At 35.2% G+C, this 72,089-nt stretch overlaps 3 protein-coding genes across 3 annotated transcripts; 2 read left to right on the top strand and 1 right to left on the bottom strand.

Moving 5' to 3' along the window:
* Positions 1–26,147: 26,147 nt before the first annotated feature.
* LOC114383622 (G-type lectin S-receptor-like serine/threonine-protein kinase SD2-5) lies at positions 26,148–29,575 on the bottom strand. Its single transcript, XM_028343330.1, has one exon. The coding sequence runs from the start codon at positions 28,930–28,932 to the stop codon at positions 26,500–26,502; it is 2,433 nt and encodes an 810-aa protein (XP_028199131.1). The 5' UTR covers positions 28,933–29,575; the 3' UTR covers positions 26,148–26,499.
* Positions 29,576–39,206: 9,631 nt separating this feature from the next.
* Positions 39,207–42,852, top strand: LOC114383624. Its single transcript, XM_028343331.1, has 4 exons — positions 39,207–39,644; positions 40,089–40,277; positions 40,373–40,795; positions 41,198–42,852. Exons 1-4 carry the CDS (start codon positions 39,273–39,275, stop codon positions 42,053–42,055), a joined length of 1,842 nt encoding a protein of 613 aa, XP_028199132.1. The 5' UTR covers positions 39,207–39,272; the 3' UTR covers positions 42,056–42,852.
* Positions 42,853–43,778: 926 nt separating this feature from the next.
* On the top strand, positions 43,779–45,320 carry LOC114383625 (glycosyltransferase BC10-like). Its single transcript, XM_028343332.1, has one exon. It carries the CDS (start codon positions 43,927–43,929, stop codon positions 45,160–45,162), a length of 1,236 nt encoding a protein of 411 aa, XP_028199133.1. The 5' UTR covers positions 43,779–43,926; the 3' UTR covers positions 45,163–45,320.
* Positions 45,321–72,089: the final 26,769 nt, after the last annotated feature.

The raw sequence follows: 72,089 nt of genomic DNA, 5'->3' as shown, positions 1-72,089 counted from the left end.
GTCTTTTCCATATCCTCGGGCGCCATCTTTATCTGATTGTAACCAGAGAAACCGTCCATGAAGGAAAATAAAGCGAAATTGGCCGTGTTATCTACGAGGATATCGATGTGTGGTAAAGGAAAATTGTCCTTGGGACTGGCCCGATTCAGGTCCCGATAATCTACACACATTCGTACTTTCCCATCTTTTTTAGGAACTGGTACGATGTTGGCAACCCATTCTGGATACCGAGCGACGGCCAGAAATCCAGCGTCAAATTGCTTCTTCACTTCTTCTTTTATCTTCAAGGATGTTTCGGGCTTCATCCTCCTCAATTTCTGTTTTACCGGGGAACACCCGGGATTTAGAGGTAATCGGTGCTGCACAATGTCAGAACTCAAACCGGGCATATCTTGGTATGACCAAGCAAAGATGTCTTGGTAGTCTTTTAGCAGGATTATTAATTCTTCACGGATAGGTGCGGTAATGCCTGTACCTATCTTTACTTCCCTCTTTCCACTGCCAATTCCTAAGTCTACTAGCTCTGTTTCTTCTTGATGAGGCCCCATTTCTTGGTCCTCATGGGCGACCATTCTTTCTAGTTCCGAAGGAAGTCCCACATCCTCATCTCCTTCATCTTTCGTTTGATTCATTTCTTGCTCGAAGTTGATAGACGGGTCCCAGGTATTAGTACCTTCGGGGGACTCGTCATCGAATCTGCCGTTTTAGAAAAAGAAGTAAACATGCAAATGAATGAGAATGGGTAGAGACCAGGAACAGATGAAGAAAGATCCTTGTATTATAAATTCAAAAACAAAAGACACAAAGCTTTAACAAAATGAAAACTCTAAAGCCTAGGCCCAACCATAGAGCTTTTAAAACCGTAAAGGTTTACATTATGCTTGTGGCGTAAATGCCGGGGCGTTCCTCCACTCGCCAATTTCCCAGCTGGAAATCAGGAGAGCATGGTCGTACCAAATCCAAAGTACTCGGAATATCATCTTCGCATATCGCGAACGCTTGACCTTTGTCTCCCGAACCCGCACTTATAAAGCTTCTACTTATGTGGCAGGGCGGGCTTCCTTCACCTTCTTGTCTCCAACGCGAACTTTGACCATTGTTCTTCCTTCCCGCAATGCTTCTTTTCATGTCTGCCTGAGTGGGCTTATAGCCTAAACCATACTTCCCACGATTTCCTTGAGTATTTATCAGGCTAGTTATGCCGCCGTTGTTTTTTCCTAAACCCATCCCGGGTTCAAAACCGTTCCCCAACATAACTCGGGCCATCATTACCGCTGCATCGGACAGACAAGGTTGCCCAAAGAGGGAGTCCACGGAGGAAATGCTGACCACCTCAAAAGACTGGAAAGCAGTTTCTAACGATTCTTCTGCGGCTTCCACATAAGGCATGGAGGATGGGCAGCTTACCAAGATATCTTCCTCGCCTGACACGATGACCAAGTGCCCCTCCACTACGAATTTCAGCTTTTGGTGGAGCGTAGACGGCACGACTCCCACTGAGTGGATCCACGGGCGCCCTAACAGGCAGCTGTAGGGGGGGTTAATATCCATTATTTGGAAGGTGACTTGACAGGTGTGAGGGCCTATTTGTACTGGGAGATCGATCTCTCCCCTAACCTCTCGGCGAGTGCCGTCGAAGGCCCGAACCACCATTGAACTTGGTTTTAAGTGGGAAACATTGAATGGTAACTTCTCCAAAGTGCTCTTAGGCATCACGTTTAAACTGGAACCATTATCGATGAGTACCTTGGCTACGATATGGTCCATACACTTAACTGACACGTGTAAAGCCTTATTATGCCCTCTCCCCTCGGCGGGGATTTCTTCTTCGGCGAAGGCAAGATAGTTGTTGGCAGTGATATTGTTGACCAGCCCTCCGAAACCTTCTACCGAGATATCTTGGGCCACGTGAGCCTCGTTCAGCACTTTTACTAGCAGAGCCCGATGAGGCTCGGAGCTCATAAGTAACTCCAGCAGCGAGACCCTAGCTGGGGTTTTGTTGAGCTGTTCGATAACCTTGAATTCGCTCTGCTGAATTATGCGAAGGAACTCGCTGGCTTCCTCTAGCGACACCTCCTTTCTACCATCCTTTTTCTCTGGGGGCCCCTTTGCTGGAATATCTTTATTCGAAGCGTGGGGTGCTTCGCCATCTTGTTCCTCCACCACTTTTCCTTTTCCTTTGACGTCGGCGGGTTGGACTGGTAGGTCCGGAGGTGCGAACACACGACCACTACGGGTCACACCACTCAGCCCCGTGATATTTGTTACTTTAGCTGACAGCGAGCTGACGTCAGTGACTTCTTCTTCCTTCTTCCCCGGAGGTGTATATCTCCACGGGACCGCGTGACTATTTTGATATGGGAAAGGAACAGGTTTGGCCATTAAGGGGTGCCCGGGCTTTTGCGAGGCTGCACTTTTAGTGAAGTATATCACCAAGGGTTTGGGCTTCGCAACACCGCTCCCCTCCGTAGATTGCATGCATATATGCTGCTCTTCTTTTCCTTCAATGCCGACTTCTAGTCGACCTTGGTCTATCATCCGCTGTAACAATTCCTCTACTTCCAAACACGTCTCCATGTCATGCATCTCGCCGGAATGTAGCAGACAGGAATCCTCCTTACACCCACTATGGGGAATTACACCTCCCTTTTGTAGGGCCTCAAAGATAAACCTCCTAGGGGTTGCCATATCTCTTAAAGGTTTAGACCTGTGGGGCCTATCAGATTCAACTGCATTAACTGCTCCCCCTCCATGATTGGCGAGCGGGTTGGTCCTCACATTGGCCGATCCTCTTGGAAAGTCAGCCATCCGGCATCCATTAAATGTTGGACCTTGTATTTAAGGGCCAAGCATTTTTCGACGGAATGCCCCGGGACACCCCCATGGTACTTGCAAGTTGCATTAGGGTCATACCACTTCGGGAAAGGGGGTTCGAGGACTCTTCCGGGAGTTACCACGGCCAAATGATTGGCGATGAGGGATGGTAGAAGATCTTCGTACGTCATTGGGAGCGGGGTGAATTCCGGCAATGGCCTCGGAGGGAAGTTCCTTGTCGTGTTGGAATTACCGGCCGGTCGAGTCGTGTTCGGAGTTGGAACTTGGGGAGCTTCCCTCTGGGTGGGTGCCTTAGGCTGCACGGGTGTTGAACTAGAGGCGTTCCCCGCATGAGCCGAGAAGCTTGGGTGATGTTGCGCGTACTGATGGGTACCATGAGGTGTTTGCTGGGGTTTGACCCACGCGGGTGTTGAAGAGACGGCATGGGCATCTCCTTCTTTCCTTTTTGCCCCTGTTGCCCCGATTCTTTTGGCATTCACGTTTGTGGAGGAAACGTAATCAAACTTTCCTCTCTTCAATCCAACCTCGATTCTTTCCCCGGCAAACACCAGATCCGCAAAGCTGGACGGCATGTAACCCACTAGCTTCTCATAGTAGAACACTGGCAGAGTGTCTACCATCATGGTGATCATCTCTCTCTCAACCATGGGAGGAGCTACTTGTGCCGCCAAATCCCTCCATCGCTGCGCATATTCTTTAAAGGTTTCACCCTCTTTCTTGAACATATTCTGCAGTTGAGTACGGTCAGGAGCCATATCAGAATTGTACTGATACTGCCTTAGGAAGGCGGTAATCAGATCCTTCCAAGTACGGATACGGGAAGCTTCCAAATTAGTGTACCACACTACCGCAGCTCCGGCCAAGCTATCCTGAAAGAAGTGTATCAACAGCTTTTCATCTTTAGAATGGGCGCCCATCTTACGGCAGTACATTTTGAGATGGTTTTTGGGACAAGTCGTCCCTTTATACTTGTCGAAGTCCGGCACTTTGAACTTCGGGGGAATAACAACATCGGGTACTAAGCAAAGATCCGTCATGTCTGCAAACGGATAGTCCCCAAATCCTTCCACAGCCCTCAATCTTTCCTCAAGGAGATCGAGCTTCCTCCTTTCTTCAGTTGCCGGGGGCGGCCCTTCCATAGACAAAACTATTGGCGATGCTGCGATGTTGGGTTGAGGCAACGTGCCTGGTGCCGGCCCTTCGGGGATCGGGGGATAAAACTCGACATCCCTCCGAGCATAATCTTGAGGGTCTTTATGGACTTCGTCGGGCTGCTGAGGAGGCTCTTTTTCATGGACGGGAGAAGCAATGTGGCCCGCATCTTCTTGCAAGATGGGTGGTGAATAGTTGGGCGGCAATCCATAAGGGTAAGCCGCTCGGTTGTATCCCAGGTGAGGGCTGCCATTGTGCCCCAGTGTGTCCCTTCCCCGTCCTACTATGTTTGAGGGAGGATGGTGCGTAGTTGCCAAGAGAGTCGGGTCTGCTTCGGCAGCCGAACTGACAGCGGCGGCAGTGGCCGCGTTCTTCTCCATGAGCTGCTTCATACCTAACATGGCCTCCATCATGGAGGCCATTTGTTCTTTCAGAGCCGACATGTCGGCTTTCATCTGTTCCTGCGTCTCCTCTTGATCACCCATCGTTCTAGATTTGGATCTGGTGCGATAGGGATCCCTTGCGGCGCGTTTAGTTATGGTGTTTTTCCCTAAAAAACCAAACGTGAGGAGTGGGTAAAGAAAGAAAACGCATGCTAGAGATGAGATGTAGGAGTGATTTGATTTGCACAAGCTTTTTGGAGTAGAAACATGGGACCAACTCATTTTATTTCAAAAAGGAAGTCATATCTAGTCAAGGTCTGAGAGACCATACAAGTTTCCTAACGATTTCTAATTATGTGGGCCATTAAGTCTATCATATGCTGACAATAGCCGAGAAGCCCATGAATCTCTTCGGGGGCGGAGTAGGTGTCTGCCATCGCCTTGGCCTTGGCTAACAATCGGGGAAGTTCTTGACTCCCGTTCAAGGTAAGAGCAAACCGATCCATCCACATGGTTGCCTCTTGGTGTAAAGAGTCGATCACCCTTCCTCTAGCCTCTTTTTCCGCGTATACTTGGGCATACTCATCCGCGATTCTATGCTCGTGGGCCGTGGCTAGACCTAACTCTTCTTGGTACTTGGCGATGATAGCTAACATGTTGGTCTCTGTCTCGCATAAACGCTGAGACAAGCTTCTTTTGGACCTTGAACAAGCAATCAACTCCTCTTTCAGAACCATGCTATGTGCTCGCGACTGGTCCCTTTCTTCCCTTCGCAACTTGAGTTCATTATTGCTACCCCATAGAGCTCCGCGAAATTTGTTCCGGCCATACTCTTCCTTGCGAGCCCTCTTGGTCTCTTGTTCAAGGGCTCTTGCGGTAATTGCATTCTCTTCCCGTAACCCGGCACACTCCTTCCGAACGTGTGTAGCAGCCAACTTGAACTTCTCCTTGGCGAGTTTTGCCTTTCCTAACTCGCTTTTGAGAGCTTGGACTTCTTCGTCCTCTTCCGGTGCTTCAAAATTCTCTTCGCTGACGACTTTTAACTTGGCGAGCCAATCTAAACCTCGTATGCGAACTTTCAGCCATTCGTGGTACCCACCAATGATGCCATTACGAATGCCTCTAAGCTCTTGATCTTTCCTTAACGGGGTTTCCCATGCCTTATGGATTCTTTGTATAGTCTTGGAATTTTGTGCGCCGAGATCCCTCACAAGGAAACGAGACATGCTTTCTTCCGTCGGTGCTCCCCTCATGGGGTACCCTAGTTGTCTTATAGCGAGCGTGGGATTGTAATTAATACAACCCCTCGTTCCTACCAGCGGAATGTTTGGGTATCTTCCACATGAGAAAAGGACTCCTTCTTTTCCTTCCTTCCATCGGGGGAACCAACTGATTGTTCTACCTCCTATCCCGGCCAAGAGCTGGTCCCAATCCATTCTCCTCTTTTCAGTACACGAGCGATGGCTCAGGAGCGGACATGGATGTCTTGTGTCTTGTTGGAACAAGTGTGAAACCAACCAAACACAGAGGGCGGGTAAGCAACAGATGATCCGTGCGCTACTCTTCTCGCACCTTCGGTCAAATGTGTCAAATAGATCTGCCAAGACAGCTACCACCGGACTTTCCTTGCTATGGTGGTAGGCAAGGAAAGCGTCGATTGCTGCTAGGTCTACCAAACCATCCACGTTTGGAAAGAGGACGACCCCAAAAATTAGCAAAGCTAACACATCCATAAACGGGACCCAGTCTCCTTGATTGGCCATACCCCTCGCCTTGTCTTCTAGGTACTTCTGTGGTAGGCCCGCTATGCCGTTCCGAGTCTGTTTTATGCGGTCCAAACCTCTTGCTGAATCCTTGACCACAGTTGCAATTCTGCTCAAAGAGGGGAGACATCCGGAGGAAAGATATGGTTTTCTTCCCCCGAGAGGACATCCTAGAATTTCTTCAAATTCTTCAATGGTTGGTACTAATTGGAAGTCTCTGAATGTGAAGCATCTCAAAGGCTGGTCGTAGTATTGGGTGAGTGATGCAATGGCTTCTATGGACACCTCTGCTATGGTCAACTCTAAGATCTTTCCGTAAGTCTTGCGGAAGGCTTGCATTTGGAGGGGTTCCATCAACCGCCCTAATTCCTTGATGCTGGTGGTATCTGGGCTTTTGACCTTGACTTGGTAGAACCTCTTGCCGGTTTGATTTGTTCCCATGCTTACTAAAGTGAGACAAAAGCTGGTGCAAATCAAAACTCCGATATCTCATGGGTGGGATGGATGAATGCATGAAGAAATGCATATGACACAGATGCAATTTACGAATACGGGGGTCCGGGGAATTTGTCACCTTCTTAGATACGACATCTAGGGGTAGCGAAATGCCCCAACGCACGTTTTTAAGAAGGCGACACGGACCCTCCGTTGGTTTGTTTACAGTAGGGATCAAGACAGAACCCATATGCAATGCCTATGCAAAAGACACAATGCGGGAATGTGCACAGTATGACAATATTTACCGAACATAAGCAAAAGGGTATATGATACTCATGCATGGCAGTGTGAAAAATGGCACGCAGCGTGTTTGCTTCGTGCCCCTATTGAAGGGACCTATAAGGGAGAGAACTAACTAGGCTTTTAGCAATAATTCCCAAGGTAGTTATATCTCTCTTGATGGTTTCTAGAGGTATCATCGCCTTTGACGAACATATTGTAGCAGTAGGGACTACTAGCAACAATAGGTTTTCAAAGAGAAAAGCTCTAGATGAGGGTTCACTGTAATCAAGCAAGTCGGAGACCTAGCATGATTACAGATTCACCTCCACTCCTTATGCTCCCATGAACCCGGGTATAGGGCCCTTTTTCACTCACAGTGTGTGCAAATAGTGTTGGTGTTTGTGTGCATCAAATGAATAAATATTTACTTCATGCATACATTTAAAACGCACTAAAAGCAACAAAGAGTTTATATACACAAGAACATAATGAAAGGAAACCAACAAAGGGGTAAGTCACGGTAAAACATTGCACAAAATTAAATGGCCTAACTCTCTAAAAACAGTCCCCAGTGGAGTCGCCAACTGTCGCAACCTACCCTTCGGCGGGAGGGCGACGCGAGACTCGTGGGATGCGTGTTCCACGAAAGGAATACGCGCGGAGTCGCCACCAACGTTTATTTGAGGAAAACGTCGGAAAAACCGGAAAAGACGCGATCTACGAACTTTTAAGTGAAAGGTTCGGGAGTTGTATTTACGCACGGGGAAGGTATTAGCACCCCACACGTCCGCCCCAAGGGACGGCAGCCTTTAATCGAATGTGCAAACATGACTTTGATTTTTACGTTCCTTTTTATGTCCTTATATCCTTTTATACCCTTTTTATATTCTTCCCTTTTTTTGTGGTCGACAAGGGTGTTTCCCTTTGCTCCTACGTATTCCTCAATTTGGGATGAGAAAATCAGACCTACGTAGTTCTTTTTTATCAAGTGATTCTTTTCTACTTTAAGAGGTGATCATTTTAAGGCGTTGGACCTTAAAAATGATCCATTTTACTTAGTGAGGAAATGAAATGACAAACTTCAAAAGCCTATTTTTTATGGACGAGCTTGACTAGGCGAATTGATTTTAGTCTTTTAGTTTCACTTTAGTTATTAATCAATTCGATTAAGAATGAGAAATCCCAAAGAGAAAACGTCCACTTGATTTTCCGCTTTATTTTACTAAAAGATGTCTTTTTGATTATTATATTATTTTTTACCTCTTTTTGATTTCCAACGTGGTTACGGCACGACCGAACGGTCGGAATTTATTTTAACCGAAGTTAATGGATAATACAATTCAAACGTTCGGTGGAAATTTATTTTATTTTTAAGTTAAGCGAGAAATGACTTAAGTAAAATGGCTTAAGCACGTCAACAGGGGGTATAAAAAGTAAACAAAACGAGAATAAAAATGCACGAAACACAATGTGGACCACTACGGGCACATAGAATGAATCGAAAAGCTTGGTTCGAGGTACTTACCCGTTGAAGATCGAAGAACGATGAAGAACGAATGAAGAACGTCGAAGAACGGTTGAAATCTTTGCGAAATTCCTCACGGAAAACGTTACGGAAACGTTTCGGAAGCGCCTCGGCTTAGATTTTCTTCACGGAAACAATTTTTCCAAGCAAATTCGAAAGAGAGAGAAGTGCCTAAGGGGCTGAACCCCTTCCTTCTTGCCTTCCTCCCCTATTTATAGCAAAATAGGGGAGGTGGTTGCCGCCCAGCTCGCCCAGGCGAGCAGGGTTGCTTCCTCCAGAAGCAACCGCCTTCTGGAGGAATATTCCGGAGGGCCCAAGTGGGCCTGGGTGCTATTTGCACCCCCATTTTTACTAAGTACACCCCCCCTCTGCTGTTTTTTGGTGATTCTTTTTTCGTAAAGTTACGGAAACTTACGAATTTCGTAACGATACTTGTTTTCTTTCCGTAATGTTACGGAACCTTGCGGATTACATAATCATCCCCTTTTTGACTTACGGAATGTTACGGAACCTCACTTAATTATGCAACGATGCTTCCATTTGATTTCCGGTGTGTCACGGAAACTTACGGATTGTGCATCAATATTTTTTTGGTTTTTCGGCAGGTCCTGGAATTTCACAAATTGCCTAATGATGGGTGCCAAGCACCTCACGAGGACCAAAGAATGGTCGCACGTCATCGAGCAAAGGTCCCCGGACGAAATTAGGGTATGACAGATTGGCAATGATGAAAACATTATACCCGGGTGATAAAAGCATTATACCCGAAAGAAGTTAGGGTCTGACAAATATTATGTTTATTTCATCTATTATTTTTTGAATAATTTTATATTAGATGATTTATTTTAACTATTACACTAATTAACATAATAAAAGTATAATGTCTATTTAAGTGTATTTTTTACTCCATTTTAAACTTGATTAAACTATTTTCAGAAATAATATAAGAATAATAGTAGAATACTTAATATGAAAAAAATGTAATAAAAATCAAATAAAAATAATTTGTATATAAATAGAAAGATTATGAGTTTAAAATTAATCTTTTACACTAAAAATATAACACCTCAAAATATAATTTTAACTATAAAAAATTGAAATATATATCTTATAAATATGTTCATTTCTACCATTTTACTCTTTTCAGCTAATTCAACAGTTAATTTTACCAAACACTTACAATTTCATAAGTTACTCTTTCAGTTATCAACTTTTAGTTGATTTTTTCAACTTTCAACTAACTGTTCGGCTAATTTTATTGGACATAGTCAATGAGAAACTTATCTGATTTAAAGTTGATTGGGAAGAATTCGTATTTTGAAAATAAATGCGGTATATTTTTTAGGATGAGTTCAGGTTGTGATTCAAGTCATCCCAAACCTGATTTAGCAACAATATTCTCTAAAAAGAGTATACATTTTTTGAACAATTAAATATTAACAGTAAAAAAGTTTTATTTAATAGAACATATTTTGTCTAGTATGACATTATATTATAGTAAAATTGTGTTGTTTTTAAAAATGTATATAGTAAAATGTACCTTAATTTAAATTTATACTTCTTTTATTCTACAAATTAAGTGTATATAATGTTAAGATTGATAGATATTATTTTAAAGACTCATATTGACATGATTTTATCCCATTTATTTTAGATCTTGATCGGATCATGTTTAAGTTTTCAAAAATAGCTGAAACAAAATTTTGTGTTGGATAAGGATAAAGATCAATCCATTTTGACTGAATTCCTTATTCATTCCTACTTTATTTTTTTTTTCTCACCAAGAGAAAATATATTATATATTATATTTTTATATAAAGGTGGGTATAAAAAATACTCGAATATAGAAAGTAGCACACAAAGTTAATGATACAATTTAGGAAAATTAAAAAGTGTCTTAGCACCTTGACATTAAGGATACCCCTTTAAAGAGTGATGATACGCAAATTATATTTTATTTTGAACACCCTGTCAAAATCTCTCATTTTTTTCTATCTTTCTCATCATATCATATCATAAACCTTGTCATACCAATGTTTTTTCTTCTTTTTTTTTTACTATTTCTAGGTGTTGGATAGCACAATAGGTGTCTATCAAACACCCCACCAAATATGTGGCTTCTTTGCCTTAAGAAATTCAACTAGAGCTCAACAGAATGGTGGTTGCTTCCCAAAAAGATTTTACAACTGTTAGCTTGGGATAAATACAACAGATTACCTTGAAGCAGTTGATAAGCTTTGTAGGCATCACAAATACATGTCTAATATTATCAATCAAAAGGTGAATTATTCTAGAGCATGTAAAAAGTCTTGTATGGAGATCAAATGCAAAGACTAGAACTACTTATCCTCCAAGAAGCAATTAAGAGGAAGAAAGTTCACCAAAAAAAGCCAAAAAGAAAAATTTTAGATTTTTCAAGAAAAAGGCAAGGTCAAAGGTGTTTCATTTGCAAAAAAAAAAAATACAAAACAAAGACATTATACAAAGAATTGCCCTAATAAGTCGGACAAAGTCATCAAAATGATCAATGCTTTGGGCCTCAATGAGAAAGATAATGTTGAATCTCTTTACTCAAAACAAATCAATGATGATGACGAGACTATTTTTGCTCTCCTAGATTCATCAAGTGAAACCAGTGAATCAAGATCAAACTCTGATTTTTTCCCATGTTTTCAATACAAGAAATACAAAATATCAACCAAACACGTCCTCAACCTTGTGTGGAAGTCCATATACTACCCTTTAAATATGCTCACACAATCAAAGCCATTGCTTACATAGACACTAGAGCACAGAGGACCATAATGGATCTTGACATTCTTCCAGTAGAAGCCTGGAAAAAAGAAGCTGCTTATTTCATTGCAACTGAAGACAAGGTCTTTAAGACATAATGGGTAACTAAAACACCTATTGGGATAATATTTTTCCTAGGATGTACTGTCTAGACTAGATTCATTGGAAGCAAACTACTGAACAAAGAGATCCTTATTAGAATTGATGTTTATTCAATAGCAAGCAGACTTCAGATTCTTGCAAATAGGATTAAATTCAAAAGGGGATTTAAATGGGATTAAACAAAGAGATTGTTTTCTCACATCCCAATCTTCTATGGAAGAACAAGGGTTCCTTTATTCATCTTCCTTTCAAGATGAATGGAGATATCACTCCTACAAAGGCTACTTGTCCAAGCATGACCCTATTAGATTTACTTCTCACTAGAAAAGAGTGCAACGAGCTCCTTCAACAAGGGTTAATAGAACCAACCACATCTGATTGGGCATGCCAAGCATTTTATGTAGAAAAGAGATTAGAAAGACAGAGGGGAAAAAATAGGCTAGCAATAGATTATAAGCCCCTAAATCACTTTCTAAAAGATGACAAGTTCCCAATCCCAAAGGCATCCTCTCTTCCTGTTCTGATAAAAGACTCCCATATCTTTTACAAGTTTGATCTTAAATTAGGGTTTTGGCAATTGGGCATTGATCATGTTGATAGATACAAAACAACCTTTTGCATTCCAAATGCTCAATATCAACGGAAAGTCATCCCTTTCAGTTTGAAGGTGGTACATTCTTTGTTTCAAAAGACTATGACCAAAAATTTTTAGCCCATCTTGGATAGTATTCTCATCTACATTGATGATATACTATTATTCTCAAAAGATACAAAGTCTCACAAAGAACTCTTAAATAGTTTTTTGTGATCCCCAAGAGCTTGGGATTATGCTACCAGAAAAGAAAATTCATCTAGCTCAAGTTGAAGTTGATTTTCTGGGAATGCATTTCTCATAAGGAGCTTACCAACCTCAACCCCATACGACAGAGGAGCTTCTCACTTTTGCTGATGAAGGTTTAACTACCAAACAAGTTCAATAACTTATTGGAATACTAAATTATATTTGAGATTTCATCGCAAATGCGGGCAAGCATACAAGCCAACTGTCCAAACTGCTAAAAAAGAATCCTCTTACTAGGGGACTAGAGCAAACTGTAGTTGTCAAGAAACTTAAAAATATAGCTGAAAATCGTCTTGCCCTAAAGATTCTAGGTATAGGCAAAAGGATTTTGCAAACAGATCTCAGTGATCAGTTATAGGGAGTCATCTTGATAGAAGAGGTCAGGAAGAAAAGATACAATTGTGGGAATGCAAGTTAGCAATTCAAAGATGTTAAGAAACATTATCATACCACTTTCAAAGAGGCATTAACTGCCAAAAATGGAATCAAGAAATTTGATTTCCACTTTATAGGGCATTATTTTGAAGTCCAAATGGATAATTTGTCCTTCCCAAAGATTCTTGAATTCAAGAACAAAATTCCTCCTGATCCTCAGATCTTAAGATTGAAAGATTGGTTTTCTCACTATGATTTCAATGTCAAATATATCAAAGGAATCCATAATGTTATCCCAAATTTTCTTTCAAGGCCTCCAAAACCTATCCAAATGATAACCGAGCTAAGCAATTTTCCACTCATCTTTATGGTTAAACCATTACCTAATAAAGACAAAATAGTCATAGATTTTCCTCCTAGGTTAAGCCATACATCAACTCCTGCAGAAATTCAAGCATATGCAAAGTCTAGATATTTTTATTACTAACAAAAAACATTATCCAAAAAGTTCATGTCTCACAACTTATTCAATGCCCAAGAATCATTTCTAGGGATATTTGAATTATTTTGGTTGCTAATGATATCCATGACGACACTTTGTCGACTATATGATATATAACTATCTAGTATTTAATCCCACTCGCGCTCAAAGTGCAAGACACCTATGACATCCTCACAGATCCAGACAAACAGGATTATTATTTGTGGACTTTAGAACATCCTATTTTTTGTAAATAAATTAAAAAGATTTTTTTAGTTAAAAAAAGAATTAGAGTTTTAGAAAATGATAAGGTTTTTATAATTAAATAAATAAGGAGAAATAATTGTATTAAAATAATGGTTTGAAGGAAAATAAAAAAATATTTGATTTATTCATTTTATAGGAAATAAAATAGAGTTATTTTTTATAAAATAATAAAAATAAATAAATAGAGTAAATAATAGGTTGTGATACCTTAGCTATAAATAGAGACATGTTAGGTCAATAGACAATTTTTTTCTGTGAATACACTCTCTCTCCTGTTTTTATTTCAATATACACCACTTTACAATTTAATTCTCAATCTATACTACTTTAGACTTTGTGTTTTGATTCACACCACTTTGCAAATGAACGTGGCCGAAGAGATCTGACAACTGCAAACTCGAATGAACATGAATACACTCTCTCTCCTTTTTGTTTTTTTTAAATTTAAAATATTATAAAATATAAATATTATATTATATAATTTTTTTAATTGGTTTTAAAATTACTTATTTTTTAAATTAAATTTTATAATTTTTTTATTTTTTAAAGAAAATGATATTATTAAATATAATTATTTTTGTTTGATTATTTAATTTACTTAACATATTTTTTAGGTGAATATTTTTATATAAAATCTAAATTTTCTAATATAATTATTTTTAATAAAATTATATTACTAAATATAATTAGTTTGTTTATGTCATTAGATTTAATTAAAAATGATAAGACTTTTTGTTTAACAATTTATTTATAGAAGAACATTATATTGCATTATCAATAAAATACTTAAACAATTATACTTGGCTAAAAAAAACTTAAGATGGAGATATGCTAGGACAATTGTTTTTGTTATGACCATGTTGTCGGTAAATTGCACTTTTTTTTTCTACTTTCCCGATCATTTTCTTTTTCGTCCATCTCAGTAGGAATGCGAGTTGAAATGAGACGATCCTTTGCAGTTCTCTTTCTCCTTGGATTTGGAATAAACAAAATTGAAAACTGACGAAGACGTGCTAAAGGTGTTAGCACAATCCAACTATTGGAGATAATTCTGCACAATAAAAATTTTGGCTACTTTCAACAAACCAGTAATTGAGATAGAAGAAAACATGTATCCTGCACAGCATATTTCACATATCATTAGTTTTGTCACATTTGCATTATAATTGTATTTTTTAATATGTTTCATTATTTTCGACTACCATCTCAGTTACTACACTTTGAAATTTTATGTCTATTGTATATGATAGATATATCAATTATTTTTTCACTATATTTTTTAATTTGTTTTAATACTACTAACTAATTTTTTTATTTTTTAATTAACGAACATAACAAAAAAAATATCAACAGCACATAAATTTAACTACAAAATTACATACAACGTAACTAAAAAATTATACTCTAATTTTATCCAATTTTTTTATTTTTCTTTATCTGTATATTTTTCTTTTGAAAAAAATTAAAAAAAAAATTATAAAATTTAATTTAATAAATAAGTAATTTTAAAATCAATTAAAAAAATTATAATATATATATATATATTATAATATTTTAAATTTAAAAAAAAAACAAAAAGGAGAGAGTGTGTATTCACTTTCATTTGAGTTTGCAGCTGTCGGATCTCTTTGGCCACGTTCAAAGTACAAAGTCCAAAGTAGTGTAGATTGAAAATTAAATTGCAAAGTGATGTACATTGGGAAAAAAACAGGAGATAGTGTGTATTCAAGGGAAAAAACCTCAACAGACTCTACGCCTCCTCTTCCTTTCAATTTCGTTTTCTCTTTTCCCCTCCCAAAATCCTTTCTTTTTCTCGCATACACTCAAACCTGGCTTAGTAAAACGAAGATCTCAGACTCGTTAATCGTTGGATCATTTTGATATTTTCGAACCAGGTTTGAAACTCGTTTATGAGAATTCTCACCGTTGGAAATTGCAAAAACATGTTGGAGCTAAGAGAAACATCATTCGCATCGTAGCTTTCTCTTTTCCCATAGAGACTCAAAACCTGTCCAGTAAAACTATAATCCTGGACCTGTTAACCATTGGATCATCGTGTAATTTGGATGCCTGGTTCGAAATTCAATTTTGTATACCTTAACCATTGAGATTTTTGAAATAATATTTATGAAGAGAGAAAAGTGAATCACACAAAGATAGTACAAAATGAAGGCTTTAATCTCTTCTCCTTCTCTCTAATGCTTGGAAATCCTATCAGAGAAAATCAGAGGAAAAACTTGAGAAATCTCAGGAAATTTCTAGAGATGCCGCTATCACTGTCAGAATACACACATGAGCCCGCTTAGAGGTAAGAGATGAATTTATTGCAATTAGAGGTTACAATGATCATGTGTAGGGATCCTTAGAGTATTAAATTGGGGTTTATTTTGGATGTTTATTGAATTACAATTTTCTTTTAGGATTATAAATACGATATTGTTGTGTTTGACGTACAAATTGATATCCTAATGTGAATTGGTTGATAAAATTGAGTGCTCTTGGTGTTTTCGTGTTTTTGACCTATGATTTTGATTCATTGATTTTAATATGATTATGTGAAATTGTTTGAGGAATTTTACTCCCCATGTTGTGAGAAGTATTTTGTATAAATTTTTATATTAAGATTATGAAATGGTGATTCAAATTGTGAGTAAGTGACAAATTGAATCTGTGATGAATGGTGAGATACATGTGTATTGAGATGTTGTGTATATTGACTTGTGAGCTATGAACTGTGCAATTATATAATTGTAAGACCCTTTAAGGGCGACGAGTATTTGCGTGACAAGTATTGTGATGAGATCCATTGTGGGAACCGGACGAGTTGAATCACTTTGAGGCGCAACAAGTTAAAATGATTTTGAAAACAATTAAGTAGTTTTGTGTATTGCATAATTAATAAGTAAAGTGTATATGATTCATGAGGTGTGATAACATGCTACTTTGGAATTATACCATTGTGATTGAGACCGAGTCTATGTGATAAATTGAGTATGTATTGACTTGTAATATATATGTGCATTGAGATATTGTGTGCATTGAGTTGTGAACTACGAATTGTACAATCACACGACTATAAGACCCTTTAAGGGTGACGAGTTAATGCGCGATGAGTATTGTGATAGGAACCACTGTGGGAACCCGACGAGTTTAATCACAAGCGTGACGAGATAAAATTATTTTGAGAATAATTAAGGAGTTGTGTATTTTTTATAGTCCATAGATAGAGTCTGTGTGCTAAAATGTTTTCCGAGTTGGACCTGAATCAGGAGGGAGAGACCCTGACGGACTCTTCGGAGTGTAGGCCTTGGGGGTAAATACACCCGGTTTGAGTGCTCCTTTAAGCCTGTGCCGATCCCATATGGATGGAGCATTCTCGCAAAATAGTGTGACCCTGACTGGTCTCCCTATGATTATACCTAGTGAGAGTGACCTGACTTACTAGTGTGTGGTTTGTCTTGTCATGTACTCCTAGGCGCCCGACGAGGTTTTTCACTGACATGGTACCACATTACATATAGGATTGAGTCTTAGTGTATTTGTTGCATAACGCTTGTGTATTGATCGATATTGATTGATTTAGTAATATTGTGTTTTGATCCTTGAGTACGTGAATGTTGCGAAAATGAATGAGACATGTCGTGTTGTGATGTGATGTACGCAACAAAGTGGTGGAATGACTTGAGCTATGTTTAAGTAAGTTGTATCTCATTTATATGATATACTATGTTGTCCTATTTCTTTCTATTAGCTAGAAATGTGATAACTCACTCTTCGTGTGCTATTTGTGTTTGAATCCTGTGATGATCTTGAACCTTGTGTTCGTGGGAGCAGATGGTTAGGTGGATGACTATGAAGAACCTCATGCTAGAGGATGCAAGAACACAATGCTCTAATAAGATGTGACATTGGGGTATAGGTTTCTATATTAATTGCATGAAGTCTTGGACGACCTTGTTTTGAGCCGAGATGATTTATTATTTATTTTGACAAGTTTTATTATGATGTTAGAAAAGTGAATGTGAGTCTTTTGCCCTTTTGAAAGGATTTTATTTAAATGTGTTTTAAAAACTTTTAATTAATTCTGATTTCTTATTCCTTTTATTATTAGTACATAATGTGAGGGGTAGAGGGCGTCACAGACTTTGCTTGAATAGTTTTCTTCACTATCTTGGTGGAGAAGAGAATTGAAAAAGGTCATTGATTTTACTTATCAAAGAGGATATTTTTTCCATCAAACAAAGAAAAATACCACAATAGCCATTGTTCACAAACCCTACTTCCAAAATGCTAACAAAGTGCTATGGTCTAGAGACGAGGCATATATGTGGCACACATTTGATGATTATCCTTTAGAACAAAGCTTCAAGGCTTAGTTGACTCAGCATATGCTCGAGATTAATGGTTATCACCCCACAACACCTGATCCAGCTCAGGCTAGCTCATCATAAAAACCTAAAGGAAGTTACATTATGGAAGACATACTTGATAGCATGACTCAACATGACACCAACATGCCAACAGTAAATGAAGAACCTACTCCATATGTTGAAGATTCTCAAGATTTGAATTAAAAAAATAATGGATGATCTTCTTGAGAAAAAGCTAGAAGAGCTAGAGTTTGGATGTCCTTATTGGCATCCAGTCTATGGAAGTATAAACTTAGAAGAATAGAAAAATCTCAATCTCTCTCGTAGTCATTCTTCTATACACAAGGGTTAAGACTTATCTTGAATAGGAGGATTGTCAGGAATTTGCTTTAGGATTTTGTTATCTAAAATAAAGTTATTTTATGTAATGGTGTGTAGCAGCATGCTTTGTAATAGTGACTAACTAAAGTCATAGTAGTATGTTGTGATGTATGTTCTCATGTAGTTTATGACGTAACCCATGAATGTAACTTTGTAAATTTGGCTCTATAAATAGTGGGGAGATCCTTCGTTATGGACATCGAGCCTTCAAATAAAATCAATGTTCATAACTTATCATGAGTGTATTCTAAAATTGTTCTCTTCTCTCTAAAAGCCTAGTATAATGTTTCTATCATAATCTCCTTTCCAGATATGCAAGTATGCTTTACACTTGGCCTTTATTGGGTCTTGTGTATCAGAAAGCCTTTGACTAGGATACCATTACAATGACCCTCTATATCTTTGAGACATTATAACTAGTAGCTAAATTGAGCCATGATGCTAGAAGTTTGTGAAATGTTGACTCAATGGGTGAAAGTGTATAATGTTCTTGTAGATATAGGGGCTCTCGATATAGTATAGTATCAGAGCCTCTCAACATTCCAAGAGAGAGAGAATATGATAGTGATATTATATGAGGTAAATAAGAGAGAACTAAAGACAATGATGGAACTTACCATTTATAAACCAAACACTCTCCAACACCTATTGTGCTATCAACTATGCACAATTGTTATTTTATCATACAAATTTCCAAGTAAATATTTGCAAAATAAAAATAGTCTAATATTATTATCCTTGTCTCTATATATAAGATCTTTTTCATTTATTGTTAGTCCCTTTTTGTAAGACTTTCATCCAAAAAGTCTGGTGCATTAATTAGTTTTATCTTATAATACCCTTAATGAATTATAGTATTCTCTCTCAAACATTAATTATTTCTTGGTGCAAAATAATTAAGTGGGAAGAGAAATGAAAGATAATTTTGAAAGAGCAATATAAATAATTGAAAATTTTAATGTGAATAACTAAATTGATCATTTTTCTTAGAGAGTTGACATGTCTTATATATAGTGACAAAGATAATATGAAAAGTCACTTAATTACAAATTAACATATATGATAAATTTATTAGTTTTATAATTTAAAAGTCATATTTATTATGATTTTTATTTAATTAATAATATAAAAATATATATTTACAGAGATTGAACTCATATTTGGGATTTTTTTTATAAAAAAAATAAAAACAAACTTATTCTTTGTTAAAGTTTTCTCAAGAATTTGACAAAAATAAAGGATTGTTATCTAAACCAAATTAAATTATAAAAAAATAAGAGTTATGAATTGTTTTCACACGCTAAAACATTTCTAAATGCCCCTTCATATGTTGATGGGGACGTAGCTGAATCTTATAATGACGATTGTCTTTCTTTGAAGGCTAAAACTTGAGTAAATGCATAGTTTTTGGAATTGGACTATTGTGACTCTTGCAACATTTCATGTAACTTAATTTGCTTGCATGTTTGCATATATCTTTTTTTCTGTATTCAGCTAAGAAAAATAGTGATCAAGCAATAATCTTCCCATTAAAAAAAAAAAACAAAATAAAGAAAGAAAGAAAAAGAAACGAGCCAGGATGGCGAAGCACAGAAAGCAAAATGAAACCAGGGATCTAGCAAATAAAGTCAGCATTGGTGGACCCACTTTCACATTCAATTAAGATAAACATTTTCATTAAGACCTTTTTTGCGTAGGCTCGTATTCGAATCAATTGATCTAAATTTTACTTTTTATACATTTAATTTCATTAATAGATAAATTGAAATACAAAACAATGATAATTGAAACGTCAATATACGATGGTGGGGTTCTGCTTAGACTACACCAAGTAAACATCTCAGCCACATTCATTACATAGGGCCAGTTGGGTCAGAAAAGGTTTTAGTTTAACGAAAAATTATTTTCTTTGCTTAGTGGATTGTAATACCAACATGATAAGACAGATATACTTTTAAGCCAAGTTGGATACCACAAAGATCAGGATCGAAACTGTGCCAACAATGTTTCTATGGCTCAGTTACACACTATCTCCACCGGTGTTCATGGATTGATTGTTGTAGCATTTCTATATAAGTGGTAAAATGGATTAAAACAAATGAGTAGGTATGAATTTGTTCAATAAAATATAGTGCTTCAACTTTACATTAAAAAAATTCTAGTCTTTCAAACTTATCTGATTATAGTTTGATTTGGGTTTACCAAGTAAAAAATGTGTTTTCATCCAACTAGAAACTCTTTGTAAACTGCTTAAAAAAAAACTCTTTGTAAAAGTTTGAATTTGAATTAAATTTGAGTTTTTCTAACTTGATATGATTATGGTTTGATTTGAGTAAAACTGTTAAAATGGATCCTTTGACTTGTTCCAATGGGTCGAGTGTGAAAATTTAGCTGAACACAACCTGAATTTCATATGGGTTGAGTTTTTTGTGGTCGGTTGGACCAAGTTAAATTAGATTGTTGAATTTTATTTTGTCTAAATTTATATAAATTTAAAAGGAAAAAAAAATTAAAATAACACTAAGCTAAAATAGACGAAATGGTGTTCGATCTACAATGCTTAAGCTCAGTCTGACCTAGCTATTTTATTTAGGCCACAATTTTCATATTTCAGATCGGGTCCTGATCAATTTTGATAACTCTAGATTTGGGTTTAACTTCATAAAAATTGTGTTTTCATTCAACTTCAAACTCATATTAAAAGTTTGAATTGATTTTGAGATTTCTTTTATTGGGTGGTTTGTTATAATTAGCATTTCTCATTAGGTTGGATAGCCTGTTTTATCACTTCTATTTTTTGTTTTACACTTTTGATTTAAAGGTTTTCATATTTTCATTATTGCAGTAAAAATAAAATTTCCATTATTATTTTAGTTTAGAGTACAACGATCGAGTAGTTTAGCATGTGCACATGCAGTGCACAAAAAAATATTTTTTATACGATTAAAATTTATAATTTATAATATATATATATATATATATATATATATATATATATATATATATATATATATATATATAAGAAGATTATATTATAATTTAAACTTATAATAAATAAATATTTGTAAACATATAAATTATTATGTTTTAGATTTATGATAAATAATTTATATTATGATAAATTGTTATTATTACATATTGATAATTTTTTAAAAATCAAATTAAAGGTAAAATTAAAGATTTTAAAAATGATAATCGAAAGAAATAAGAAGTTAAATTAGCCCATTCAATTGATATTCAAAACATAATATCATATTCCAAATGTATGTTAATTAGGAGCGTATTTGAATTTTGAAAATAATATATATATGGGTCTTATTATTTATAAAAATTCAACCAACTAAATTATTTATAAGGTCTTATTATTAATATCAATTCAACCAACTAAATTACACTAACTAAATTTTTCATTAATTAATTTAGTTGGTTGAATTATTGTCATGGTTTCCTTTGCATTTAAGAAATGCAACAGTGATCAAAAAGTTATTTCAGGTTGTATAAACACTCCTCACGGCCTCAACCACATATCTTTTTTTGTTGTGTGTATGAAAGCTAGCTTTGCAATCAATGACATAACATACCAACAGTATAAGGTGTATCACTGTATCCCAACAATGAAATTATATGAACACTGAATCTGTGATATGGTTTGCATTCGAACTCTTTTTCTTTCTCTCAGTTTCATGAGATCCTGGGCAATTAACAGATGATACATAAGTAGAGGCCTTCAAGCAGATACCCACAAACCACAAAATTAGGGATATATGTATGGTATTGGTCCTTCAAGAATCACGTGGGAGGTGTTTAATTGCCTTGTTGTCACTATTTTATATTATGTTGCTGTTTTCTTATGTTTGGTGACTTTGATTTTTGCCTAGCTTGTTCATCACACGTGACCTCTCCTCCCTCTATCTCTCTAAAATTATCAAAATATATGCATGGCACTTTCAAACAATAAAAGTGTGTAATAAAAGAATTTAACTGAATTACTTGAATAAAATACATAAATATTACAAATTTTTAAGTATCATCTTTAATTCTTATCAATGAAAAAGTATTAGAAACCTCATCGTTTGAGTATACCCGAAGAACCTGATAAACTTGACAAAACCGATTATGGCTTTGACAAACCTTTGATTAGTTTATGTTGCGTTTTTTTTTTTTCTTGTTCTTGAACCCATACAAATTTTAGTTTGAGTAATGCGTTTATAATTCAAACCCGTGAACATTATATGACTTTTTTTTTTTTTTTTTAACTACAAACGTTATATGACTTGATAATACAGATAACGTTCTATGGATGCGGTGTGGTGAGCGTTATAATAATGCGTTGATAGTACATGCAATTTATTCAATTTATAATTCTAGTATTTACTTTCCCTTTGTATTTTATAGCACAAATTAAAACTGACATTATAAATATGTAGAAGTAAACTTTTCAAGGAGGCCACTCCCTGTGCAGAGGTCAAAGGATACAATAACCGTAACACTGACATTTGTAGAAGTCAATTCTATACATCCTTGTTTTTTTATGACGTTTTTACACCGTGTATCCTCGTAGGGCAATTTGTTAGATTTATATTATTTATATAATATATTTTTTTTCCAATATTTAGTTTCAAAATATACTTATTTTAAAAAATTTATATCCTATAAAAATTACTTTTAATAATACTTTATATGACAATGACAACAATAATGACGGTGACAATAAAATAATTGTGCTAGTGCCAATGTCAACAATGATTATAACAATAGTGACCGTGATAACATTAACAACGGTAATAATAATAATAATAGTAGTGATAGAGGTGACATTGGTAATGAATAGTGATAGTGACAACAATCTAGCCTTGATGGTACCAAATGCAATGGTGATAATGCTTAAGGCAACCGTGGCGGTGGTGGTGATAGTAGTCGATGATGTTTTTGGGGATAATGACACTAGAAATGATTATTGTTAAATGTAGAGAATGTGTATTTTTTTTTAAAACTAAATATCAAATTAACAAATTTTAATTCTTAATTTTTAAAATGAATGTAAAAGTATTTTGAAAATGAGTTTAAAATCATTTTATTTTATTTTTAAAATTACATTTAAATATCAAAAATAAAAAACTCACCACCATCCAGACAAACCTTAAAGAAAATCAAACTCAATATTACTGCTTGAACTTTCAGATACTAAAAGAAATCAGAACAATATAATAAATTGTTCAATCATCCTCTAATCAACCCAAAATGGTTAATAGTTATGCATGACTGTGGCTTATTGCTTGAGTGGATTTCACTCTTATTGGATCAAGGCCTGCTACTTCTGCTATTCTGCATATGTATTCTGCATATGCTACCATTCTGTTTTAATCACTTTCTGTTATTCAGTTAATTCTGTTATAACTATTCTATTTGTAGTTTCCTACTGTTCCTCCTATATATATTTGTGTATAGCTGATGATTGTGGGAGATATAGCCTTTGTAAACTTTCTTGCAAGTTTATCAATATACTGATTCTGAGTTTTTCCTCAACATCTTTTTTGTTTCTTTCTTTCTTTTTGTTTTTTCATTCCAAGTTATTACAAAGCTAATAACTTCAATAACTCTTGAAAGCAGAATTTCCTCAAGCAAAGTAATGGCCTTTTGCTTGGTAACAATATTTTATGGCCTAGAAAAGAATTGAAGATAAGCTATTTACACCTAACTCCCCTTTCGAAAACAACAAATATGAATGAAGACTACTCTTCCATTATTCTCAATATCCTCACAGCAGATATATTGAGAATATCCTTTTGCTGGGTCTTACTTTCTGTTTTTAATTTCCTTGTTTGTCACGTATTCAGAAATCTATAGAAAAGAACCACCAAAATTGTTGACAACCATTTTTGGATGTATTAAGGAGATTGTGGTCCTTTGGCTAGCTCCCACCAATATTATCTATATACATATATCTTCCACCTACACGAAACCATATAATGTAGCTCCTAACTTCGATATAGCTAGTTGATTTTCTTTTAGGTAGTAATAGATTTTTATGAATCCACCCTGTTATATTCATTTACATTATTGCAAAATTAAATTTCTGCGAGTGACTTTCTGTGGGCATGTCAAAACACTTCCCACTTCAAGCATATATAAATTACTTTCTGCATGTAGGGCTATGCGCTATATTGACTTAAACTGCTTTAGTTAAACTTGTACGATCAATATATATTAAAAATTCGTATGATCGAATAATGCCAACTTTAGTCTTGACTTTGATTTTCGTAATAATCTTTTTTATTATTGATTCTGTGATTGCAAGCCTCATTTAACCTTCCATTACTCATGTGATCTATTTTGTTGGAACGACGCTTATATATTAAGAGAGTTAAATTTGACAATACCCAGCATAAAAATGTAACGGTAATAGTATATATATAAACACTAACTAGCAAGAAAAAATAAAATAAAAAAATAAAAAATTTTCCATAACAAGTTGGGACATTTAAGTTCTGAATTTTGTAAGGTTTTCCACCTTACACTAGAATTTAGCAGCTTAACAAAAGCATTCTTGAAATCTTCAAAGAATATATTCCCACTGTCTGTTAATTTTTTTTATTCATTTGTCAAAAAGCGAAGTTCTCTAAGATTTGAACATTGAAGTTCCATACATTATTTTTGGATAAACTTCATATGCACTTGGGAGAAAAATAAAAAAAAATGAATTGAGTTTTTTGTCCAAATTAAAATAAAGTTATGTAAACTTTTATAACTTTTTTCATTTAACTTCTTCGAAAGTTAAAATTTATAAGTTAATTTTAACTTATGAAAAAATTCAATACTACATATAGTTCTTTTTTTCCTGCCATAAGTACTTATTAAAAAAGTTTCTCCAAACATCACCTAATAAGTAATTAATGTTACCATCCTCCCTTCCTCCCCAAAGGCGATTTCAACCAATAAACTGACCTGAAAGAGATATACTCACTAGCTGCTAATAAAGAAATCTGAAATTTGTATGAGGCCCATGAGGATATATTGTATGCATTTAATTTATATATAGTATCATTATAAAGTGTTTTTACAAAAGCATTATATGATATGATAAAGTAATCAAATATTTGTATAAAATTATTATACACTAACGTGAATAGAAACTAAACTCATTCTATTGACACATGCAAGTCAAGCAGTGAATTATTTTTATTCTTATCGTTTATTTTCTGGAAATCAATTTTCTAACAAATAATTAAGTTTGAACTGTTAGATTATAGTGAGGACACGGAGTAACTCCTTTTTTAGAGTTACTCTTGGAGTCACTTGATCTCTTTTCTTAAAAAAAAAACAAAAGAATTTTTTTATAACAGCTAGTAGTTGGATCCAAGGATCAGAAAGGGACCATATAAACCCAACACACACGATCATTGTATAATAAGAGGGCATGATTGTGTTGGCCAGGGACCAGGACCGAGCTGTTTGAAAGATGAGATTTAAGATTTGCACTGGAAAGGAGACAGATCGACCTTGTTACAAGTATTGAACTATTTCTATAATCATAGTTAATCAGTTATAGATTACTTTTTGGAAAACTGTTGTGCTTAGTTATAGTACAAACTTTTTTAGATCTGTTAAATTATAACATATGAACACGGATTCTAATTCAAACATTTGACACTAATGTCCAAAATATAGCTCAGCGAGAAAATATAGCACCTTAAACTAGATGTATATATATATCAATGAATAAAAGTCAACTTGAATGGAATAAAGTTGCACAATTATTGTCAACAATAGCTTTAGCCTAATAGTAAGTTATTGATTTAACCAATATCTAGCAAGTTCAAGGCCGATGTCACCCTTGAGATTTGATGTGCTACCCAATCCATGAGGCCTATGCAATTCCATAAGCTAGATTAACTTTGAAAATGGACCAAAATTAGCAAATTCAGGTCTTCTCTTTCACTATCAAAATTGCACAGTTCCATTATTTGAACATCAAATAATTGATATCATATACAATTATTTTTACCTCTTACTTATTTTTTGTTATCTATTTTATATGTACACATCCTAAAAAGTATCCCCCAAAATAAAAAAAGAGATTACAAAATTTATCCCACTTTTAGTTCCTAATAAACGAACATTTTCCAAAACTGCAAGAAAGTCTGTCTTCACAAACATCCTAGTGCACAAACATGTATTGAATATGTATATTAAAAAAATTTGAGTAACTCAAACAAAATTTACAAGGACATGATGTAGTAATCCTATACAACAAGAGTAGCTAACTAATTTTCTTTTTGGGTTTCCTCGCATGTATTACTTTTCATATATAACCCTGTTCAAGCCAGGTCAAATACTAAATGTAGATACTTTTTTCATCTAGGATTCAAATCATAATTCTCCACATCAAAAGAAACTAACCCCTTCCGCAAGAACAAGAGTAACTAACTAATTGTGTGAAAGGCTCTCCATTTTATACCAATTTCCTCAACAACACCCTAAAAATGAACCAAAAAAATGGTACAGCTTCTGTTATCTTGGCCCTGAAAGCCTAACAGCAGAGAGATTGGCTTCACTGTTACAATCTGATGGTCCTGAAGAAGTGCCAACCTCACTAGTTGAGTAAAACCGAGAACCAAGGACAGAGCAAATTGCTGGCTTATGAACAATGCATAAACCCTCTAGCATTTGGACCACTTTGGTCATGGAAGGCCTAAGAGACATGTCTTCCTGTATGCACCACAATGCAACTTTCACAGCAATGTGAACCCTTTCATCATTTTCATAAGTTTCCACCTTTGAGTCAAGAATCTCTCTCAGATTCCCTTCTTCCATCATCCTAAAAGCAAAAGATGGGAAATGGGATTTCTCTGAAGTTTCACTGGGATCATAGTTTTTCCTCGCCCCAATGATCTCTAGCAACACCATGCCATAGCTATAAACATCACTTTTCTCTGATATGGCACAGTTTGTGATCCACTCAGGTGCAAGGTAGCCTCTAGTGCCTCTTAGTGTTGTGAAAACATGGCTTTGTTCGCGTGTCATGAGCTTAGCCAAACCAAAATCAGAAACCTTGACCATAAAATTATCATCCAGGAGTACATTTTCTGGTTTGATGTCACAATGAATAATCTTCGAGTCACAATCTTCATGGAGGTAAGCAAGTCCTTTTGCTGTTCCAAGTGCTATGTTATACCTTGTATCCCAATCCAACACAAATTCCTCTATGTTCTTGTTGAATATCCATTTATCCAATGAACCATTGGCCATGTACTCATAAGCAAGAAGTCTATGAGACCCTTCAGCACAGAACCCTTTAAGCCTTACCAAATGGTGGTGATGAATGCTCCCTATAATGCTTACTTCGACCCAGAACTCTTTCTTCCCTTGGCCAATTCCTTCCAACTTCTTCACAGCTAGTTGAGTCCCATCTGGTAGAACTCCTTTGTAAACTGAGCCAAACCCCCCTTCTCCTAGCTTCACAGAGAAGTTACTTGTTGCAGTTTCTAGATCATTGTAGCTGTAACGGATTGGCATGCCGGTTAGACTCTCCAAGAAACTGTCATCTTCCAAATCCTCTTGAGGAGACTCCGGCAAATCTTGCTTTTTCCTGAAGCATCTATGTGCCACAAAGAGCATACCAGAGATGACAAACAATGTGAATATGACAATGATCACAACAACTATTATCTGCATTTTGCTACTGTCTCTAATGTCACCTTCACTAGATACCACCTTAATATAGGACACTAAACCAGAATCTTTGTCAGATTTCTCAAAGCTTCCAATCCTGTCCAACAGGAAACAGTTCCCTGAACTGCTGTTGAAGAACATTGCAAGGCATGAGCAATTTGCACTGCAAGAGGTTTTGCAACCAATCAAATCAGTCTTTGAAGATGGTGGAACAAACCCAAGTGCAAAGTAATTGAGTCCATCATCAACTTTGACAAGTTCAGTGGTGCTTTTTGAGTTGCAAGGAGAGACATTTCCAGGTTGGCAATTAGGCCTAGAGCTAAGAACAGAAGGGCAGGTACACTTTTTATCACCACTGCATATGTTATAGGGATCACATGATTCTGGGGTGCTGCAAGAATCTTGTGGTATTCTAGTTGATGAAGCAACAATTGACCCTCCACTTAGAAGATTGGAGAAAGTGATGAAGCCATCACTTCCCAAACCTGCAATCCAAGTGGCATTTGCATCTGATTCTTCAGCAAAATCCAATTCCCACAACATGGATTTAGTCTCATCATAGAACCTCCAGGAGTTTGCATTAAGGGTAGCTGAAGTCACCACATCACCATTTTTGTTGATGATTTTTTTGCGGCTATCCTTCTTCATAGACCAATAAGGCTGTGGAGTTTGTAAACCAGTGGAGAGAATGACATTGCCGGATTCAATCTCAAGAACATAGGTCAAGTTGTTAGGACCAGGTTCACTGACAAGTTTCATTCCCTCATTGAAATCTTGCATTGGCAACAAGGTATCTGTAGGGTGCCTGAAACTCTGCCAAATCACTCTACTATCATTCCCTAGCAAAACCAAGTTTCCAGTGTCCTTCAATTCCATTGAAGAAACACCCTTGCCACTTGTATCTGAAGACCACACCACACTTTCTCCTTTATGCAAAATGACATTGCCCTTCTCATCAAACACAAATTTATCAGAATTGGAAACAGGAAGTGCCCTATTTGCAACCCAAACCACCTTGTTGGAGTACTTGTGGACTATTGCTAGTAGAAACAATGTAGAATCATTTGCAGTGGTGACCAAGCCAAAGCCAAATTCTCCTTTATTTGACACAAGCAAAATGCCATCCCTGTCAATCCAATTCATTTGAGAACCTTCAATTCTCGGATAGACTTTGCCAACATTTAGAAAACTTGTCAGAACAACTTCAGAAGAAAGAAGGAGACACAACAAGAGGGTATCCATAACACTGAAGAGAGACCACTGTTTTCCCATGGTTTTCCTCCAACACCCTATTACTCTTTGGGGTAATTAGATGTCATGAAGGAGAAAGAAAAAAACAAGAAACTATGGAATGCATATATAATGGAAAAGAAGTATGGAACAGAAAAAAGTGGCAAATATGAAAGCAACGGAATAAAGAGAAAGCAATAATTTCCTTTATTCACATGAGATTTGACCAACTCAACTATACTTCAATCAGCTGAATCCTATTCTTTTTCCATGCCTGATGAAATGGAAGAAGAATGGAGAAATTAGGATGGAAGGAAACTCTTTATTTTTGTGGTAACAGAAGCTAGAAGATGGAAAAAAAAACACTTTCTGTTTTGAGGAAAGACCAATAAGAAGTGTGGAAATCAGTGATAACTAGTAGGCAGTATTTATTGGGTTTGATTGTGATAGATTAAAGAAGAGAAAAATTGCAAAGGTAGTATAGGGAAGCAGCATGTGAATTGTAAAGAGAATCATAATTAGAGGCTGCTGCTAAAGTGTGCAACCGTTGAAGCAAATTATGGCAATGAATGAACAAGTATAATATCATGGATATAATGATATTTCACTATTATGACTATGGGAAGTATACAGCTGATAAAGGTTGGCACTTGGAAGTTTGTTTAGTGGATTGGTTCAAACCAATTCAATGGATTTGTATCTTGTTTTTCTTAACCTGTTTGTGTCTTGCTTGATGGGCCAGGAAATCGACACCTCCCTCAGGTAATATATATGTGCAATCAAGCCGAAAGATAAGTGGTTGAAATTGATCAACCTTATATATAAAGACAAGCGTGCACAGGACGTTGCAGAATTAATTATTGATTAATTATTATACATTTGGGTTTCAGATAGGCAATCTTATTGCTTATACATGATAGTGTTCACTAATGGAATTTAGCTCAATTAGTTAAATAGACACGAGTTATTATAAATTTTATAAAATTTATATTATTTCTATGGATAAAAAATATACATGATAATATATTTATATGATTCAAATATGATGTAAAATTAAATCAATAATATATATATAAAGAGAGGAGGATTAAGTTATTCTTATAGTAACTTTAAAAGAGAATACTTGTTTATGTGAGAATTTGAGAAATTAAAATTTCATGTAACCATCTAAAAAATAAAAAAAAATATAAAATACCTCAATTATTATTAGAGTTGTCAAAATGAACTCAGCCCAATAAGTCGATTGATTATGCCAAACTAGACTAGGCCGAAGAAAATGTGACCTAAACTGAATGGGCCAATCTGGCCTAGATCAAAATGGGCGTCATAAATTATAAGCTTGAATTTAACTAAGTGTATTTTGACCTATAATATTTTTTTATTGAATATTTTGGTCTGATATTATTATTTTTTATTTTAAATAGATATAAATTTAGAAGAAGAAAACAAAACAAAATGGGTCATCAATTTGGATTGGATCAATGAGCTATGCCCGGACACAAAAATGTGTAGCATATATATATATAAGTCTAGTTGGATCAACCCACTTGTCATGGTTGACTGGACGGACGATATAACTATCTCTTCTTAAAAAAAAATCTTAATTATTTTACATTTACTCATTCTTCCATATTTTAATCCAAAATTAGATGATAGAACTCAATTTCATTTTCGTTAATCTTTCAAACAAGATAAAGATAACTTTATTTTACTCATTTATTTCGGTTTATTTCATTAGCCAAAAAGAACATCCAAATTAAGCAATTATTCAAATATAAAAGTGTTTCAATAGCTGTTTTTAATGGTTTAAATAGTAGTAACTATTAGATAAAGGAAGTAGCAATTTTTTTTCTATAGAAAGGAAGTAGAAATTCTATCTTTATAGGTTTGTTAATGCTAGAAATTGCTTGTTTATTTCTTCATTTTTGTAAAATCATAATCAAATGTTTAAACTTTCAATCTATGTATCATTGTGTATGTATGTGTGTATATACACAAAAATTAGTAGAAAAAAATATAAAAATTAACTATTTTAGAGATACTCTTGCAGTAATTTTATCTCTCCTCTCCTATAAAATATAAAAATTATGACAAAAAAAGAAAGAAAAAATAAGAGAAAAGAAGCAAATAAAAGAAAAAATGCAAAAGAGAATAGAAAAAAAAAAACCTTTACTGTGTAATTGATTCAATCAATGGTAGCAGATAAATATAGAGAAAAAATAATTAAGTAGGCAATAGAAAAGAATTGGATCTATCATGAGGTAATAACAGATATAGGTTTAACTATTTAGAAAAAAAGAATATAGGTTTAAGAAAAAAAAAAACAAAAGGCAGGTTAAACATTGGTATAAATTATTTTTATTTTTTAAAATTTTTTTGGATTTGTTTATTTAACCTAACTATTGAAGGATAAAATGATTATATAAAAGTGGAGACCAAAAGGTGATTATAAAGCAAAGAGAGGAATCATGTTTATATAATGGTATAGATAAAGATAATAATAACTATTATATTTATACTTAAACTATAAAAATAATTTATTTTTCATATAATAATTTTTTCTTTTTTTGTGATGGTTAAAAAAACATATTTTTTAAGAGAGATATTACTTCACCAATCAAGTTAGGTATTAACATATTGATCCCTAATGATTTTCCAAAAGACGAAATCCTCAAAATTCAATCTATTTAACCAATTGGAATCATTTATCCTCAATTTTTATTCTTTTTTTATTTAGTCTCTTCAATAGAAAAAGATATACATGGTTAAAAATGATATTCTCTCTATAAATAAAATAAAAATTAATATTGATCTCTCTCAGTTATAATTATTTTTTATTTTGAAATATTATTTTTAACTAAAAAGACTAGAAGTATACTACAAATAAAAAAATACCTACTTTTAATGTATATAATTTTTAGACAATTTTATTCTTGTAAACTTTCCCTAGTTCTCTTTAATAAATATCCCATACTTTTATATTATTAGCTTCTTTTATAATAAAATATCTTCATAGTCAAAAAGTCTTAAGATTAATTCTTCGAAAAAATAGAATATTAATTAAAAGTATACTCACAATAATGTTCTCAGATCTCCAACCAACATTAATCTCTTACATGGTTAGTTACTTTTATTTATATGATTTTATTATTTTTTAACTTCTAAGTTTTTCCTTTTTTAAAATTATTATTTAAAATATATAGAGACACGACCTCTCTTCCCAAGTAGTAAGAATAAATCAATTATTTAGGCCCTGTAGCACCGCGCCTGGTGTGGAAGCTTCATATAGATCAAATCAAATTCTAATAATTGATTCAAATAAACACGAAGCGGCTATTAATATTGCAAACAGGATTACTATTAATTGTTTAATATTTAAATAAACAAGAAACATTTTAAGTATTGAAATATTCAAAATCTCATGCATTATTACAAAAATATATTATTTCCCAACCACTTATCATGGATTGGAATGTTAAATGACGTAACTGAATGGGACAGAACAACATGAAAAAATACATAAATAAATAATACTCAGATCTTCCGTTCTTAAATAAATCACCTAAATTCAAATAACACGTGGATACTTATTAAATTTACTTTCGAACATTTATTAACGTTGTGAATAAACTATTCAATGATTTATGGATTATGAAACTATTAATTATTTAATCTATATTTACAATCTCTTGAGACTCAAACTAATAACAAAAATTTAAGTTAAGCCTTTTACTTTTTTTTAATGAAGTTAAACATTTTATATAATAAATCATTATTGTAATATTTTACTGAATCATGCAATCATATTATCTATATATTATTCAAGGAATTAATTGCTTTAAGCAATTCTTATTAGGAATAAAATTAATTAAAAACACAATAATATATAATTAAATGATAACATTGACCTTTAATTAAACATTTGATGAGAGAGTTAATTCCCAAATATGTGTTTACGAAAAACATTTGTTAAAAAAATTAATTTCTTAAATAAATCATAATATCTACAGTAATGAATTAGTCCTTGATTTTCTGTATTACTCTCCTTTAAATAAGACTTTTGGGTATAACTATTTTTTCCAATTGAAAGACTTTTAAATTCTTGCGAACATGTATATATGCTACTTAAAATTTACTTATAAATTTTTTGTAGCCGTATTTTATATAAAATAACTTTGATAAAATTATTAAAAATTACAATTTTGTGTGTAAATATTTTTTGTATATATATATAGACATTAATTTGAAGATTAATGAATTGAAACGTAAAGTGCACGTTAGGTGTTAGAAAAAGAGATAATGATGATTTTGTTTCCCACACTTGCTAATGCTTTTTCAGTTTCAAACACTACAAAAATATTCACCCAAAAAAAAAAATACACTACAACAATATACATTTAGACTTAGGAGCCAGAGTTTCAAAACACATTTGTTAACTTTTTTTTATCCATAAAAATCAAATATATATCAAGTGATTTACGACAACATCACCATTAATTTCACACGTATTTTTTTCCCTTTTTGGTGTGAGTATATCACCTTTGCGTTTATAGAATATGCTAGATTAGGCAACGTTGCCTACTCATGAACAAAAAGATAGTCTTTCATCCACAAACAAAAAACAGAAAAGAGGAAATTAAACCCGAAAGGTGAAAAACTCAATTCATTGGAGCTGTTGTTGATTACAACTAAAGAGTAGGTCACATATGAGTTGGTTGACACGACATTAACAAAGTTTTTTCATGACGAGTCAAACGCTCTACTATTCGGTTTATGAATGTGCTACACAGTTATATGTAATTTTGATTGAGTCGGGTAGGGTTAGTGAAATTTTTTTTTAGGATTTAACATAACTGTATATTCAGGATTCAAATAATTTGAAATTTTGTTAAACTGAATCAATCATATGTTAGTTAATTCATGTGTTTGATGGTAAAAAAAACATGTTTATAATATGCATTTTGAATAGATTGAAATAATAAAAAGAAATTAAACATAATAAATTGTAAATAAAGTAAAACATCATGAAAAAATAGATAAAAATATTATCACATGTGTTTGCACTTATAGGACACGTTGGGCATAGAAATATTATCACACCCCAAATACCATTTTAATGAGGTAACGTGAGAGTCAGCATAAATCAAAATAATTAAGTTCTGAAGATTTTGATGTTACGGATGAGGATGCATGAAATGAAACTTATGGATTTAGTTCGATTGACTAGAGTAGCAACGAAGTGGAGTCTAGAAATTGCTTGAGGCGTCACCATGTGCCAATAAATTTGGTAATGAATGATTTGAGGACTTTCTAGATGAGCACGTCACCACTCTTAAGAGCTAAAAAGCGGGTTGACTCTATCCCTAATATTGATTTTGCTTTATCTCTTTAGGGCTCATTTGAGGTATGCAATGTGTCCAAATAAGGATAATAATTGGAGTGTTAATTTATGCAAAAAATTTACGTGTCTTACATTTTTTTGGCAGTTTGGCATATGAATATAATTATCACTTGTGATCCTAATTAATTGAATCCGTTATTGTAGTGATTAATTCTAAGTAAAATTTGGTAACAATATTTTTATGCATTGTGAAACCGGGTTTAATTATTGATCTAGTTGAGATACTGGATTAGTGATCTAACCGATGAATTCCTAATTGGCTCGGTATGACTTCATATATATTAAAAATTCAAAATTATATATATATATATATATATATATATATATATATATATATAAATAAGTATATAACTAATATTATTTGGGTAAGAAAAATTCATAAATGCTCTAAAATTCAAAATAACAATTGATAAAAATTAAACATGAAAACGGTATCGTAGAGGTGATCCATTTTTTTTTTTGTAAAACCAATCAGGTTCGATCGGTTTAATTAGGATTTGGTAACCTAATCGGTCGGGTTTGACCGGGTCATTCTGGATCAATTGTGTGACCGATCCAATAATGAAACCGATCCAGTTAGATCAGTGAGTCCTAATTGGACTGGTTTGATTGGCCGAACCAAATCGAATTTCACAACTATGTTTATATGTAGTTTGTAAGCAACTATATAAAATTTGAAATATTTATTTGATTATAATGAATTGAGGTAAAACATTTTTTTATATCTGTTATGATATGTTAAAATTTAATTTTACATCCCAATATACATTTCAAATACAATTGTAAATATTTTTAGTAAAATGTTAATAAGTGTCCAAAAAATATTGGTTAAGCTAGGAATAAAAAGTGAGAAGCTTTTTTTATTTTTTATGTACAATGGCTAGTTAGAAAGCCTTTCATTTCAAGCCAATCTCTTGATTCACATTCATGTGAAACCGTTCCAATTGATCTGCATACCAATCATCTGCCGCTTACAATAATGACACTAAGCCAAGGTTTTTATGGATTCTGTCTTGTGGAAAAATACATATATTTGGGCAATTCAATTCAGCTAGTAGTATCACATGGTCAATCCTTGAGACACTAGCGGGTCCGTCCTTAAAAGCCCTAAAAATTGGGTCCATAAAGCCTTGGATACTTTGGCGAAACAGACCCTTTAGGTGTAATTTTTTAAAAATTATTAAATAAGGATAAATTTTAAATAAATATCCAAAAAAGATAAATCATACAGTAATCCATGACTTTTGAATTTAAAGTCTAAATCATTTAATGACTTTTGGTTCTTTTTTTTACTTCTTAATTTTTTTAAATACAACTTCAAAGTTGTATATATTTTTTATTTAAATTAATATTTTTGTATATTTTATATTATTTTATTTAATATATTTTCTATAAATAAAATAATAATAAAATGAAGTTGTAACTATATGTACAACTTTAAAGTCGAACCATTGGAATGTTCTACAATTAAGAATAAAATCTTTAACATTAGGAAAAAAATATAAAAAATATTAAATAAATATTAAATAAAACTAAAACTAAAAATATTAATTTAAATAAAATTTTTTACTATTTTAAAGTTGTAATATATATATATATATATATATATATATATATATATATATATAAATTTAGGACTTCAAAATCATATTTTAAAAAAATTAAGAAGATGTAAACTTTTTTATAACTTCAATAGAAAATAAAAAAAATTATAAAATAATTTACGAATTTGAACTCAAGTCATAAAATATCCCATAACTTATCTCTTTTTTAGTATTTATTTAAAATTTACTCCATTTGATAATTTAGAAAAAAAAATTATCCATAAACGGCGGTTTCGCCCCAAGCCTCCATCTTGACTGTGCTTGAACCTAGACCTTGAAAGGATTATATAATAGTACATTCTACTTATTCTACTGGGATTTTCTATCTAATTTCAACTTAAAAAAAGTTTCTATTTAATATGTAAGGTCAGTACTACTTAGCAAGACCTATATTTTTCTTATTAGCATTGTAATAAGCTAATATAAAGTTTTTTTTGAAGATTATATTTGAGTTGTATTGGAAATTATAGAGGAGTGCATTGTTACACTTCTCGAAAAAAAAATCACTTGTGATTCTTTAATCTAATGTCTTAAGGGAACCCATTAGTATTTTTCATAATATAATTAAATAAGAAATAAATTCACAAATTCAAATACCCAATGTTGAAACAATTAAAACCTAATACCTTTTCCCTAGTACCTGATAATTTTAAAAAATAATTTGTTTATTAAGTGTGCATGAAAAACTCAATATACACACTCAATGCCCTAGAAAATAATAGAATTTATTAAATAACTCATATAAAATAATAATCAAGAAGAAAATTCTTATATTATTAGTTTGGGATAAAATACTATGCCAAAATTTTGTTTATGTATTGTATAAAATATATTTTAAATAGAAATATATGCTTTTAGTTTCTCATGAGAGACTAAAACCATGTTACTTTTGTTAAATGAAGGAATTTTTTCGAGTTACCATATTGTAGGTGTGACATATTTATTAATTTTATCAATAACTAATCAACATGAAAAAATTTATCTTTAATAAAATCTCCTCTTAGTTATATTTTTTTATTCTCGGAACTTGAAACTAAGATATTATTATTTAATTTAGGGGATCTAAATCTAGTACATAATATTGATAAATGCAGAGGTTAAAATATATTAAATTTTATACAGATTAAAATTGAATTTTGAAACATTAAAAATGAAAAAATATATATATTAAAATTAGACATAAAATCTAAAGTAGTATGGACAAAAATCCAAATTTCAATAACTTCATTTGAATTTAAATCAAGCTAATTTAAAATTAGGGCTTGATCAAAGTTAGGATTCACAATTTTAAATTAAGCTTCATAATTCCATTTGAAAAGAAATAGAAAAATCTTGTAGTATACCTAAGTTTTCATGGTAATAGAAACAATATATAACTGTAAATTTAACGTTTTAAGGCATGTTTAATGGCACAATAATAAGGAAATTAGGTATAAGGAATATGCCACCACTAAATAAAGGGTAAGGAATAATGAGAGAGAAACCATCTCAACAATTATTACATGAATTGTTAACCCATCTTTAGACCATCTATAACAAGCTCAATTAAAATTTTGTTAATTAGTCAAGTGTCATAATAAAAAAAAAAATTCATAATATGCGAACAAAGATCCATTTAGTTAGAATCAGAATCATACCATAAAGATGTGGATTCAAATTCTATTGTTAATGTGAATATTTTGTTGGTAATCTATAAGACTTCTGTAACTATCTTTTTAGTCTTGAAACATATCCTGACCTTACTGAATCTTAGAACCAAACTCATCTAGACTTTACTCTTCAAGTAAATTCCATAATCAATGTATTTGTTAATTCAAAAGTGTATGTTTAAATTTGAATAATTAAGTAATACTAAAGCAAAAATAAACAATACGTCGAATATATAAGAGCAATATCATCATCGACAAAAATGATATGATGAGTGACAGCTAATTTTTCAGCAATCCTTTCATGGGAAAAGGATGTTGGTAATATAGATTGGTACTTCCAAAGATATAATTCCGGAACACATTATATTTCCGAAAGTATGCCAGTTGAATTCCAGAATTTAATTTTTGGAACACAATATTTTTTAGATAGATACATAATTTAATTCTAGAACAAAGTGTGTAACAAGAGTACTGTGATTAAAGGGTGTTATGAAGAGCAAATTTAGAAGAAGAAAACAAACAGAAAAAAAGGTAATGGTGTGGTTAACAAAATATGAGGTGTTGATAGTAAGCTTTTCAAAGAATAATTGAACTAAAGTGGTAAACACCTAAACGGTGACACAAAGAGCCAAAAAGTCAAAAGAAAAACTTCATACAAAATAACAATATACTCTTATTTATTAAAATACAGTCCATAATTGGGTTTTTTTTTTCTCTAAGATGTACATAATAGGTTAACCTTTGAATCAATTTCTCCTAAAATAATAACACCTTTCATTTTTATTTCCATTTTTAATTCTTTTAATTTATTAATTGCAAATTTAATCTTTTTAAATCTTACATGTATATTTTTATCATTTTAATTTATTAATTTTTATATGAATTTTTAAAAAATGGGGTAGTTAGATGTAGAGGATCATTGTTTACGATAACCAGGACATAATGCTTGCATAGGATGATTAAAGAAGTCTAATTCAATTGGTGAAACATGAAGTGTAATAATGTGAGTTATTATAAGCTCTTGACATTAACTCTCTGATTCTCACGTCTTAAAAAAAATGTTTTGAATAGGAAACAATTTCCTTAACCTCAACTCAAAAATTTGTTCAGTATACAAATCAAAATTGAGAACAAGCATTCCGTCCCACGGGTCAAACATGGTCCTTTCTTCTTTTTCTTTTTATACAAAAAGATGGCCCTTAATTGTTCTTTTAGAATTAGATTAGAAAACTAAACAACATATGTAACATAAGAACCGAATTTCTAGGGAGCAAGGTGTTGCATGCACTAGCACCGTGTGGTAGAAGAAGTGGTTCTTCCGTGTATCCTTGGTGTGAGGATTTAGCGTGTATACGCGGCTCATATCTTTTTCATTCTTCATTCATAGAATCGTGCATTATTGCCCAATCATCGTAACCCACATCATTATCTTTTTTTTTCATTCAATTTTGGTCCTCTCCCACTTCACTTTCATTTCATCCACGTGGTTTAAGTGGAGAATGTTTACCTTATTTCAACCTTCATAACGACAAAAGGAGAATTAAAAAATATATCTAAACCAAAAGTCCAAAACTAAAAAAGACCATAAACAAGCACGTGACTAATATCATGCAAATATGGTAGATATATCAAATATCATATGTACTATAAATTAAATGCAACAGTTCCTTGGTTAGTACAACATGGTGACCCAATTGAGGCATTATTTTTCATATGTATGATTAGTACATGACCAAGGTGATGGAGTATTGGAGACCGTGGTTTTGGGGGCACGCCGACAAGTACTACGTTGTTAAGTTGAGCCAATTGAGGTTGAAGTTTGGGCCAACGTTGGATGCTGCAAATGACAAGATAATAGCAATTCAGATTAAGGGAACAGCTACAAAGAAAGGGAAAGTTTCTTCTTCTTCTTCAACTTCCAAAAGCTTTCTTATTCCTTTTCATCGTACCCAGAAACTAGGATCCACTCACACCACCACCTTCCCCCATAGGTTCACCAATTCTAAGGCACCAACAATCGTGTGGGACGCACGTGACCTCTGCGACTTTCATCTCGTCCTCAAACACGGCACGTGCTACATGACACTTCATGTCTTACATGTAAGAACATATTATGTTTTTAAACTTTTATTGTTCAATTTTTAATTAACAGCTTAATTTTAAGGTTTAATTTTTGAGAAAAAGGATTATGCAGTAATGATGTCATCCAATCATAATCCATCCTACTTAATTTTTATATTACCACATTGCCCACAGATAAAAAGTTATAGTTTATATAACTTTCAAAGTATACATATAAATTAGATAACAGTATAAAAAGTTTTTATACTATCAGAACACATATATACTACTATATACTCTTAATGGTAAGACATTATCAGTGTAAAATTATGCTAATCACTAGTAATTATTATAAAAATGGTTTACAGTTACCTGACAATTTAGGATAGGATAAAAGTTTTAAAACATTAGTGTATGTGTATTCTATTTGAAATCTCGTCTTTATATGTGTTTGATTAAAATTTGTCCAAAAATGAAATGCAGGCGGAGGGTGATATAGGAGAATATAAATCTGAAATGGTGGTGGTTGGAGAAGTTTCCATGAGCGTTACTATGGCTGAGTTTATGGAAGGGGAGGAGATGAAGAATGAGTCAAATTCTTGTCAGGTTCAAAGAACACTTCCAATCCAATTGAAGGTGCATGGTTTGTTCATGGAAGAAGCTACACTTTCGGTATGCTCTAATATCTATTTAACTCTGAAACGTATAGAGACTCAGAAAAGCAATTCTTATGGATAATTAATTTATTAAGTAATACTTATGACCAGGTTTCATTGAGCTTATTGAAACTGAGAAACTTTCATGACGACTTGCCAAGAGCATTTGTAAACAAAGTGACAAGCCTTGAGGACAAAAATAATGGGAAAGTTGTTGATCAAGTTGAGGAACCAAGCCCTTATGAATGGGACGAGTTATCTGTGTATGACTCAGATGACTCATCTGATAAGTCCACCACTACAACCACAAGCAGCAGCAGCAGCAGCAGCACTAGCACTGCAATTCACTGTGAAGGGTCAAGTGTTACAAATGGGTCAGAGAGGTTTGTGGCCTCAGATTCAGAGACCCTTTTGGACACAATGCAGAGGAGTTGGTCCATGTTGCCATGGAATAGAAGCTTCAAGGGATGGAGTTTTAAAAGAACCTCCTCAAGGAAACAAGAGCCTTTGACCTCACATTCAAGTCATTCCATGGTATGTAACAACGTAATTGACATCATTCAATTTTCTTTGTTGCCTACAGTAGTCCTATCCAACTTGAGTAGAATTGTTTGTCGTAAAACATACCCATGACCTATATATCTATAAAAAAAAAATTATTTGAATTTAGTTTTCATGCATTGTAAGTATAATACTCAACTAATAACAAATCATTATTAGAATGACTTTTAAGTAATTATTATAAAAGTGATTTATAATTGAATCATACTATACTTTCGGCACATTTTGATTAAATTCTTTCTTTTTCTAATCATATTTACCCTGGTATTTAACAGCTTCTGTGGATAATCTCATTTGTCAACATTATTCAATAAGCTTAAAAAAATGGTTACTTTTGTAGACTAATTACCAATTGATATTGTCAACTTCTTGCAGGGACCATACTTTGATCACAATAAATGCAGCGCAAGTGGGTGGGAAACTAGGGAACTTAGGAGTAGAGATGCGCAAGCAATGCTCAAAACTAATGTGTTCTTTGCTTCCTTTGACCAAAGGAGCAAACAAGCATGTGGTGAGAGTGCATGTACAGCACTAGCAGTGTGCATAGCTCACTGGCTTCATTCCAACCATAACATGCCAACAAGGTCCCAATTTGACAGCCTCATCAAAAGGGGTTCCTCTGAATGGAGAAGGCTAAGCCACAGTGATCACTACCTAAAGCTTTTCCCAGATAAGCATTTTGATCTAGAGACAGTCTTGGAAGCCAACATTAGGCCTCTAGTTGTTACCCCTCAAAACTCCTACACAGGATTTTTCTCCCCTGAGAAGTTTCAGTGCTTGGAAGGAGCCATGTCCTTTGATGACATTTGGGATGAGATAACTAGAAATGATGATGTGGTTGATCATGAGCCAAGAATTTACATAGTGAGTTGGAATGACCATTTCTTTGTTCTGAAGGTGGAAGTTGATGCTTGTTATGTGATTGACACCTTGGGGGAGAGGCTTTTTGAGGGATGCAGAAAGGCTTTCATATTGAAGTTTGATGGTTCAAGTTTGATGCATGCAAAGGGAAGTAAGAAAGAAAGAGGTGAGATAGTTTGCAAAGGAAAAGAGTGTTGTAAAGAGTTCATCAAACGCTTTCTTGCTGCCATACCACTTAGGCAACTAGAAGAGGAAGAGCGAAATAAAGGGACTGTTTATAATCCTTATTTTCACAGGAAATTGCAGATTGACCTCCATTATAGTTTGTTATCATCCTTGTCTTCAGCTTCTTCTATTGGTGAACCTTTATAACCTAATTACTACATATAGCAATTGTATAGCTCAATTGCTAACCTTGTGAGTCTTGAGCAATTGTTACAATTAGAAAACCCAAAAACATGGCTTCTTTGTTCGAAGACTAAAAAGTTTTGGTGAGTTGTGAATCCTAGAGGCTTATTAAGGTCAGGGAAGGCCTAAGGTTCAAAGAGCATTTATAAAGATACTTACAAACTATTCATCAACAAATTCATCACATCAGCAATGAAGTTCGAGCTCGCATTGTTGTGAGATAAAAGTTTTATTTTTATCAACTAGACTAACTTTGATAGGCAAAAAAACTCAGCTTCTTTACTAACACAGTTCTGGGAGCTTCTTTTTTGTGACAACTCCTAACCATTTACAATTATTTGACTTTACTAGATTGAGGATCAAGTAACCCAAAAATCCATGAACATCGCTCAGAGAACAGAACCTGAGGCTGATTCTTGTAAACGATGTTGTAATTAGTAGAGTGGATTTGAATGGAAATGAAAAGAAATTGGAATAGTATACTTACACAAGCTATTGTCCTAGACTCCTAGTGCATTCTTTGTTTTAATTTTCCCATCCAATTTTTGTGCACCATCATTTGCCGACAAAGAAGGGGGAAACATGAGTGGAAATCCTCATTCTATCAAATTTTTGTGTACCATCAATTTTTGCTGCAATTTGGAATTGCTATTTAACCCATTCTATCTCCTTAATGAAATATCATTGTACTGAAGTACCCAAGTTCATTTCTTATACACCTATCTTATTGCAAGGGTACTGGTCATTCTGCACATACTCAACATTATGCTTATGATTGATGAAGTTCCTAATTATGCATGCCTCCATTCATTTACCTAGCTTATATTAATATATAATGAAGGAGAACGGTGATATATACACACAAAATGGCTTTGAATTCTTGGCTCCGAGTCTAGAAAGGTAACAAGCATTGGCGTTAATACAATGTCTTTAATCCAACTGAATGCATAAAATAAATCTGAACCTGATCAAGTCACATAGCCAAAGGCATATATGCACTCTTCAACCAATGTTTCCCTTACCAAAGAAAAAGAACCAATTTCTATATCGTTGATTACACGTCCAAAGAATTTAATATAATTATCGGTAAAAGTTATCCTAAGTCAACACGAAACAAACTCATGTCAGGTTCAAATTCCAACATGGCAACCACCACCACCTTGTTTTCCAAAATTTACTCCTTTCATTTTATGTTAATTGATGTTTTAGTATTTAGAAGAATTCATAATATTAATTGATGTCTTTAATTTTTAATAAAATATTGAAATTTCTATTATAATTTTACTCTTTACTAATAAATATTGTTATCCTAAACACTTAAAAATAATCTATGGAGGTTGACCTAGTGTGATGGATTGGACAATCATTTTGCTGGGAGAGCTTATGGCTATTTACCACGGTCTGCAGTTATATATATATAACATTATTTTTAATATCTTAAAAGTCAATTAATTTAAAAATGGAGAGAATATGTTATTGATTCTTTGATTATAAATAGTACTAGTATTTATTTTGCGTCAAACCGTGCTCGTTTCAGAAACAAACCTTAAACTTTTGTATTTTTGCGAGACCAAATTAAGAACGGACAGCTTTTGGGTACGTGTTACAAGCATGCACAATCCAACACCACACCACAATTCACAACGCACATCCACGTTTCCAACGCATCCGAAAATCCAAACATTAAAAATTAGAGAACCCACATCTAATTTAATTCATATCAACAACAAACCCCCTTCACTCTCAAGTCTCAATCTCCATGACTCCACAGTTCCAATTTCGAACATTAAAAAAATACTAGCAAATTTAAATAAACAAACAAGATTCTCGAAAAAATGCTATCTCCCAACCCACTTTCTCTTCTTTGCGCACTCCTTCTCTGCTTACCTCTAGCCATATTTTTCACCACCGATACCACACATACAGCAACCACCACCCCCATCATGTTCCACATACCAATGCCTCTTCCAAGAAACATTAGCATCCAGGAAAACCCTAACAAAAACTTAACATCATTGTCACCATTATTATCATCATTAAATATCCAAGATGACAAACCACACAAAGTAACCACTCGCGTAAAAGGAAGGCCCATTAAGCCTAACCAAAAACAACTCTCAACATTGTTGTTATCATCATTACCATCCCCATTAAGACAAAACCCCGATGATGCCCTATTCAAGGCAGCCATGCGCGTGAAATCAAAGCCCACAAGGCCTAAGAAGGTAGCGTTCATGTTCCTAACGACCAAACCCCTCCCGTTCGCGCCACTTTGGGAATCCTACTTCAACCAAACCCCAACATCAAAGAATCTATTCAACATTTACGTTCACGCAGACCCATCTTTCTCCTACCACGCGCCTTTCTCCGGCGTATTCTCCAACCGCGTTATTAGCTCACAATCCACCAGGAGATTCTCCCCCACTCTCTCCGCAGCAGCGCGTCGTCTACTTGCGCACGCGCTCGTAGACGACATGTCAAATTCTGTGTTCGTGCTAATCTCTCCCTCTTGCATCCCTCTCCACTCGCTCAAGTTCACCTACCACGTGCTTCTCCGTCAGGGCAAAAGCTTTGTAGAGATTCTTGCGAATGAAGAAACGGCTTATGATCGCTGGGCGGCGCGTGGACCACACGCGATGCTCCCGGAGGTGAGGCTTGAGGAGTTCCGCGTGGGGTCACAGTTTTGGGCACTGACGCGTCGGCACGCACGGCTTGTTGTGAGTGACCGCGTGCTGTGGTCAAAGTTCGACGCGCCGTGCGTGCGGTTTGATTCGTGCTATCCCGAGGAGAATTACTTTCCTACCCTTTTGAGCATGTGGGACCCGCAGGGGTGCGTGCCAGCCACGCTCACGCATGTTAATTGGACGGGGCGCGTGGACGGGCATCCCCGCACGTACGAAGCGTGGGAAGTGGGGCCCGAACTGATTCGGAGGATGAGGGAAGATAGACCAAGGTACGGTGACGGTAACAGTGACGGACGGAGTGATCCGTTTTTGTTTGCGAGGAAGTTCGCCCCAGATGCGTTGCAACCGTTGATGAGAATTGCTAACGGCGTCATCTTCAGGGACTAACTATATTTCTATCCAATGAAGAAAGAAAGAAAGGAACCAAGCTTTTTTTACTGGAAGAAAGGAACCAAGCTATGATATGTATAAATTAATTTAAAATAGATATTTCATATTTTTTATTTAAGCGTTTAAAATAGATATTTCTATTTGAAATAAGGAAAGTGATTGGCGTTTACATCTTTCATTCTATGATACTCCTTAGATAGTTGGTAAATTTTGTAACAACTACATTTTATTTAAGAATAATTTTTAATATTAATATTCTTATAAAGCGTTAAAGATATAAAAAAAATAGTTTAATGGTCACGTATAAAATTACACTTCGTTATTAATATAAATTTTAAAATAATTATCATAAAAATCAATAAACTAAGTTATGATTTAATAATGACATAAAAAAATTTATATTGTAAATACAAAATTATTTCACTCATAAAAATATATGTAATTTATTAAATATTAATAATTATTACTTGAATACTATATTTAGTCAAAAAAATTAAGTATAGAAATAAGAGTGAAATAATTATATATATATATATATATATATATATATATATATATATATCAATCAATTTATTAATATTATATATTTATTATATCTATTAAGATATACAGTAAAAATTATCTTACTTTTATAGTTGTTTAAAATAATTATTTTAAAATAGAAATAACTAGTTTAAACAACAATAAAAACAATAGAATTTATAATGTATATTTTAATATATATATATATATATATATATATATATATTATTTTTAATAATGATTACATTTTAAAATTAATAAATATACCACATTTAATACATATTATAATCAGTATATTCTTAGTAAAATTGATTGTTTAATAATATTAAATATCATATTTATTAAATATAATAGTAATCAAATTATATACGAAAAATTAAGAGATAAAATATTGTTAATTTCTATATTATATTATTGCGTATTTTTTTTTATTTTAAAATATGTTTTATCAATAAAAAATTAACAACATTAAAAAAGTAAAAGATTAATGTATTAAAACACATATTATATTTTTCAAATTTAATAAACATATTATTATTTAATAAATATCACATTTAGTATACTGTTGCTAAATCTGGCGGTCAAACAACATTAAATATGTAGTTAAATTATTAAGTATAAAAAGCAAGAGATTAATTACTATATTAAGTTATCAATGCTATATTAAAAGTATTTGAGTTTTTTATTTAAAAATGTGTTATAAAATTTTTTTTACAAGCACACAACTAATAAAAATTTATTTGATATTTTAATACACACGTCTATATATATATATATATATAGGTTTTATTATTGTAATAATTATTTTTTTCTAAAATTGTAGATTATATATAATAAATATTATAATCCAGTTATTATAAGAAAACTTGTCTTGTAACAATATTAAATATTATATTTATTAAATATAATTAGTAAAAACTAAGAGAAGAATTATTATATATTTATATACTATATAAATAAATATTTTTATTTTTATTTTTTAAAATATATTTTATCAACTATCAATAAAAATTGTCACTTGAGAAGAATAAAAGTTGGTGACTTTGTCTATGCATCTTCAATTTATCGTTACAAACATCTCAATTTTTCTGTTCCTGAATTGCGCATCACAAATCTCAATATATTATCTTCATTCTTCTTTGACAATCGACCCATGCACATTCATACTTTTCTTTTATATTGCAGTTTCATGTCATCGTTTTCCAGAAGGCATAAACATGACCAAGGTCTTTTTTCTTTTTTTGGTGGGAGTGGGGGGGGATTTTGGGTAAGCTAAGCAATAGTAATGAAAATTTATCAAACTATGGTATTTTTTTATCGTTGAGAAAATAAAAATAAAACAGAAACACGTACCCTAACAAAGGAGGGTACGTTCTACTTCATATGCCAAAATAAAGGATAGAGGCGTAGGAGGACACAGATTGTAAATCTTGAAACTATCTCTATACAAAGAGCCTTGCCTAGCTAATCAATCAGCACAATGATTTCCTTCCCTAAGCACATGACAAAAGGAGATAACCCAAGGCTTCTCCAAGAAGGATCAAATACAATTACTGATGAGTGAAGCATGTGGATGCAATGAAGAATTTTGATTGTGAATCGAAGATAAAGCAGTCACTGAGTGAAATTCACAAATGACATTTTGTAACATATGCTAACAACATCATTTGAAAAAGTGTCATTAATTCAGCATGAACATTGGTAGTGGAACCACAAACCCAGAGTAACCCAACAATCATTCCCCCAAGGAATCACAAAGAATCCCTCCAAAACCCAAATCACCTATATTACTTAGTGAAGAGCCATCAACTTACGTGGCACTTGGGATTATCATATCACATGCCACGTATACCTAACTTAACGTCGTTAACATCACCTCAAACTCATAGAAATAACTTAATTAATGTAGTTTTAACAATTAAAAAATCTAATTGAAGCATTATAAAATTTGAGGACGAAATTTACACATCCTAAATAATTTAGGAATCAAAAATTGATAATTAAGAATAAAAAAATATTTACAAATTATTTTCTGAAAGTGTTTTAACTTTTAATTAAAGGACAAACAAATTGTCCCAGTGTTAGAAAATATTTTTTGAAACCTAACAAGTTAATATTTTTATCTACCATTTACACTTGGAAAGAAAGCATTAAGATACAAAGAAAAACACCTAAAACAATTTGCACATGTTTATTTAGACTTAATGTATTCACTTAGTCTTTTGAGCCTTTTATAAAGAGTTTTGGGATTATTTGGTTAAGGATTGTTGTAGAATTCTCTCTAATTTGCCTTGATTTGAATGATGGAGCATTAAATAATTTATTTAATGCTCTCACCACTAAAACATATTGCTTATATTTTCTTACTTGTATTATAGGTGAACGAATATACTTTTCAAAGTATGATATGTCACCTACTGATAAGTTGTCTTGTTTAATGCGTCTTTCTTTTCGTAGTCTAGGCTAAAATATGTTCATAATTTTATATATTTTTATATATAGGCTAAAATATGCTTGTAATTTCATATATATATATATGACTTTTATTTTTTATTTCTGATAAAAAATTTTCTTAATATTTAAAAAAAATTATATTAAGTTCCTATCATCAACTAAATAACAATATATTTTTTAATTTTAATATTTGATAATATGATTTATAACAACTTAAAAATAACAAGTATTTATTTTGAAATTAAAATTATAATTTTTGATAGCTTAAAACCCCCCCCCAAAATCAATCAAGCCTTCTTACTCTCGGAGAGTAAAGTCCTCCCTCTCCTCATCTACAACGCACTTACCTCCAAACACCTCGATCCACAACCCACCACACCACTTGTCCTCCATAACCTCCAGTGCAACTGTCGACGATCCAACATCCACCATCAAAACGTCGTGCTTATAACATTAACACTAGTCCTTGCTCTTCGAGACTTCAATGCCACCTTCAAACTTGAAACAAATGCTTCCTTTGTAGCCATTAGAGCAGTGCTATCTCAGAATGGTCACCCACTGGCCTTTTTCAGCTAGCAAATATGCCCTGCCTTCAGTATGCTTCTGCCTATGTCCACAAGTTATATGTTGTCATAGAAGCCATAAAGAAATGGTGTTAGTATCTGGTAAGGAGACATTTTCAAATTTATACTAACCACAAAAGCCTCAGTTCCTTACTCTCATAGACTATACAAAGCCCATAACAAACAGAAATGGGCATCAAAACTACAAGGGTACAATTTTGACATTTTAACAAACTTGGAAGCAATAACACAAATATAGATGCTTTGTCTTGCCAACTCTCTAAAGGTGTTTTATTGATAGTTCTTAGTTTTACAGTCCTACAAATTGTAGTCCAGTTACTCAAGTATTTTTCCTCATAAGATGAAGGCAAATAACTGATTAGAAAATTTGAAATTGATGAAAGCATGCAAACAACTTTCAAAGTCTCAAAAGGCTTATTGTACTTTCAGAATTGACTCTTTGTGCCTCAGATTTCCAATCTTCACCACTCCTCCCCAATGACAGGACACTTTAAACTTCAACCAAATTTGGTTAGGCTTGGCACCTCCTTCTACTGGTCAAGCATGTTGTAGAAGCAAAGCTTCATGATGAATCAAAGGTGATTTAAAGGTGTTTTGATGATAACAAAAGATGATGACAAAGGTGATGACAAAAAGCTCAAAGATCAATCAAAGAACAACTCAAGTGAATCAAAGATCAATCAAAGAACAACTCAAGTGAATCAAGAACAATTCAAGAGTTCAAGATAAGAATCAATAAGAATTCAAGACACAAGAAGAAAGTTTAGAGTCAAGAATCAAGATTCAAGGTTCAAGATCTCAAGAATCAAGATCAAGATTCAAGACTCAAGAGAAGGCTTAATCAAGATAAGTATGAAAAGTTTTTCTCAAAAGTTGAGTAGCACATGATTTTTCTCAAAACATGTTTACCAAAGAGTTTTTACTCTCTGGTAATCAATTACCAGATTGTTGTAATCGATTACCAGTAGCAAAATTGTTATGAAAAAGTTTTCAAATTGAATTTACAACGTTCCAATTAATTTCAAAAAGTTGTAATTGATTACAATGTTTTGATAATCGACTACCAGTGCCTTTGAACGTTGAAATTCAAATTCAAATGTGAAGAGTCACATCCTTTCACATAAAAGCTTTGTGTAATCGATTACACTGATTTGGTAATCGATTACCAGTGATTGTTTCTGAATAAAATCAAAAGATGTAACTCTTCAAAAGGTTTTTGACTTTTTCAAATTGGTTTTTAAGTTTTTCTAAAAGTCATAACTCTTCTAATGGTTGTCTTGACTAGACATGAAGAGTCTATAAAAGCAAGGCTTTGTTTTGCATTTGATAACAATCCAATCAATCTCTTACAATCCTTTACAAGCCTTGAATCTCTTTGAACTTCTTCTTCTTTGTACCAAAAGCTTTTTGAAGTTTTCTGGTTTTCCAAAACTTGAAAACTTGTGCTATTCATCTTTTCATTCTCTTCTCCCTTTGCCAAAACGAATTCGCCAAGGATTAACCGCCTGAATTCTTTTTGTGTCTCTCTTCTCCCTTTTCCAAAAGAACAAAGGACTAACCGTCTGAATTCTTTTGTGTCTCCCTTCTCCCTTGTCAGAGAATTCAAAACGACACAGTCTGAGAATTCTTTTGATTCTTCCTTTTTCCTAATACAAAAGTGTTCAAAGGACTAATCACCTGAGAATTCTTTTGTATCCCCATTCACAAAGTATCAAAGGTTTAACCGCCTGAGATCTTTGTCTTAACACATTGGAGGGTACATCCTTTGTGGTACAAGTAGAGGGTACATCTACTTGGGTTTGACTGAGAACAAGAGAGGGTACATCTCTTGTGGATCAGTTCTAGTGGAGGGTACATCCACTAGGTTCAAAGAGAACAAGGGAGGGTACATCCCTTGTGGATCTTTGCTTGTAAAAGGATTTTTACAAGGTTGAAAGAAATCTCAAGGACCGCAGGTCGCTTGGGGACTGGATGTAGGCACGAGTTGTTGCCGAACCAGTATAAAAACTCTTGTATGTTTGTCTCCTTCTTCCCTACTCTTTTACTTTCCGCTGTGCATTTTAATTTCCGCTTTTACTTTTGGTTAAGTTTCTCTTCTACTCCTTATTCTCTTAACAACATAGTAAAAGCCTTAGAAGAGTAAATTTTTAATTAGTAAAGGCTTAGGAATAATTAATTAAACCCCTCCTTCTTAATTATTCTGAGGCCACTCGATCCAACACATGTACTTTGACACTAAAGATTTTGTTTGCAACTACACTATTTGTCAGCAAAACCAATACCTGCCACACCAGAAGCCGGGTTACTTCACCAAAGCTTTTGTTTTCTAACCCAAAGTACACAAAGCCCTTTGTGTTCTACTAACTCATCGAAATCCCCAAAACCATCCATTGTGCTTAACACCTCTCAAACCCTTCTTCCCACATCTCCACCAATAGATTCCCTTTCCCATTCCTCGACCTCTATGCCCCTTCCACGTATCCAACCTTCATGGGGCCGTCCCTAACCACCCCCTTGGAAATCACCACCAACATTAATTTCAGGATATGGTAGAACATAAATCAATAATTTAATATAACATACAACAAGTACAAAGGAAAATAATTTAAGAGAAATTTTTTAATAAGCCTAGGTTAAAGCGCGCCCCCACGCACTGGTAGAAAATTCTGATCGCTTCTCTCCCAAGATATGACAATCTGTTGGTTCCGATCGTGTTAGACATGACAATGGGGCAGGGCGAGGATGAGTATTGTCTCCCCAATCCCCGAACCTGACTCCCCAACATGTCCCCATACCCGTATCCGATATCTGACAGGTTAAAATTTATTATCACATTCCCGTACCCATTGGGTATCGGGTATTCCCGACCTAGTCCCATACCCGATTCAAATTAGAAAAATAATTTTTTTTGTAAAAAAAATATTAAAATTTGATTTTAGAAAAAATAATTAATTTTTAAACATTTATTGTTAACTACTTATATATCAATAAATTTATTATAGTGCATGTGTCTACAAAATTCGTTAAAAACAGAATATTAAATCATGTAAAAATTCTAAAATAAAATTAACTAGTAATAAATAAAATTAAGACTAACATATTTGTCTAGCGTGATTCCATAATTTTTTAAGGTAAATAAAATACACCAAATATGAAACAACATAACTCAAATGTTCATTAGTTCAAATTACACCAAATTAGAAATAACTAGAAAATGAAAACAATGTCCATCATCAAAATAACCACCAACTTCATCAAAGATGTCATCAACATTTCTTCCTCAAAGTGGTATTTATAAAATCAAACATCATATTTTAGATGTTGTTTCAAATCATAAAATCATACATCACATTAGTAAATAAGTATAATTATTACTTTATTGATCAACAATAATGTCTACTAATCTTGCAAATAGTGAGTAATGTTACTGACCAAAGATCCACCTATATTTTAAAATTTTTGAAAAATTAGATATGAATAATGATATTAAAGTTTTTTTAGAACAACTAAAAGTAAATATACCTTCATTGTCGGATTCAATCTCATCAGTAAAAGTTGATTCTTCAATTGATCTAGAACCTATAAATAATAATTATAAAATAATAAATAACAAGTTATAAGTTTTAAAAATATAAGCAATTCATAAAGTATCACATAAGCATTCAGAATTTTTCCTGCATTCTCTGAATTCCATAACCAACTTTTAGAACACATCAAAGCTTCTAAAGTAGTATAATGAAGTCAGCTACAATGAGGAGTTAATATCTGACCTTCAATACTAAATGTCGATTCATAAGCTACAGTGGAGATCGGAATAGCTAACACATCCCTTGCAATTGCTTGTAGTGTTGGATACTTTAGCTCATTCAATTTCCACTACATTAAGATATCAAAATCAGAACTTCTTGGTAAAAATTCATCCTCTAAGTAATGATCTAACTCTATTTTCATAGTTGAGGTTCTTGCCCTTTTCTTTCTTTCAATGTATCTATCATAATCACACAATTTACTCTTTCCATCACTAACCACATCTGGCAATTCAAAAGAACTAGTAAAATCTTGATGCTTTTGGCTTGATATTCTGAAACCAAATCATAACACAAGTTTCGGATTCTATTAACTTGTGAAAAAAAATCCATGGGGTAAATTGATTCAAAGTAAAACTCAAGCAACTCCATTTTGTATCTTGGATCTAAAACAGTAGCAACTCCCATGATCACATGAATAACACTCCAATAAGAATCAAATTTTTCTAACATCTTTTCTGCCATTTTTTGAATCACTTCATTAGGGGAATTGACCCATTCAGATAAAGCCATATTGATCTCACAAATTTGAGGAAAATAAATGTTGGCAATTGGATATTTTGTACCAGAAATCATTTTTGTAATATCATTAAATATGGCCAACCTCTCACACACTTCCTTTGCAAATTCCCATTGTGAATCACTGGGAAAACAAGAGTATTGAGTTTCACGCTGCTTTAATCAGGAAAACACATCCTTATATGATATTGCAACATCAAGCATCTTATAAGTTGAATTCCATCTAGTTGGACAATCTAAACTCAACTTTTTGGTGCAAGGGATTCTCAATTGTTTTGCAGTTCCTTGAAATTTTTCCAGCCTTTTAGGTGTTGCAATCCAATATGCTACAGTATCTCTAATTTTTTCCACTCTATCCTTCACAACTCCTAAACCATCTTTTACTATCAAATTTAAGATATGTGCACAACAATGCATATGAAGAAACGCTCCTTCCTTAATTAAAGTGCCTAATTGCAACTTATCCTTAATTTTTCAATCATGCAATCATTTGTACTACAATCATCCAAAGTGATAGTGAACAATTTTGTATCAATGTTCCAATCTGGCAAACACTTAACAATGCATTGCAAAGTCTTTCACTTGTGTGAGGTGAAGGAACATAAATGAACCTAGTATATAATATAACAATAAATAGTTTAATCACACTATCACACAAAAAGATCTAACACAATATATCAACACAAAATTATCTAACACAAAAAATTCTAAAAAATATCCAACGCAATATATTGGGAAGCTATAAAATTAAGGATGTTGCTAGCCTCAAAATGCGACTTTGAAAAGTCCATAAGCTATCAATGTAATGAGTTGTGACAGCCATATACCGTTTCTTTTGGTTGCTTGCAATCCACATATCTGATGTAATTGTCACCCTTCATTCATTTGTATTCAACAGCTTCATAACAATTGATTTTGCAAAGTCATAAACATTGAATATCTCTTTCTTTATAACGTTTCGTGAAGGACATTGAAATTGTGGTTGGAGTGTAGCTAAAAATATTCTAAACCCAACATGATTCACTATTGAAAGTGGATATTCATGCATGATAATAGCACATGCAAGATCCTTCCTTGCATTTTCTTCATTATAACTTTCAGCAGTCAATTCTTGTCTACCTTGTGTAACCTTAGGAATAAGAAATGTTTGTACCTTCCCTTTTTCAAGTAACCTTTTCTAAATGCATTTCTCCATATGGGCATGCAAATGCTTTGTCCCATTCTTTGATGCTCCCTCGAGAAACTTTTTGCAGTATTTACATTGGGCCTTGTCTTGCCCATCAATAGTTTTAATCTTATCAAAATGGTTTCACACAATACTTTTGAGCCTCCCTGATGCCTCTCCATTGCAGTTACTTTTTGTGCATTTATGTTTCAATGAAATTTTCAATGGGGAGTTTTTCTCACCGGAAAGCGCACCGGGTTGTCAAGTATTTAAAAATTAAAACGGATGAATCCGAGTATCGAACACAGGGAACTAATGTTAGCCTAAATTAAGTTCAGAATCGAAGCATTGTTGAGAGAACATGTGTAAGAGATACTTTCAAACAAAATTTTAAAAAAACTTGTATGCTAAAAAGAACTATAAAATGCAAGGTAAATAAAACGACAACAATAGGTAGATATGTTGGGTCTTTCTAACAAACAAGCTGATGCATAGAAATATATTTCTCTAATCAATTGTGCTCTTGTGTTCTATGCTGTAGCCTAAATTACTAAACCCTCGATCCCTCGTCAGGCTGAATATCCAAGCTTCTTCCGCAAATCCCTTATGTAAGACTACACCCGATTTAGACAGCCCTCTTAGGTTTAGACTAACTTAAACTGAGTTTCGTCCGTAAATCCCTCATGTAAGACTAGACTCAGCTCAAGTAGCTTACTAAAGTTTACCTTAATTTAGCCTAAGCTTCATCTGCAGATCCCTTATGTAAGACTAGGCTTAAACTAAACAACATTATTGTAATAGCATAATTAAAACCAAAACTTAACTCGCAGATCCCTCATGTAAGGCTAAGTTTCAATCCTATTTCAATCAAGTTCTAAGGCAACAGTGAATTTTTCAATGCTAAAGTCACCTAACTGTGCACACAAATGGGTGATCAAACCAAAAGCATACAAACATTAAGCATTGAAGGAAGCATTGAAAACAAAAAACATAATCAATTAGATATTAGGTATTTACATTAGTTGTTCATTAGAAATCCCCAACTAAGGTGTTTAGCTAGCCATTACAAAGAAACCCTAACAATAAATGAGATTAAAAGCAGAGAATGATAGTTCCTTACACAAGAAGGGGGATTCCTCCTCCTCTTCTCAGCATCTGACACTCACTCTCTACTCAATAATCTCTCTCAAATGACAAAACCTAGGTTTCAATGCACAAGTTGCTCCTCTTTTCTGCTTCTAGGGCTCTTTTCCCCAAATAGGCCTGTGGCTGCTCTGGAATTCTGTGCCCTGGCCGTCTGTAAAAGCTGTCATAAAGGTGGTAAAAGTTGTTGCCCTAATTCTTTATAAGACAGGCTTTAAATAGGCTCTGAAACCGCGACGCTGCACTTAGCGCCACCCTCGCGCTTAGCACGGGTAAGTGAAATTGGGCTTAGCGCCAGTCTCGAGCTTAGTCTGGCTGAAGGCACCTGCTGTGCTTAGTGCACTGATCTCGTGCTTAGCGCACGGCTTTCATGTTGATGCTCTGCCAGATTCTCCTTTGCGCTAAGCGCAGCTGTGCTTAGCGGTTGTCGCAACCTACCCTTCGGCAGGAGGGCGACGCGAGGGCTCACGGGTGCGTCTTCCATGGGAGAAAGATGCACGGAGTCGCCACCAACGTTAATTCGAGAAAAACATCAGAAAAACCGAAAAGGTGTGGTCTACGAACTTTAAGTGTGAAAGGTTCGGGAGTTGTATTTACGCATGGGGAAGGTATTAGCACCCCACACGTCCGTCACAAAGGATGTCAGCCTTTAATCGAGTGTGCAAAGACGTCTTCAAACTGTTTTATTTTCCCTTTTTCACGTTTTTATGTCTTTTTATGCCTTTTTATATTTTTTATCCTTTTGTGGCCGACAAGCGTGTTTCCCCTTGCTCCTACGTATTCCTCAATTGTGATAAGGAAATTAGACCTACGTAGTTCTTTCAAAAGGGGCGAATCAAGTGATTCTTTTTACTTGGAAGGGGGTCATTTAAGGCGTTGGACCTTAAAATGATCCATTTTACTTGGTGAGAAAGCTAAGGCGTTGGACCTCTAACCATCTCACGAGGTTGACAAAAGCGGGGCTTTTGCTCCTACGTATCCTCCATCGAAGAGGAAATCAGACCTACATAGTTCTCGCAAAAGCGGTAAAGTTACATGTTGATTTTATGCTTTTGAACGGTCCATGTTAACCGATAAAAGCAAAGAGGATTGTTTAAGGCGTTGGACCTTAAAACAGTTTTTAGTGATTTTTTGCGGACAAAGCTAGATTTGTGAGTTGATTTTAGCCTTAGTTTCACTTTGGTTATTAGTCAATTGATCCAAGGAAACTTTCAAAGAAAAACGTCCGATTGATTTTTTTTATTATTTTATTCAAAGATAATTTGATTATTTTATTATTATTTTGTTTTTGTTTTTGTTTAACCGAGATTACAATGTGAATGATCGGTTAGATTTTGTTTTAATAGCGATAAAACGAGATTACAACGCAAATGATCGGTTGAAATTCATTTTATCATTTATTAGGTGAGAAAACGACTTAAATAAACGGTTAAAGCATGTTAAAAACGGAAGAAAAGAAAACTGAAAGTAAGCGATATTAAAGTGAAAGTACACAAAACAAGTAGGGACCACTAAGGGTGTATAGAATGAATTGAAAGATTCGATTTCGGGAACTTACCGGTTGAAGACCGAAGAACGACGAAGAATGAACGAAGAACGGTGAAGAACGATGAAAAATTTCCACAGAATCGCTTACGGAAGCGTTACGGAAGCACTTCGACTTGATTTTTCTTCACGAAAACGTGTTTTTTTGCCCAAAATAGCCGAAATGCATAGCTAAGGGGTGATGAGTATTTTTTGAAACAGCCCCCCTCCCCTATTTATAGGGAAAAAGAGAGGTGTTTGCCGCCCAGAGACTTAATGAAGAAGATTTCTAAGCGCACCCGAATTACTAAGTTCAACATATTTTTCGTATTTTACGAAAAAGTTACGGAAGCCTTACGAAAGTGTTTTGGATTTGATTTTCATCTTTTTTTCTCTTCCCTTTCACCAATGTTAAGTGAAATATGCTTACCCAAGGTTTTCGAAAATTTTATAGAAGCCCCGAAAATCATTTTTCAAAAACGTGGAGGAGCTTGCCGCCCAGTTGCTTCCTCCTTAAGCAACCCAACTTCCAAAATGTTCTAGAAGGGCCTAGACTCGAATTGTTATTTACACCCCTAGTATACTAAATACACCTGCTTTGCCCCCTTTTTGCTAATTCTTTTTCCGTAACGTTACGGAACCTTATGGATTACGTAACGATACTTGTTTTCTTTCCGTAATGTCATGAAGCTTTACGGATTACGCAACCATCCCCTCTTTGACTTCCGGAATGTTACGAAACTTTATGGATTGCGCAATAATGTTTCCTTTTCAACTCCCAGCATGTCACGGAACTTCACGGATTGCTTAACGATGGGTGTCAAGTTCCTCGAAGCGGTCATGTGAAGGTCTCATCCCACCAAACAGATGATCCCCGGACAAAATTAGGGTATGATAGTTGCCCCTCTTTACTTACCTTTTATTGGAGATAGGAGGAAAGTAAAGATAAGACACTGATTTCGTCCGGCTTAGCCTCTTCCGTAACTAATCTGTGAGGATTCCCAAAGGCCATCCTTTGCCCATCATGGGGATTTAATTGATCTTCATTACAATAGTTCCAACCAAAACGATTTGAAATAATTGAGTCTCATCTCTCCTTTTTCTCTGAACAACACAAAACAAAAAATAACATAATATACACGTATACACATTTTTTGGTGAAGGAAACGATTGGGAAAATAACAAAAACTGTATTTTCCCCTCACCGGGGGCTCCGTACTTGATAACGGAGGATGCATGAACAGCGCTACGCAATCGATTCATAGGACTCCGGACTCAATGATAGAGGATGCACGAACAGTGCTAGGCAATCAATTCGTGGGGCTCCGGACTTGATGGTGGAGGATGCATGAACAACGCTAGGCAATCAATTCACGGGGCTCCGGACTTAATGATGGAGGATGCACGAACAACGCTAGACAATCAATTCGTGGGGCTCCAGACTCGATGGTGGAGGATGCATGAACAACGCTAGGCAATCAATTCATGGGGCTCCAGACTCAATGATGGAGGATGCATGAACAGCGCTAGGCAATCAATTCATGGGGCTCCGGACTTTATGGTGGAGGATGCATGAACATCACTAGGCAATCAATTCATGGGGCTTCGAACTCGATGGTGGAGGATGCATGAACAGCGCTAGGCAATCAATTCATGGGGCTCCGGACTTGATGATGGAGGATGCACGAACAGCGCTAGGCAATCAATTCATGGGGCTCCGAATAAGATTTGATGGTGGAGGATGCATGAACGACAATCAATTCATGGGGCTCTGAATAAGATTTGATGGTGGAGGATGCACGAACAGCGCTAGACAATCAATTCATGGGGCTCTGCATAAGATTTGATGGTGGAGGATGCACGAACAGCGCTAGGCAATCAATTCGTGGGGCTCCGGACTCGATGGTGGAGGATGCATGAACGACAATCAATTCATGGGGCTCCGAATAAGATTTGATAGTGGAGGATGCACGAACAACGCTAGACAATCAATTCGTGGGGCTCCAAATAAAATTTGATGGTGGAGGATGCACGAACTGCGCTAGACAATCAATTCGTGGGGCTCCAGACTCGATGGTGGAGGATGCATGAACGACAATCAATTCATGGGGCTCCGAATAAGATTTGATTATAGGACCGAATGGTCCACCGAATTCTTTCACCTAAAAGGCGAACATGCTTTAGCAAGGAAAAATAAATCATTCACGAGAGCACCATGTTTTAGAGAAACAATATGCTTATGCCAAAATAGTTTTCCTTGTAACCGAAAATGAAGGGTAGGATGTCAACGTTTAACTTTTAAATGAACATTTAAGGGAAACATCGGGTCAAACTGAAACTGGGAATAAAATCACTCATGGTGTATAAAAACTCACCTAGGTAAGTGTTTTACCCTAATTCCAAACCATAGTTGCACCATGACTTTATTTTGCACATGATTTCCTATTGAACCAAAAGATTACACGCGCGATCACAGATCAATAGGATTTTCTCGAGGGTAGTGTTTTTGGAGAGGAAGCTGGGTGTTTCGGTATTTTCCTCCTTGTTTATGTGGGGTGGGACATCGCCAGTTGGGAGCGACCTTGAATGGCAATCCCAAAGGAAGAACCACTTCAAAAATGGGTTTTCCCTTTGCCGACGGTCATTTACCTCACCGAAAATTTATTTGGTCCGAAGACCTTCTGTTCTCTTTCTTGGTTTCCTTTATCGATCGGGAATTATTTTGTTTTCCTCCGATCTTTTCCTTTTTACTTTCTTCCGATCTTCGATCAGGAATCCTTCTTTTCCTTTTCTTTTCTTTCTTTTCATTTCTTCCTTTTCATTTCTTTCTCTCCCTTTTTTTTCGATCTTTGATTGGGAATTCGGGTTTTAGCATTTGTTATTCGCTCTCCCTTGAGGAGATTCTGTTGTCCTCTTCTTTGGGGGGGAGGATGAGGATTCTCTTCATGGGCCAAGGTTCAAGGTAGCTTATGGTTGTGTCTCAACATGGTCTTTTCACCACGCGTGCACGATTTTGATATTTGGGGCAAAACAAATTCATGTGTCAGAGTGCTGGTTTCAGGTTAAACTCCCATATTATTTCCACGAGGCGCGCATAACAATGATGATTTGGAAACAACGCGCAAAATTAGTCATGCATACAGCTAGGTGGGTACTCAAGCATCCAGTTTATGGCATTATGATACTAAGGCTTGGGATTTACACAAGTAGACCCAACGTTTCCAAATTATGTTCTTTCATTGGTTCAACGAATCCATCCATTCTTATCTCGTTTATTTTGGAAAATAAACTCTTAGTGTCAATTTCTTGTTTACAAAAGATATGTTTGCTCTCTACGAATGATTTGTGCTTCCTTATGACCATAACATGCCGACCTTCGAGGTCTTTCTTTCTCTTTTCTTTTAGTTTCATTTTTTTCTTATGCACGTTTGCAAAAAAAACTATACATCCATCGTTATCTATGAGAAAAGCTTTCTTCTCTGTACACCTGCGTTCCTATACACGAAAAAAACTTTTTTCTCTATAAACACACGCATTGAAAAACTCTTTCTCTCTATACCGACATGGTCTATATAAAATCTCTATTCCTTTTCAAAGATTTCTTTTCCCCTTTTCAATATACACTCGTTGTTTATATAAAAATTTCCTTTATATACACTTATTGCTCATATACAAGAATTTCTTTTCTTTTCTTTATATACAGATATGACATTTTTTTCACAACGTCTCTTTCTTTCTCTATTCTTGGCGTTATTACGAAGTTTGTTTGTTTGTTTTATTTTTAAGATGACGCTCCTAAACAAAAACTCTACACGATTCCGGAATTTCATAAATATTATCGACAATAACGAAATAAGCAATAACGCAACAATCCAAACAAAATGTATGCACAAAACAAATGACAATCGAAAAAAAACAACAAAAACAAACGTTAGTCCCTCAAGTCATAGAAACAAGATAACATACATAAAAATGAAAAGAATACGAATCTGGGGATCCCACGGTCATGTGGCTCCGCATGCCACTGGACTCTTGGGTCATGGTAACAAAAGGTGGGGTGGTCGACAAAAGCAGGGCTTTTGCTCCTACGTATCCTCAATTTGTGATGAGGAACTCAGACCTACGTAGTTCTTGATAACTGTGAGACTAAAATAGTCTCGGTGTTTTCTTCGCTAAAATGCGAACATGCTCTAGTAAAGAGACAAAACTTCCAACTGATCAGAGCAACATATGTTTTTTGGATGAAAAACAATGTGTCTATCGGGGAAGGAGAGTATGCTGATGAAATTTTCTCATAACCATAAATGAGATTTTGGATGTTAGCATTTCGTTTCTAAACGACCATTTAGAGGAAACACTGGGTCCAACAAAAATAGAAGAAAATCACTCAAAGTGTATCAACCTCACACAGGTAAGTGTTTCATCCTAATTCCGAACCATAGATATGTCATGACTTGATTTTGCAAATCACTTCCTATCAAATCAAAGATTACATGCATGATCATGGATCAATAGGACTTTTTCTTGAGATTTTTCTTTGTGGGAATTTTGGCTTTGAGTGTTCTTGGCCTTTTCCTTTTCTGTTTTTGTTTAGTGTGAGGTGAACAAGTCACCGACGCACAGGATTTTGGTTGGCAATCAAAGGGAGAGGGCCACTTTAGGTCATGGGTTCCATTCTTTTTTTTCGTTTACTTGGTGACAACTCTGTATTGTTCAAATATTGTCTGGTCCAAAGACCTTTCTGCATGTTTCTTCTGTTTTCTTCCGATCTTTGATCGGGAACTTTCTTTCTTTTTTTTTTGCTTTCTCCCACTCTTTGATTGGGAATTTTTTTTTTTGCTTTCTCCCACTCTTTGACTGAGAATTTTCTTTCTTTTTTTGCTTTCTCCCACTCTTTGATTGGGAATTTTCCTTTTTTTTTTTGTTTTCTTCTGAGTGCAAGGATTGACATTCTCACCCTGGGTCAAGGTTTATGATAAGTTGGGATTTTGGCTCAAGGCTTGTAGAACGGCTGGTCATGATATATGTCAGGGTTTGGCCAGCGGTTCGGGGATAAAGGGGATGTCCCACATTATTTCCGTGATACACATGCAACAATGATGATTAGGAAATTTTATGCAAAACTGGTCATGCATGCACCCATGTGGACACTCAAGCATCAAGTTTTTATGGTCATGTGACACTAGGGCTCAAGATTCATTTTCCCTATTTTAAGTCAACCCAATGTTTCCAAAATATGCTCCTTTATCAATTTATGCATTCATCCGAGTTCATTTTGGGCGTTCGGGAAAATTTTCACAGCATTCACCCTTCAGGTGTATACACATTTTTTCCAAAAAACTGGTTATGATCAGTGAATCTTTTTTCAAAGAAAAGCTGGAAGTTATTTCTCTTCAAAAGCATGTTGGCTTTTTAGCCGAAAGATATATTTTTTGTTCTCTTTTTGTTTTTTTTTTTTTGCATGAGGTATTTTGCTACCTAAACATGTGTATATTTTTGTGAGGTATTTTTGCTATATACATGCATATCCAAGGTATCTTGCTACCTAAACATACATATATATATTGTGAGGTATTTTTTGCCACATACATGCATATCCAAGGTATCTTGCTACCTAAACATACATACATATATATATATATATATATATATATATATATATATATATATATATATATATATATATATTGTGAGGTATTTTTCTATATACATGCATATCAAAGGTATCTTGCTACCTAAACATACATATATATATTTTGTGAGGTATGACTACCTTCCGAGCTTGTGCTTGTTTTATTTAAATTCCTAGGATCATGAACAACTAGGTGTGTCCTACTATGACTGGAGAAACAATGGTGATCAAATAACAAGCAGAGATTTAAAAGGTACTAGGTTGCCTCCTAGTAGCGCTTCTTTAACGTCTTGAGCTGCTGGACGCGTGATGACTTGTCGGTCACGGACCTAGTACTTTGGCTTTGGACTTGGTCGCCTATTGGTCGGCCATGTGTCGTAGACAACGCTCTAACCTTTTTTGTGGATGAGCTGAGGTGAACTCTAGAGGTGGTGGCGGTGTGCCTATTGCCCGCTGTCAGCCATCCCCAGGCTGCTATGGTGTCTCGCCCTGCGCCTGCCTGGGGGCGCAGTACTTCTTGATGAAAGTCTGGTTAATGGGGGGCCTAATGACCTTGTTGGGGGCGACGGATGCTTTGTAGAATTGAGAAAGGCCTGTAATCAGAGCTAGAAACCCCAAGACCCTGTTGAACTTCTCCGGGTCCACTGGGTGTCTTGCGGGCGCAATCCTTGCAAACAATGGATGACATTAGAAATTAGTTGAGAGAAGTGCATACTTACCTATGTCACGATGGTATGACCTTGCTGGGGGGGACGAGCACCCTGTAGGACTGACAGAGGCCTGTAACCCGAGCTGGAAACCCCAGGGCCCTGTTGGACTTCTTCGGGTCCACTGGGTGTCTTGTGGGCGCGACCCCTGCAAATAGTGGATGACATCAGAAATCAGTTGAGCAATGTGCATACTTACCTATGTCACGATGACACAGACCAACTGATACTTCTGTAGGGGGAGATCGACATTGTGGTCGCTGAGCATAATGTTGCTAAGTGGCAACGTCATCTATATCTGTGTAAGAGTGATCATGTTGGTGCACATGATGTGCACTCATTTCTTTGTAACGGCACGGGTGAAATCTTGCCCCAGTATACATAGTGGTTGTACGATAGCCTCCTCCTCTAGTTGTGCTCGAACAGTTGGCCCTCCTCCAGGATCAGGGGGTGGCCCAGGAACTGAACTGATAAAAGGAAACTACTGGCCCCCGTAACCTGGAGCGCAAGTCTCAGTTAAGCATTAAGGGCAGAGGACCTTAAATTCTCTTAAGGTGCAAATGTGGAGCCCACTGAAAGTGAGGACACGTAGCCCTCTAAAGTCGGGGACGTGTCACCCTTTGAAGGCGAGGGCGTCCAGCCCTCTAAAAGCGAGGGCGTGCAACCCACTAAAGGAGAGGGTGTGCAGCCCTCTGAAGGCAAGGACGTGCAACCCTCTAAAGGTGAGGACGTGTAGTCCTCTGAAGGTGAGGGCGTGTAGCCCTATGAAGGCGAGGACGTGTAGTCCTCTAAAGGTGAGGACGTGTAGTCCTCTGAAGGTAAGGGCATGTAGCCCTCTGAAGGCGAGGACGTGTAGTCGTCTGATGGCGAGGACGTGTAGTCCTCTGATGGTGAGGGTGTGTAGCCCTTTGAAGGCGAGGACGTGTAATCCTCTAAAAGCAATAGGTTCTAGTACCCAAGGGTCCACCCTTATGAGAAAGCATGAGATTGACTCATTGAGAGAGTCGGTCATTCCAAATTCAAAAGATTGGACATTTTAGGGATGCAGATGCATGCAACCTTTGTCGTGAAATTTGGTAAATGCAGACTTCATATGAAACAATGCAATGTAATGGAAAGTTGTACAATGTTCATGACATTCTTTCCTTATTTTGTGATTTTGATTTTGATTTGATTTTTTTGGAAAACACAGATTGACTGTCCTTTTGAAAGAGGTGATAGTCCATGCAACCTTATCCTATCTTTTGCAAATCTCTCCAGGAACTCCCTCAGAGTGTATGTTCTGTTTGATTTAGTCACTTGACCATTTTGGAGTGACGACAATGGATTTGTTTGATGTTTAATCAATCCATTGAAATTCCAAGATTTGTCCCCCCATTTTTTTTCTGTTTAAAAACATCGACGGGTGAGAACTTTTGATCTGCCCCTATGTTCACTTGAGGCTCATGCAAGATGCCCCTCATTGTCCCAGTGTAAGGCTTTGAGGTACCAATCGTCATCTTTCGTCATGACTTTGTAGCAGGGAACCTATTGGGTGAGAACTTTTAATCTACCCCTAGGTTCACTTAAGGTTTATGCATGGTGCCTTTCATTGCCCCAGTGTAAGGCTTTGAGGTACCAATCGTTGTCTTTCGTCATGACCTTGTAGCAAGGAAACTATTTGGTGAGAACTTCTAATCTACCCCTAGGTTCGTTTGAGGTTTATGCATGGTGCCTTTCATTGTCCCATTGTAGGGCTTTGAGGTATCCATTTTTGTTTTCACAACCTTGCAGCAAGGAAGAATGAAAGAGGCAATTTGATTCTCGCAAAAAGAATTTTTCAAGGACGAGAAATAGTTTGAAGGATTTTTTTTCAGTTGATGGATTAAGTCAAATGACTCCTATTCTTGATAACTCACTTCTCTAGGAATGATAAAATGAGGTCACACGAATGTCTATATTTTTACTTGAAAACACAGTCAATCAAATGCTTTTTTTTTCTTTTTTTTTTGAAACTTATTTGTTTTGAACTTCACTCGTTGTTTTACGGCACCCCCACCAACATGCAAGACGAGTAATCTTTGATTGAACGGTCTTGGAAGTCAACACTCAGGAGCGCAAGTCGCTTGAGCAAACAGACCAATGGCTTGCATTCACATTCCGGTGGAAGTTGAATAAGCAAAGATGTGTTTGTGAGAGAATGAGGGACAAAAATGTCAAATTTATCCATTTTATTTAGCATTGTAACTATGGTTTATAATAATGGCATAAACTTGAAAATCCTGATGAGTTCTTAGAGACATCTAACAACAGCTTTCAAAATCGCCCCATGTGTGGTGTCGCTTGTCGACGTTAGGATTCACAAGCGATTCTCCTCAAATTTTAGCCAGCTCGCATCAATTAGACTTTTCACCTTACGCTTTGAGGTCATACAGTGCTCAATGGAATGCCCCGGGGCTTCTCCATGACAAGTATACGTTGCGTTCGAGTCATATCCTCGGAAAAATGGAGGTTGAGGAAACCTAGTAGGGGTTATGGCTACCATTGCATTATCAAGTAGATAAGGGAGCAAGTTAGCATAAGACACCAGAATTGGGGTGAATTCTACAGGCTTTTTGCTGCAAAATTCCTTCCTTGGTTGGTGTTTTGGTTCATGCTAAAGGTGGTGTTCGTGATTGGAAGTGTGGTAGATAGGCTTTGTGGTTGATTTAGGGATGACCTTTGTGGATAACTGGGTGGTGGGTAAGGAGAAGGGTTGTTATTGGCTGAGTAATGACATTGTTGGGTTGGTGGGAAACTTGGCCGTATAGGAATGGCAGTCACAACATGGATTTCTCCCTCATTCTCACCCTCTTCATTTGCCCCAGTTTTTTTGCATTTATCAAAGCATGATGATCATATTTGCCTCTTTTTAGACCCATTTCGATCATTTCGCCAGCGAAGACCAAATCCACAAAGCTTGAAGGTGTGTAACCCACCATTTTCCATAATAGAACACTAGTAATATGTCTACTATCATTGTTATTATTTCTTTTTTCGTCATTGAGGGAAACACTTGGGCTGCCAGATCCCTCCACCTTTGGGCGTATTCTTTGAAAGATCCGTGCCCACTTTTTGCACATGTTCTGTAGTTGCATCCTATCTGAAGCCATTATATTGACACTGCCTAACGAAGGCAACCATTAGGTCCTTCCAAGAATGGACTCGGGAAGGTTCCAAGTTAGTGTACCAGGTAACAGCTACCCCAGTAAGACTTTCTTGGAAGGAATGTATCAGCAATTCCTCATCTTTTGCGTATGCCCCCATTCCGACAATAGATCTTTAGATGGTTCTTGGGGCAAGTAGTCCCCTTGTACTTGTCAAAGTCCAGCACCTTGAACTTGGGAGGGGTGATGATATTGGGTACTAGGAACAATTCTTCTAGGTTAGCAAAGGCATAATCTTCACCTCCTTCAATGGCCCTGAGCCTTTCCTCTAGATGATCCAACTTTCCCATTTCTGCCATAGCATGAGGGTTTTTACTTGTTGTGGAATGCAAGAGGTGTAGTTGTGGGTGATACTGAGGGCCCTCCAAAGTGTTTTGCAGGGGTATACCACCAACTGCTTGCCCTTCAGTGGCATATCCGAGGCAAGGCTCGAAGTCAGCTAGATTGTGGTGGGGAATTTCATGCGTCTCCCCCATGGTTTAAGAGACATGTGCATGATCAGTTTGGGGTTGTTGGCTCTCAATGGGTATAGGAGTGGAGTTATTGACATTCTCATTGGGAGTGTACGCCGCATTGGGTGGCGTATAGTTGGGAGGCAAGCCATATGGCGGGAAGGCGTGCTCATTTTGAATTTGCACATCATGGGTTCGTCCGTACTTCCCAAATCTTTGCCCACCATATTTGAGGTTGGATTATTCATTTGGTTGAGATCAGATGGGGGCATCGGGTTCACCTTAGCAACAGCCCTGGTAGCGGCAACTGCAATCGCATTGGTTTTCATTATCTTCTTCATGCTCATCATGGCCTCCATCATTATGGCCATTTGCTCTTTCATGGCCTCCATGTCAGCCTTCATCTGCTCTTGCACCTCCTCTACTTCACCCATTACTCTAGCTCTAGCACGGGTTCGGTAAGGGCACCGTAAAGCGTGTTCAATGATTAAGTTCTTTTTTTTTTCAATGAAAGAATAAAACGAGCAATGTAACCAATGAAAAGCATGGATGTATGCGAATGATGCATAATATTGCGAATTTTTATGCAGGACATGGGATTGAATCAATTTAGATTTTCAATATGGTCCATGACATCTTTGTCAAGGTGAAACTGGAAGTAACAAGGACATCAACAATCCTAAATGTGTTTGGCAGTAGACGAAGCAGTGATGTAACTCGATCCATCTTTTGCCCCAATTTTTGCAAGATGGTTACTTCCATATTTCAACTTGACTCGATGAACCTTTTCGTAAAAGCATGAGCTTGGTTCAACCCTATAATCCAAGGAATGGCAATTCTGATCGCCAATACTTTAACAACATTTCATAGGGATGAATGACTCGGGCATACTTTAAGCTATGCATGGAAAATGTAATTATGAAATTGAGATGCCCGAAGAAACATCATTTCCTAGTTAACCATGCATTAGGTACCATGTTCAATCATTTTGTTTTTAAGTGAAACGGGTTTATGATCCCAACATGGTTGGCTCATGGTACCGAATATATGCAACTAAGAATGCAGCGTGAATTTTCACGCTTTCTTTTTTTTGTTTTTGTTTTGCAGAGGAAAACGCAAGGATCACGCATGAGCAAACATGAAAACAAATGGTATGCAATTTGTAGATCAAAAAAGTTTATTGAACGCATATGCATGATGATGCAATGACTCATGCAAAATGTGAGGCTGGAATATGATAACGGACAAATGCAGGAACGATATGTTCATTATGATGCCATGAAGAGATGCTTATGCGATGCATGATATGGAATGCATTTACGGACACGAGAGCCCAGAAAATTATCTCTTCTTACTTGCACACTTGGGGGTGCAGTGCCCCATGTGTGTAGTTAAGAAGGTGATATGGATCTTCCGGCTTCCCATGACAAAAGACGAGATCAACATACAACGCGTGCGTGACGACATGATGCAGACGCGTAAAAGCATAACACGGGGATGTACATAGTATGGCAATATCCACAAATAATCATACAGCAAAGGCATACATGACATTTATGGCAGTGTTTAAAATGGCACGTAGCGTGTTTGCTTCGTGCCCCTATTTTAGGGACCTACACGGGAGGAACTAAAAGGCCTTTTAGTGATAATTCCCAAGGTGGTCATATCTCTCTTGATGGTTTCTAGAGGTATCATCCCCTTCGAAGAACATATTGCGGCAGTAGGGACTACCAGCAACAATATGTTATCAAAGAGAAAAACTCTAGATGAGGGTTCACTGTTATCAAGCAAGTCGGAGACCTAGCATGACCACAGATTCACCTTCACTCCTTATGTTCCCATGGACCGGCGTATAGGGCCCCTTTTCAGCTCACCGTGTGTGCAAATAGTGTTGGTGTTTGTGTGCATCAAATGAATAAACATCTATCTCATGCATACATTTAAAAAGCATACTAAAAGCATAAAAGAGTTATATACAAGAATGTAAGACAAATAAAAGGAAACTGACAAAAGAGGAAGTCATCATATTGCACGAGATTAGAAGACCTAACTCTCTAAAAATAGTCCCCAGCGGAGTCGCCAATAGTCGCAACCTACCCTTCGGTGGGAGGGCGACGCGAGGGCTCACGGGTGCGTCTTCCATGGGAGGAAGATGCGCGGAGTCACCACCAACGTTTATTCGAGGAAAACGTCAGAAAGGTGTGGTCTACGAACTTTAAGTGTGAAAGGTTCGGGAGTTGTATTTACGCATGGGGAAGGTATTAGCACCCCACGCGTCCGTCACAAAGGACGACAACCTTTAATCGAGTGTGCAAAGATGTCTTCAAATTGTTTTATTTTCCCTTTTTTACGTTTTTATGTCTTTTTATGCCTTTTTGTATTTTTTATCTTTTTGTGGTCGACAAGGGTGTTTCCCTTGCTCCTACATATTCCTCAATTGTGATAAGGAAATCAGACCTACGTAGTTCTTTCAAAAGGGGCGAATCAAGTGATTCTTTTTACTTGGAAGGGGGTCATTTAAGGCGTTGGACCTTAAAATGATCCATTTTACTTGGTGAGAAAGCTAAGGCGTTGGACCTCTAACCATCTGATGAGGTTGGCAAAAGCGGGGCTTTTGCTCCTACGTATCCTCCATCGAAGAGGAAATCAGACCTACGTAGTTCTCGCAAAAGTGGTAAAGTTACATGTTGATTTTATGCTTTTGAACGGTCCATGTTAACCAATAAAAGCAAAGAGGATCATTTAAGGCATTGGACCTTAAAATGGTTTATAGTGATTTTTTGCGGACAAAGCTTGATTTGTGAGTTGATTTTAGCCTTAGTTTCACTTTGGTTATTAGTTAATTGATCTAAGGAAACTTCGAAAGAAAAACGTCCGATTGATTTTTTTGATTATTTTATTCAAAGATATTTTGATTATTTTATTACTATTTTTCAAGATATTTTTTTATTATTTTGCTTTTTTTGGTTTAACCGAGATTACAACGTGAATGATCGATTAGATTTTGTTTTAACAGTGATTAAACGAGATTACAACGCAAATGATCGGTTGAAAATCATTTTATCATTTATTAGGTGAGAAAACGGCTTAAATAAACGGTTAAAGCACGTTAAAAACGAAAGAAAAGAAAACTGAAAGTAAGCGAAATTAAAGTGAAAGTACACAAAACAAGTAGGGACCACTAAGGGTGCATAGAATGAATTGAAAGATTCGATTTCGGGAACATATCAGTTGAAGACCGAAGAACAACGAAGAACGAACGAAGAACGGTGAAGAACGATGAAGAATTTTCACAGAATCGCTTACGGAAGCGTTACGGAAGCACTTCGACTCGTTTTTTCTTCACGAAAACGTGTTTTTTGCCCAAAATAACCGCAATGCATAGCTAAGGGGTGATGAGTATTTTTTGAAACAGCCCCCCTCCCTTATTTATAGGGAAAAGGAGAGGTGTTTGCCGCCCAGAGACTTAATGAAGAAGATTTCTAAGCGCACCCGAATTACTAAGTTCACCCCCTTTTCGTATTTTACAGAAAAGTTACGAAAGCCTTACGGAAGTGTTTCGGATTTGATTTTCATCTTTTTTTCTCTTCCCTTTCACCAATGTTAAGTGAAATATGCTTACCCAAGGTTTTCGGAAATTTTACGGAAGCATTACGGAAGCCCCGGAAGCCCCGGAAACCATTTTTCAAAAACGTGGAGGAGCTTGCCGCCCAGTTGCTTCCTCCTTAAGCAACCCAACTTCCAAAAAGTTCTAGAAGGGCCTAGACTCAAATTGCTATTTACACCCCTAGTTTACTAAATACATCCCCTTTGCCCCCCTTTTTGTTAATTCTTTTTCCGTAACGTTACGAAACCTTATGGATTACGTAACGATACTTGTTTTCTTTTCGTAATGTCACGAAGTTTTATGGGTTACGCAACCATCCCCTCTTTGACTTCCGAAATGTTACAAAACTTTACGGATTGTGTAATAATGTTTCCTTTCGACTCTCGGCATGTCACAAAACTTCACGGATTGCCTAACGATGGGTGTCAAGTTCCTCGAAGCGGTCATGCGAAGGTCGCATCCCACCAAATAGATGGTCCCCAGACAAAATTAGGGTATGACAGCGGTGGATATGTGCTTAGCCCAAATGTTGAGCTTAGCCCAACTGCTATATTTTGCAATTCAAAACTTAGCCTCTTTTTCACCTGAAAATGCACAGATTTCATCATTAAATCCAATGGAAATGTTCTAGAGACAACATTAACTATAAAACAAGATTTATTTACAAAAATCACTACAAAATAACCATAAATTGGGGAACTACACAAACTTTGGAAAATGATTTCTATACAAAAGTTAGTCGTATAAAGCGACTAACACTCCCTCCTCCATTTTTTGTTGAAGATGCAACATGGTCATCCACCTCCATGTTAGGTGGTTGTTGCATAGGTTCATTATTAGGACCTTCAGCTGTACAATAGAACTTTCTACTGGAGTTGGTTGGTGTGAAGACAACGGAGTAGGATAGTGTGAAGACTGAGGAGTTGGTTGGTGTGAACTAGGTTCTTCAGTTTGCATATTTTCTGTCATGGACATCAACCATAAGCTATTATTTTAAAAATCAAAGCAATTAATACAGATTAACAAACATGAATCAAATAGTAAGATTTAACAAAATTCATATGCATGCATATTAGTACATATAGCCTATAATCCATATTCCATAAACATCATCCAATCATATTCACAAGTCACAACCTCCATTTTAGTTCAAAATATAAACATAAAACAGGTCGGTGTGGGTTAGAACAAGAGAGGGTGAATTTGAGAGAAAAAGGCAAAAAACTGAAACCTGTCAACAACATCAAATGGAAAATAAATTTGAACAAAGAACAGAACAGAAAAAAAGGCGACTAGTGCAGAGAAAAGTACTTCAAACAACAATGATGGGTGACAGCTAGCTTAGAAAGAGGAAGAACAACAATAATAATTTTAGAGTAATGTGATTTTAACAAATAGTTCTCATGACATCTTTTATAGCAAGGAGAGATATAGACAAATTAATAAGGGAGATGTGTGAAACAAAACTAATATATATATATATATATATATATATATATATATATATATATAATTGACTAGTACTTCAAACAAAACTGAGATATTTATAATTGATCCTTATTTTCATGGTCTATAGATAGATGGTTACGGTTTCCATTTCACACTTAGTCTAGTTGCAGTGACT

The sequence above is a fragment of the Glycine soja genome, chromosome 14 (genome assembly GCF_004193775.1).
Source record: "Glycine soja cultivar W05 chromosome 14, ASM419377v2, whole genome shotgun sequence".
Classification (NCBI taxonomy): Eukaryota; Viridiplantae; Streptophyta; class Magnoliopsida; order Fabales; family Fabaceae; genus Glycine; species Glycine soja.
This window is presented reverse-complemented; position numbering and strand designations above follow the sequence as displayed.

Coding starts and splice junctions, on each gene's coding strand:
- LOC114383624 (XM_028343331.1), top strand. CDS start 39,273: ATGACCAAGGTGATGGAGTATTGGAGACCGTGGTTTTGGGGGCACGCC. Junction 39,645..40,088: donor TGACACTTCATGTCTTACAT/GTAAGAACATAT, acceptor AATGAAATGCAG/GCGGAGGGTGATATAGGAGA. Junction 40,796..41,197: donor CACATTCAAGTCATTCCATG/GTATGTAACAAC, acceptor AACTTCTTGCAG/GGACCATACTTTGATCACAA.
- LOC114383625 (XM_028343332.1), top strand. CDS start 43,927: ATGCTATCTCCCAACCCACTTTCTCTTCTTTGCGCACTCCTTCTCTGC.
- LOC114383622 (XM_028343330.1), bottom strand. CDS start 28,932: ATGGGAAAACAGTGGTCTCTCTTCAGTGTTATGGATACCCTCTTGTTG.